Source organism: Podarcis cretensis (genome assembly GCF_951804945.1).
Source record: "Podarcis cretensis genome assembly, chromosome: 3".
Lineage (NCBI taxonomy): Eukaryota > Metazoa > Chordata > Lepidosauria > Squamata > Lacertidae > Podarcis > Podarcis cretensis.
This window is the reverse complement of record NC_137172.1, coordinates 106,263,472-106,335,560: the sequence shown is the minus strand read 5'-3', so window position 1 is coordinate 106,335,560 and position 72,089 is coordinate 106,263,472. Positions and strand designations below refer to the sequence as shown.

The window sequence follows — 72,089 nt, the reverse complement described above, 5'->3', positions numbered from 1 at the left end:
GTGATCTCCTGGTTGATGCGGACATCATTAAGCAGTTGAATGCACATTAGTACTCTTCCGTTTGCCTCCCACCCAGCCCCTCCATGCGGCCCTGGGCTCTGGCAACCCACACTACGCCACTGCCTCCTCCTCAGCTGTTCTGCAGGAATCAGTCCATCTTGTTTCCCTGCAAAAGTCTGTATTGCTTCCATACAATTGCTCCCTTCCCTCGGAGTTCCCACCTAATTGACCTATCTGAATATTTGCTCTGTCTGCAGGCCTCACTGCAAGGTAAACAGATTATTTGTTAATTGAAGAGGATAAACTTTCATCTATGCCTTGCTCTCTTCTTCTTCTAAACTGAGGGAAAATATCCGTATTATGGATTAGATGTTTCCTCTTGAATGAAACTCAGTCCCGGTTTGAAGATGGCTAAATCGTTTAATCTCTAATAAAAGGCCATGTCTGGGAATTTAGTAGCGATTAACTGGTCCACATTAGATTTACCGTTTTCCTAATTAAAGTGGATTAGGGCTGCAATCCTATGCCCACATCCTGGGAACAAGCCTCACTGAACTCAGTGGAACTTCATTCTGTACAGGTATGCAGAGGTCATACTGTTAGGTATATATTTTGTATTTTTCTGTAGGCAAGCCTGACTTACCTCTATAGAACAAATCTCACTAGGTAGTTTTGGAACCCCCAACTGATGCACTAGTTATCAGAGATTATAGTGCAAATAAGTAGACTGAAATGTAGAGACCTTCAACCAGAGTTAGGTACATAAAATAAAAGGGTCTTATCAGCAGAATCACTGAGAACTTAATCCAATGGAAAAACCCACTGGATTTTTCAGGAGGGATCGACTTAGGCTTTCTATAAATATTTAACTGATTTCTATAAAAATTAATCTGAAAGCTTATAGACTTTGGGGATTTGAGTGTCGTTTCTTCTTCTAGAATTCTGTGTCAATAGAACACATCATTACTCAGAAGTTATACATGACTACCAAAGAAACTCTGAAGAGTTTTGCCATTGGTACATGCACACAAAACAAAACAAAAAAAAGCCCTCCAAAAGATGCATAACAGACAGGTCCGTAAATATAAAAGAGCACAGAAATATGATAACAATAAAATGCAAAAAGTACAGCACATCGTAATTGTATATAGCATCAGATCTGACATATAAGTGCAATTGATATTAAATATTTTAATGTGAAATGCCTGAGAATTTAATGTGAGGGTGGTTAAGTCATTTCTGTGTCTCTTGCCACTTAGCCAACCATAGCATGCAATACATATAAGCATCAGACAGAGAAGGGAACACTTAACCTGAGTCACCCAAAGCACAATAAGCTGACTTATTGCTCTGCACTTTTGTTTCAGCCCAGGAGCCTTCAATGAAGCATAGCCAGACCTGTCCTCTTCTTCCTATCTCTTATTCTGGAGTGACTGAATCCACAGGGCTTCTGTACTTTTCCAGAGATACACATAACAGCAAAATCCCCTGTCCTTCAGAAGTAGGGAAAGCATCCTTTGCTAGAATTCCTCCTCTTATATGAGACAAATGCCATATCCGCTTTTGTATGTGGTATAGAAATAGCCTGTCTTGGTTGAGAGTATCTCTCACACCCTCTCACATATTTAACTGGACGCCTGAGACTTCAACCCTAAACACACTTACTTGGGTGTAAGCTCCACTCAGAGGCACCAGCTTGCAAGGGCGATGGGGGGGGGGGGAATGTCCCACATATGATGCCATGCATGACATCAACGTCCCAGTACATTTCCGAGCACAATTCAAAGTGTTGGTGCTGACCTTTAAAGCCCTAAATGACCTCTGCCCAGTATATCTTAAGGAGCATCTCCACCCCCACCGTTCAGCCCGGACACTGAGGTCCAGAGCCGAGGGCCTTCTGGCTGTTCCCTCACTGCAAGAAGTGAAGCTACAGGGAACCAGGCAGAGGGCCTTCTCGGTAGTGGTACCTGCTTTGTGGAATGCCCTCCCATCAGATGTCAAGGAAATAAACAGCTATCGGACTTTTAGAAGACATCTGAAGGCAGCCCTGTTTAGGGAAGTTTTTAATGTTTGATGTTTTACTGCGTTTTAATATTCTGTTGGGAGCCACCCAGAGTTGTTGTTGTTGTTGTTGTTGTCCCAACGTCTCACCTCCTCCTGATGCAGGAGGAAGAGGAGGAGCCAGCTCCATGCTTTGCCTCCACGCCTTTTGAAAACTGAGGGTGGGGCAGACCCTACCCCAAAAGTATTTGGGGGCTCGGCCTCCAGGAACTGGCACCTCTGGCTGCACTGAACACAGTGAGGCTGACCTCTGAGTAAAATTGTAGAGAGCTTCAATAATATGTTTATTTCAAAATATCTTGGGAATGGCTTGCTATTTAAAACTTCTGAGCAGTATACAAGAATGCAGCATAAAAACAGGTGGACATCGTGAAACCAGTAAAGCTGGTTGCGCTGCCAGTCAGTGAAATAAATGGGCAGCATCCACATGGCCATTTATTCCATTTTTATGTCTGTTCCATAAATAGAAAGCTCTATATTATATCTGCGCTTTGACACAACACGAAAGCCACTTCTAGAACTATAGTGGAATATAGTGTAAGCTTAGTGCTCACTTCTGTGCTGTTTGCTTCCAGGAGGAAAAAAAATCTGTTGGCAAATAATATGGAAATGAGTTCTAAACTTGTGCTATATACTACGGTGTATTAATTGGGTCATTGGTACCCTCTTGCTGAAACTTGTAGCCTCGGCTAGCCATTTACATACATAATCACATGGTTTCCACAGCTTGCAAGACATGCGAGCAATAATTCCACTTTATTCAACTCTAGTCAGATATCACTATGTGGTGTCCAATTCCGGGAATCGCACTTCAAGAGCTGAATGCAGGCAAACTGGAACAGATTCAGAACAGGGCAGTGAAGCTGGAAAGGGTTATGGAAGAAAACAAGTCATCATACGAGGAAAGGTTGAAGGAAGGAAATGGTTTTGTTTAGTCTGGAGAAGGCGGAAGGAAGACATGATAGCACAAGGGGCCATTTGCCTTTTTCATTGTGCTTAGCTGTGTCTAACTGCTTCTGTTCACTGGTGTTTTTAAGAACAGGCTTTCGTCCTACTGATGGTTGTTTATAATTCATTTTAATGTTATAACCAGTGCTTTTTTCTGGGGGGTACGCATACCCCTAAACATTTTGTGAATCTAAGTTTGGCCTCTTTGAGGGGCAGTATTTCAATATGAGTAGGAAAATGGGAGTACCCCTAAACATTTTTTTAAGAAAATAAACACCTGTTATATGCCTGTCCTGGTACCAACAGGCTTTGAAATAACATTAAAAATAGTATTCTTCATATACCCAAACTGCTGAAAAGGGCAATGACTTATCCTCTGCTACTCCAGGAGCCAGGACTCGTTCTAATGGGCTTTGGTTGCAGGAGAGTAGATTTCAGTTGGATCTTTAAGAGAAACCTTATTAGGAAGAGCACTTTGACAACGGGACCAATTTCCTTGGGGAATGGAGTGGTTCTTCCATGACCAATGGAACCAGTTGCTTGGAGAGTGAGGATCCAACAGTGTCAATGAGCCTATTCTGAGTATGGCATCAAATCAGGCTATTGGTCCATTGAGCTCAGTATTGCCTACACTGACTGGAAGTGCTCTCCAAGGTCAAAAAGGAGATGACAAGGATGGAACCGGAGATGTCCCACAACTCAAAGTGTTGGTGCTGACCTTCAAAGCTAACCTCGGCCCTGCATCTCCACCCCTGTTGTTCTGCCCAGACACTGAGGTCCAGTTCTCAGGACCTTCTGGCAGTTCCCTCACAGCAAGAATGGAAGTTACAGGGAACCAGGCAGAGGGCCTTCTCAGTAGTGGCGCCCGCCCTGTGGAGTGCCCTCCCATCAAATGTCAAGGACATAAAGAACTATTCAACTTCTAGAAGACATCTGAAATCAGCCTTGTATAGGGAAGTTTTTTTTATGTTTGATGTTTCATTATGCTTTTATATTTGTTGGAAGCTGCCCAAAGTGGCTGAGGCAACCCATTTAGATGGGTGAGGCACAAATATGCTGCTGCTGCTGTTGTTGTTGTTGCTACATGCAAAGCAGATTCTCTACCACTAAGCTACCAGCAAAGCTTGCCAATTATCTCTCCTTAGGAATAACTGCTTATTGTTCCTCCCCAGCTTTGTTGACTGGTTTGCAGAGTGTTAGTTTGGAGGGGAGCACTGTGGCGATTTCTGAGGAGGGAAAAGTCCTGCCGCTGCCTGTCTTTGCCAACGGCATGAGGCGGCAATTACAACTCTGCCAGACAGCATGGAGCCCCTGTTTTTAACACAATTAATTATGTCATGGCTTAATAAATTCATTGCGGTGTAGAGCAGCGAAAAATATGGTTGCACAATTGCAGCGGTGAGGGAGATTGAAAAACAGGGAAACGTTTCCTCACTCAACCGCTTTGTTTCTGAAAAACAGCAGATAAGAGGCAGCTTTGAGCTTATACAGTGTTGTGCTATAAGGATATATGTGACTGCATTTTGAACACCTCCCATATCTAGTTTAGAGTGGCCCATGCTTGAGGCAGAGCTAGAAGCCAGAGTGAAAAAGCAATTCTTCAATAATAATAATAATAATAATTTTATTATTTGTACCCCACCCTACCCAGCCACTCTGGGGGGAGTCGCTCAGGGAGAGGAAACTTGTTATATATAGATCTTTAGTAAAATTGTTTCTTGTTTAACTTCTCTGACCTGCTCATCATTAAACTGAGAACATTACAAATGTTATATGTTCTCTTGGAACATACAGACCCAGTCCCAAAAACATTCCCATTCGTGTCACAAATACTATTTGTTGTGGGCTTTGCAGGAAGTTGCCATCGCTATATTCTTAGCCTCATTAAACTTGATCCGTATAAAAATAATAATAATCATAAAAAAACACCTTACAACACAATTCTATAGCTTTTGCATGGGAGCAAGCCCCACTGACAATGGTGAAATTTTCTTCTGAGTAAGCAGGTTGCACTTCAGAAAAACAAAAAACTCAAGGACGTGGCCTGAAGTGTTTTGAAATAAGCAGACAAGAGGCTGTGCTGGCTGAAGGAAGCAATATGAAGGGAAAAAATCAGAACACTGCATGTTATTCAACTAGGTTTTACTCAGGGTAGACCCATTGAAATTAATGGACCTAACATAGTCATGTGACATGTCTATGATTTTAATGGTTTGATCTGGGTGCAGCTTGCCCAATTTGTCAAGTTCATATAGCGAAAAATGGAAGTTTAATGCAAAATTCAACTCTATTTATACTATGGAGAACAGACATGGAGCAAAAGAGTTAATCCCACCCCCCCACCCAAATTCACTACTACTGTCTGGATTGATGGAAGTGGGGGTTGGCAGCTGCTTTTAACTTTTTTAAAACTTTAACCATCTTGGGGTTTTCTTCTTGTTTGCTATCTAGCTAAGTTTTCAGAGCAGTATACGTCATAAAAACAAACAGGAACTCTGTAACCGGGGATGTTGGTGGGAGAATTTAAAAAGAGAACAAGGCACTGTTTGTGACCAGCATATCAGCAGAATTTCATGATAGACAGTTCCCAGAATCTCTGTTTGTAAACCTAAGTGGAATGACAAGAGTACAGTCATACCTCAGGTTACAGACGCTTCAAGTTGCACGTTTTTGGGTTACGGACGCGCCGAAACCCAGAAGTACCAGAACGGGTTACTTCTGGGTTTCGGCGCTCACACATGTGCAGAAGTGTTAAACTGCACTTTGTGCATGCGCAGAAGCACCAAATCGTGACCCACATATGCACAGACGCGGTGCTGAGGGTTGCGAACGTGCCTCCCGCGCAGATCACATTCGCAACCTGAGCCTCCACTGTACTGATATTGGGAACTGTATGTTTTCACTGCCTCTTTGAAAACACAGTTGTACAGAGGCTATAAAGTGCTGTGTCTCTAATAGGTTTCAGAGGGTGGGAAACTTAGTAGCTGGTTTGCTTGTTTGGTTCATTAAATTTATATAGTGCTTGATAACAAAAAACAAAAAGCTTTGAAGCAATTTGAAAGCTCCTTTGTCTAGCCAGGTTTTAGCAGTCCCCAGAAATAGGTAGTTTTCATTTGGCAAACCAGAATTCCTTTCCCCTTATTTTCAAGCCTAAGATTTTTGTCAAATAGCTTTTAAAATAATCTGTATTTTAATAATCTGAAGCATCCTCTCCCCATCTCAGTGTTGTCCTGGGCCGTTCCCTCTTTAAATATGGTTGGTTCCCCCCACCTCCCCAATCCGAGGCATTTTTCAGAGCCATACATATTTGGGTAAGGGAATAGAAGAACCATGAAACTCCTGAAAAAAATAAAACCAAACAGCTGAGGAGCAGCTATAAGCTTTGTTCCCCTGAGGGCATTACAGAGGCTAAGGAGAGCTAATCTTTTGACTTATGTGAAAACAACCACCTCTAGTGCTTTATAAATAAAAACACACCCCAAAAAACCAAACCCTCTAAGTGCAAGTCAGTGATTCATAGCCATCTTGATGTGGAAAGGCATGCAAAAATTTGAAGGTCAATGGCAGGACCTCCCCTAGATACGAACTTGAAACAAATGCCACTCCATTTTTTTCTGAAAATGCATTTTCCTTCCCTACTTAGGGAGAACACACCCCTAGGGTGCATTTTATTTAGATGTGTCATGCTTTGATCAGATGCCTGACCTGGTGATTTTCTAAAAAAGAGATCGAGACAACCTTTTCTAAAAGGCTGCCTCTTCTGTTGACGTATATGCGACAGCACCTTGGAATGCACATACCTGCTTTTATGTAAGGAAGGAAGGCCAAAGAGACAAAACAAACACAGCTCATTTTATTCCTTCCTCTGTAAAATAAATCAAGAGCCTCTGAGATTCGTTTATCTTGCAGGAAATGGGAAGTTAGCAGCAGTTGCTGGCCTACTCAGCTGGATAACATCAGAGAAAGCCAACGGTTGTTTGAGTGTTCTGTTTTCAACACCATCTGGGATCAGTGCTCCAACTGCAATGGAAACATGTGCCTATGTGTCTGCAATAAACGAAAATCTGCCCTTATTCCCTTATGGGGGACACAAGAGCCCTTATAGAGTCCTTTGTAGATTCTCCATCGGTCGGAGAAAAGAACAGAGGCCAACCAGAGAATATTGAGAAGCAAAGCAGCTAGTAAGCCTGATCTTTACTGAACTCTTGCAACAGGGTGCCCCCTTCACACGCAGGAGAAGGAGGATCCAGACCCCAGGTGTGCCCGCCCTTATATAGACATTTTAAATTGCCTGCCTTGGAGTCCAAGACCACCCCCAGATACATCACAGAAAGGGCGGTCTACAGCAGAAATCTGAGTGGGTTGTTTATCTCCTGTCTAGCAAGTTACCTGTTAATATTTACTTGACTGGATACCCTGGGGAGCCTGGCCAGTCTTTTGTAATGATAAATACTTGCGGTAGTTCCTGAGCCAGGTCACCCTATTCATACACAGGCATACCCTTAAGACAGGATTTCTGAAGGAAAAGACAATGGGGAGGCTTTTCCATTTTCCTTTGACTTTGCAGAGAAAGCATTTGGTCAGTTTGGGAGTCAAAAATGGTTCCAGGGCTGTTTTCCTGTGCTGCTTCAGACATGTGGTTTATATATTTATGTACGTGTTTGCTTGGTACATTTATGAACATTTATTATATATATATATAAGGCCTTTATTTTTTTATTTCATGTCCAAGGATCACATGAGTCAATCATGGCACTACAAGAAGATGCTGAGTTAACTAACATGGATGCTCTGAAATACCTCCAACATTTCTCTGATGAAAATAGGGCCATCTCAACATTCCTCTGATGAAAACAGGGATGTTCTATACCCTCGAACATTTCTCAGATGAACATAGCGACGCCCTACCACACTCTCCGCTATTTCTCTGATGAAAACAGGGGCATCCTAGCACTTCTCTGAGGAAAATAGGGACATCCTATTCCACATCCTCCAATATTTCTCTGATGAAAAAAGGGATGTCCTGCCATACCCTTCAACTTTTCTCCGATGAAAATAGAGACATCCTAACATTTCTCTGATGAAAATAGGGACATGCTTTTCCATATCCTCCAACATTTCTTCAATGAAAATAGGGACATCCTAAGGAAAAGGAGGAAATCCTCACAGTGTTTTTCTCTTTTTTTTTTAGTAGGGGGAGAGACCTTTAGCAAGCTTGTAGTTTGTGTAGAAAAGAGATTAACACATCACCACTGCCACCTCCTTTTAAATATCAGCACGCACCTCAAGTATAAGGATGGGGAAGGACATTGTCTTTCAGAGGCACTTTGTATTTTATATTTCAGTTTTTAAAAACGGGGTGTTATACTAAAGCCATTCACGCAGAACGTCTCTTTTGACAGCCCAGATGGATGGCGTACTGGGACGGAACATCATTGTGCAGAGAGACAGCAGAATAGAATGTTCTAGCCAAGCAGAAGGCAGTGGGGTGAGGAGGAGAAATAAGAGAGAGACCATCTACAGTGTGAACAACCCAACAAGCCATAGCACTTTTTTTTCAAACTTGAGAGAGGTTGACTTTAGGTACTGATATGACAGGTGTACAATTTAGCTGTTTTTTGTTTTGTTTTTAAGATCAAAGCTTTTGAAAGCTTCCAACTATGGTTCACACGTGTTCACATCACTTGGAACTCAAAGGGGAGACTGTCTCTGGTCATTGGGTTGGCATATGTTTTTAACCTATCATGCTTTCGTAGTCATGCTCTGCTTCTGGACGTCCCATTGAGAAACCTGGTTGGCCACTGTGGGAATAGGATACTGGACAAGGCGGGACCTTGGCCTAATCTAGCAGGCTCTTCTGATAGTCACAGGGATTTGCTGGGACATTGAGTTTGTAATTCCTCCCTGTCATTTGATGACCCACACTTTGCAATTTGTATTTTAAATCCAAGCTGTTTATGCTGTCCGTGTTGCAACGAATGCTTTTTGGCTTCGCGGTCTCTTATTGTTTTATTCCTGATTTTCATCTGGCTGCATTGTATATATTTATAGCATCGGTCGGTTTGTGAGCCACCCAGGGAATATGTACTGATGGAAAACCAATTGTCCTTCTAAAATAGAATGACTTACAGATGAATGTGTGAACTCTTTGGAAAAGGCCTGGAATTCCAGCGTTGGCAGGGAGAGTAAAGTCAACAGGGAGCCGGAGCCAATGCAAATTCCTGACTTGGATAACAGTACTATAGGTGCTTTTGCAGACACGTTGCATTGTTAAGTATGCTTATTCTGAAGGGGGGGGGGGACCAAACAAATTGAGCTGGTTTGCATGTAATACTAAGCCAAGCTATAACTTGGCATACGGATGCTCCAAACCACAGTTCTAGTGGCTCATTACAGGCAAGGAGGCTGCTTCTTCCCAGTTCTAGCCTGGTCATTCCTGACAATGAGTGAATTTCAGTAGCGTGTCACTTTTCTCAGCCCTATATAGGAAGCCACAAAAGCCCCTCTTTTCCACCATCATTACAGACCAGGCATCCCCAAACTTGGCCCTCCAGATGTTTTGGGACTACAACTCCCATCATCCCTAGCTAACAGGACAAGTGGTCAGGGATGATGGGAACTGTAGTCCTAAAACATTTGGAGGGCCAAGTCTGGGGATGCCTGTTAGAGATTTACAAATGCACTACTTGTATCTCTGAAAGCTTTTGGAATAATAAATGTGTTAGTCTTTAAGTTGCTACCACACTCTTCTTTTTTGGTCATTGAGGCAGCAAGTTACACCAACCTATTCTAGAATCATAGAGGGGCCCTGAGGGTCATCTAGTCCAACTCCCTGCAATGCAGAAATCCCAACTCAAACATCCAAGACAGATGGCCATCCAACCTGTGCCCAAAAACCTCCAAGGAAGGAGAGTCCCCCACCTTCCAAGAGAGACCATTCCACTGTCAAACAGCTCTTATGGTCAGAAAGTTCTTCCTGATGTTTAGTCGAAATCTCCTTTCTTGTAACTTGAATCCACTGTTTTGTGTCCTCCCCTCCAGAGCAGGAGGAAACAAGCTTGCTCTATCTTCCATGTGTCAGCCCTTGAGATAGTTGAAGATGGCCATCATATCTCGTCTCAGTCTTCTCTTTCCCAGACCAAACATACCGAGCTCCCTCAACCGTTCCTTAGAAGGCTTGGTCTCCAGACCCTTAATCATCTTGGTTGCCTTCCTTCTGCAAAATACAGTCATACCTCGGGTTACAGATGCTTTGGATTGTGTGATTTTGGCTTGCGCACCGCACCGAATCCAGAAGTACCGGAACGGGTTACTTCCAGGTTTCAGTGGATGCGCATGCACAGAAGAAGAAGAGCTAAATTGCGCTTTGCACATGTGCAGAAGCGCTGAATCGCAACCATGGCGCTGTGGGTTACGGATGCTGTGGGTTGCGGACGTGCATCCCGCATGGATCACGTTCGCAAACCGAGCATCCACTGTAGTAAAAATCTGGAGGCCAGCCCTGTGAGAGAAAAGTGGTTTTTGATAATTTCAGGACATTCTGCTCCTGCTTCTCTGCCCCTTAATGCCGATGTTTGTATATATGTCACTCACAGTCTCTCCCATAGACTGCCCTAATAGAGGCCGCTGAGAGCTTCCCATCACCTGGAAAAGAGATAAAGTGAAACAATGCAATAAGATGGCCTTCTGTGAACATTCAGCCAGTCTGCATGTGCATTTTTATCCCAGAGATAAATACTAACCACTTCCCTTTAGTGTGGCAGTAGAGGAGGAGCAGCAATAGGCGGCTGAGCTGTGGAGTCTGAAATCAGAAGTGTGTCCTCCTAAAAGCAGATTGAGTGTGACACATGCATGAAGCACCGTTGTATTAAAGTGACTATAAACCGCCACGCCGTGTCCCTGGAGTCTGGGCAACCTCGATGCCGCAGTGCAGCATCAGGCGGATAACCCTCATTCACTCCGACAGTTATTCCGCTTCTCATAGCCTCACAGCTATGGGAATTGGGAAGGAAATTGTTTTCAGCCACAAGTGGCTGCCATTGTAAACGTCAGATGTGTTTGTGTGAAAGAGGCTAGGCTCTTGTTATTACTGCCTCAGTGATGTATTCATTATGTCCAGGCACAGCTAAATTACCAACTCAAAAAGTGAAAAGAGCATTTTTAGCAGCTCCCACCTGAATTCCCAGCTCCTTCCCTCTTTCTCTTTCTTTCTCTCTCTCCCCCCTTTGTCTGTGTGTTGCTAAGGAAAGCGGAAGCCAAACCGGTTAACCTAAATCATTTCAAATGTATCTCATTTTCCTGTGTCAGGGAATAAAAGCACAGATTATCACAGAATCATAGAACTAGGGTTGGAAGCGTCATCAAGTCCAAACCCCTGCAATGCAGGAATCTCAAAAAGCATCCATGACAGATGGCCATGATGATTTTTGCTCATGATGTTACTGGGCAGGTTATAAGCAATCCTGCTTTCAGTACCTGTCTGTTACTGATAAAGTTCCAGAGAAGACATTCTGTCTGTTTCCAAAAAGTGCATGTCCCATAGCTTCCTGCTAAGATGCTGTAACTTTTCATACCACAAATGTTTAGGGGGCATTTGTCCAGCTTTCGTTGTGCTGTGGTGGAGTGCCGGATGGCAATAATGCAGCAACATTGGGGAAGCATCGCACAACTAATGAAGGGAAATGAGTGGGTAGGTTCACCACTCATACATTCTTACTGATACCTGAAGGAGCGTCTCCACCCCCATTGTTCAGCCCAGACACTGAGGTCCAGCTCCGAGGGCCTCTTGGCAGTTCCTCACTGCAAGAAGTGAGGTTACAGGCAACCAGGCAGATGGCCTTCTCAGTAGTGGCCCCTGCCCTGTGGAACTCCCTCCCATCAGATGTCAAGGAAATAAACAAGTATCTGACTTTTAGAAGACATCTGAAGGCAGCCCTGTTTAGGGACGTTTTTAACGGTTGATGTTTTATTGTGTTTTTCATATTCTGTTGGGAGCCACCCAGAGTGGCTGGGGAAACCCAACCAGATGGACGGGGTATAAATTATTATTAGTGTTAAGTTGTGGGTGCACATATCAGATGACACAGCGATTCTTCAAACAGCTCTTGTTTATTCACAGGCCAGAACAGAACTGAACTGAAGGTTTCAGCCAGCCTGCTTATATAGAGCTCCACTAGAACACAACAGTAACCATTTTCTGTAACTAGCCAGTCACTGAACGTCACTTTCAATCCCTTATTTGCATATGTGGACCTGAACTATCTACAGTATCCCCCTGCTGGCCCAGGGTGAGAACTTCAGTACATAACAACAATTATTATTACTACTACTACTACTACTACTGCATCAATGACAAATACAGGCACAAAAAAGGACATGTCTGGAGGTGCCCGCCATTTTCATTACCAAAAAATATATATAAAAATCCTCTTTTGGGGAAAGTCTGTACCTCAGTGGTAGAAAACACAGCAATGGGAATGTACACACTGTCTGGACCAGGCTTATAGGTGTTCAGTTCGTTGTGTAATGTCCCATTTTTGAAAAAAAAAAGATCTGCTATATTAAGAAAAGTGAGGCAAATATGAAGGCTTAGCTAATTATCTGAAAGCAACCCTACAAACTAGTATTACAGGATCATCAGCTCCTCCCTGTGACCGTTTAAATCCAGCCTTTGTGGCATTGTGAAATATGCTGCTTTGCTCACTTCAGATCAGATGGGAACGATGCATGAATAAAGGCAGCTAAAATAGCTCCAAATGTACTGCGACTGTCAGGTTATCTGTTTCCATCTGCAGCAAACTGCTGTACCAGCAAAAAAATGCCCACTAAGCTATTATGCTTCATTGCTCCAGATATAGCTTCAGTTACTTAAAGGATATTTAATTACTGAGTTTTCAGGATCTCCCACACTCTTCTTGGTGCTTCATAGCTGCCCTTCAGCCTTATGTTTTAAGATTGTATCTGGCCATTGCTGTCCTTGCCTCCTGTGGGCACTTTAATCCCACTTTGCTGCCTGCCTCTCAGTTGTGGCTTGTGTCAACTCTGTTGACTTCTCAGGACCAGCTGAAGGCTCACTTATTTGCCTCTATATTTGGAGGAGTCGCCTGCAGTGGCGTAGCGTGGGGGTGGGTGCAGGGGGGGGGCCGGCCGCACCGGGTGCAACATCTGGGGGGGGCGCTCGCACTCACAGCTCACAGCTCGCACTCGCAGGGGGCGCAAATTACTTGCCTTGCCCCGGGTGCTGACAAGCCACGCTATGCCACTGGTCGCCTGAATTTGTTTACCTAACTTATTTATTTGTAGAAGTATTTCTGTGCCACCATATCATAAAATATCAGGGTGGTGTACAACAATAAAACATAAAACACAATTAGGAACCATAGAAGTGTAGAGTTGGAAGGGATACTGAGGGAAAACTAGTCCAAACCCCTGCAATGCAGGAATCTCCACTAGATCATACATGACAGATGACCACCCAACCTCTGCTTAAAAACACCCAAGAAAAGGAGAGTCCACCATCTTTCACATCGGAGTCTGTTCCAGTGTCAAACAGCTCTTACTGTTGTAAAGTTCTTCCTGATACAAATAATTGATAAAGTGACTGGCTAATTGGCATAGAAAGGTCTTCAAGAGATGACCAGAAGTCAAAAGCAAGGATGGCTGCCGAATCTCTGACAGAAAAGAGTGTTCTTCTGTATGGAGCCCATTGTCAGGGTGTTGTCAGCCGCTCCTGGCTGGTTGCCCAGGAAATGATAAAGACAAGGAAAAGTTTCTTACATTCCTTTTTTTAATCCAGACTTTACAGAGAGAGGCTATAGAACCCAGCCTCTTGGCTAATGGTGTTATCTCCACACACCCCTTCTTCATTCGTCATCACCTCCTCCATGGGTGCTGCTAAGTGTCCTCTGCCTTAGAGCTCTTTGCTCTCCTACTTTTAAGTCTTGCCAAGTTCTGGGAGATGGTAGGCCTGGAATGCTTTCTAGTGACAACATGTCCGCCAGCTGTTGCTCTGGCTCTGCCCGCTCCTCCTCTCTCATTATTTTCCAACTTTTCCCTCATCTGCCTCTGAGCTGTAACCTCCCGCAAACCCCTGTTGTAAATCTATACTGTCTTCCTCTTCCTCCTCCCTGGAAAGGTCAGGCTAGGGAGGCAGTCTCCACCACTCCTCCTCTGCACCGTCCCTGACACCCACGATACTAAATGCCTGTTTTCTTGAAAGACTGACCTCTGTAACATGGGGAGAAATTCTTCATCCTGTTTATTTGTTGCTTTTTACATAGGAAGGTGACGCAGGTGGCGCTGTGGGTTAAAGCCTCAGCGCCTAGGACTTGCCGATCGAAAGGTCGGCGGTTTGAATCCCTGTGGCGGGGTGCGCTCCCGCTGCTCGGTCCCAGCGCCTGCCAACCTAGCAGTTCGAAAGCACCTCCGGGTGCAAGTAGATAAATAGGGACCGCTTACCAGCGGGAAGGTAAACGGCGTTTCTGTGTGCGGCTCTGGCTCGCCAGAGCAGCGATGTCACGCTGGCCACGTGACCCGGAAGTGTCTCCGGACAGCGCTGGCCCCTGGCCTCTTAAGTGAGATGGGCGCACAACCCCAGAGTCTGTCAACACTGGCCCGTACGGGCAGGGGTACCTTTACCTTTACCTTACATAGGAAGGTGCCCTATGTCAGCCCATTGGTCCATCTAATTCAGTATTTTCAACACTGATTGGCATTGGTGTTCCAAGTTTTCTGGTAGGAGACATTTCAAGTCCTACCTGGAGACGGAGGGGATGGAACTTAGGACCAGTGCTGAATTACCCAGCAGGCAGACTAAGCATGCGCTTAGGGGCCCCTGGAAAGAGGAAATGTGGTCCTTAGGTTGCAAAAAGTTTCCCACTTCTGTTTCAGGGCCAGGCCCTTCAATGTTGAGGGGGCCAAGCATGGAGATGAGTGTAGCGCAATTCAGGGGCTGGCTCCTGCTGAGCACGCGAGAGGAAGACACACTGCGCTGGGCTCCACGCTCTGCATCCTCCGACTGGATTTACACTAAAATCCTATAACTCCTCCTCCTTTATCACCACCGTCATCTTGTTGTTCACAGGCCAGTCCCTAGTCTAGGTACTTGACAATCGAGTTTAAAAATGCACCTGGTAGAAAGCAGCTTTGGGACTCCTGAGTAAACATGCCTAACGGTGCTCTCATAGATATATTTCTGGAAAGGTTTATTACAGTTCCAAAGCTTGTTCCACTGCTTATTTTTGTTCTATTCTAGTGTCCTTTTGATTAACTGTAGGGTCTTCAGAAAATTATACCCACCAGAATGCTTCCAGAACACGCCCCCACTTCCTTTAGCAAATTCCAGGATATTCAACCTACACATAATACCTTCTGCATATAGTGAGAAGTGTGTTGACCTTTGAAAAGTCTATTTTAGGAGCTTTCTATATTCTTCATACATTTGTAGCTGCAGTCTAGCAACTGCTAGCTTGTGCAAATAAAAAACAATTTAAAAAATCAATCATAATAATACATGCCCGTTTCAGTATTATGCCTAGATAAACTCTTGCCAAATAATCCTGCTATTTGCTTTTCCTTGGAGACTATTTATTTCCACAGCGATTCCACAAAATCTCTTTTTGCTTTCAGTGATCATCTGCATTTGTATCTTTATTAGTCATGCTCTACCACGTAATAGTTTTGCTTGCTTGTTTTTCCATTTTCCATCTTCTGTATTTCGACTGGGGTTGTTATGTCCCCTGCCATGGAACAGTTTCCACCTAGTTTAGAAGAAACAGGAAAAGCTTCCTGACAGATTGCTCTGTGAACTTCACATACTTAGCAACTCAGAGAAAAGAAATAGGATGTGTTATCTGAAGTTCATCCAGTTCAAGTGCCATTGGTAAAAATAAGCCAAGTGACTTATAAATTTGGGCCACATAATATTTGGGCAGCCCATACAGTATCTGAATTTTGTTTTAGAAACAGCAACCTTTAGAAATGTTTAAAAATTTATGGTTTCATCAGAAAATGACACCAGAGAGAAACAATATTTTCTACAGATAATAATAATTTATCATTTATACCCCATGCATCTGGCTGGGTTTCCCCAGCCACTCTGGGCGGCTCCCAAAAGAATATTAAAAACACAATAGAAGATCAAACATTAAAAACTTCCCTAAACAGGGTTGCCTTCAGATGTCTTCTAAAAGTCAGAGACTTGTTTATTTCCTTGACATCTGATGGGAGGGCTTTCCACAGGGTGGGTGCCACTACCAAGAAGGCCCTCTGCTTGGTTCCCTGTAACCTCACTTCTCACAGGGAGGGAACTGCCAGAAGGCACTCGGAGCTGGACCTCAGTGTCCTGGCTGAACGATGTGGGTGGAGACGCTCCTTCAGAGAGCTGAAGATAGTAACTGATGAGGCATCATTTCTCTTAGTGTGTTCATCTCTAGTAAACTAGGTTTTGCATGGTTTTGTAGTGCTTGAAAAACCTCTCAAGCCCTTTTGCTTAACATTGATAGGAGGACAAAAGAATGAAATAAATAAGTGTGTCTGCCACGGACAACAAAGACTCTCCTTCTGCAAGAGAGAGGAGTGGTTGTGGTCGGGAGCCGGACTCCGCCTCAAGCAGGGGGCGTTAGCCCCCTGCCTCCCACTCACCTGGCTGGCGCCCACGCCCACGGGCAAGCACCCAACCAGGTGCCTGTGAGGGGGCATGTTTAGCAGCCTAAATTGCTGCAGCACCAGCCTTCCGGCCTCACTTTTCACTTGCTGTAATCAATAAAGTTGTGGCCATTAACCTTATATCACGTGTCCTTATGTTTTCATTCCACTATGCGGGGATTGGGTCCTCGAACCACAATAGCACTCACACTATCTCCAGTTCTCTCCATAATGATGGACCATCTCTGCTTATGTGTGTTGAGTTTCCATCCTCTGCTGTCAGCTCATGATGACCCAAGCTTCCCTTTAGAATTTCCTGTGCTTCAGGGGACTGACTCAAGAGCAGCAAGCCACATATTTGTTGTTGTTGTTAAAAGCAATAATCAATGCAGAAATTGCATTGGCCCTCAGCAACATTTGACACCTGCTCCCCACAGCTCTCACACTGCCTTCCCAAAGCTGAGCAAGTGAGGTACTGGACTTTGGGAAGGAGGCATGTGGGCTCTGACAGGGTTCTAGGGTCCTTCCTCCTCCTTCTCAAACCTAGTTAGCACATTCCTGGTTTTGAGAAGGCAGCACAATAGCTGGGGGGGAGGGTGTCAAATGTTTGTCTCATTATGCTACCACCACCAGGAGGTATACCTTCACTTCCTTCAGAAGGTTGTCAGCCAGCCTATCTAATTTGCTGGGTCTGGACTTCTGCTCTAAAGACCTACCCTGATGTCTCCAACAGGAGACACCAGGGCTGTCTCCAACTGTCTCCAACTAGACTATGATTGCACAAACAACCCTCAGCCATAATTCACATTTTCAGTACAGATTTCACACTGTCAGTGATTTCCTGTGTGGGTAAACAATATTTACATTTGTTAATGGAATGCTGTCAGCAAGACTACAGGAGATGAGGGCAACTGGAACATCAGACTCTTGAACTGAATTATCATGCTTCGAGTGTTTTAGATGGCGCACTCTTTCTTTCTGATTAATTTATATGTGTTTTCCAAGCGCCGTGCTTCTTTAAGGGATTATGTTCTCCTTGCACTTTTTGGATAAAGCAATTTTCGTGACAACAGCTTGAGTTATTGTCATGGAAGGGAGGGGATTATGGGCTTCCATTACACAAGACGTGGTTTTATTCTGAAAGTTCAGGAGACTATTTGCAATCAGAATGACCACCAAAACATTCAGTTTCCATTAAACAAGAATATCTTCATCCTCATCAAAGCAGATTTTTAATGATTCAGTTCTTTGTCATGGAAAAGGATTATAAATAGCCCCTTAAGGTTTAGCCTGGCAGAATTAACAGTGTACATTGATTAAACATTCTCCTTTGAAACTAATGGTCCTTAAGTAGTACTTGCATTTTAGTTTAAAGTATGTTTAAATTACACTAATAGAATGATTTCAGTGGTCCAGTCCCAGCCTCTAAAGCAACAACAGGCTTTGTACTCACTCTAATTGTAAAGCACATTTGAAGCACATTCATTCCCTCAAAGAATTCTGGGTACTGTAGTTTGTGAAGAGTTGCTGGGAATTGTAACTCTATGAGGGGTACCCACTTTAAGGATTGGAACTAGGGCTGGGTGATATATTGAAATATTGTCCAAAACCAGTTTGAAGTCCACCTCATGATATCAGTTCCATAATTTTTGACCTGGAAATATATCATGAATAATGATGTGTGTGTGTGTGTTATGCAAAAATCACGTGGGGAAAAACGTGAAGCCAGCCAAGGCCTCTACATAGCTTCATCCTCATTTCAGACATCATTTCACAATGTTTAGCTGGTGATATGTCACAATGTTGAAGACCAGATATCACCCAATCCTAATTGGAACATGCTATGGCAATTAGGGCATGTCGTTTTAGGGGGCATTAAGCACTGCACATTCTGTGGCCCATGAAAATCAGTGACCATCACAAAAGAAGCAGCTTGCTTAGAACAAATAGGTTCTAAGCAAGAATTCACAATGCCAGTCAGTAGCGGCCACCTGGTATATCATTCAAGGAGTCGATTGCTTTTTATGTAAAAGATTGCACCACCAACCAGCTCCCACCGAACTCCTCCCTTCACCCCTCCCAGAGCTGGTTTTATAGTCCCTCTGACTCCACCCCCCTGGGTTCTGATTGGGTAACTCGTTTAACTATTTCACCTCCAGCACTCTCATATGTTAACGTCACACTTATATCAAAGAAGATAAAATCTAAAACAGCATCACGAATACGAACAGAGTTATAACTTAGGGTGGCCCTCAGCAACATTTGATGCCCCCAGCCCCAGCCCTCACACTGCATTCCCAAAGTTAGGGACGGAGGCCCTGGGCTTTGGGAAGGAGGTGTGAGGGCCCTGGCGGGGTCCTAGAGTCCTCCAGTCTCCTTTCACAAAGCCTTGTTAGTGCTTTCCTCCTTTAGCCAGCTTTTTTGAAAGGCAGCATGGGGTGTGTGTCAAATTTTGGCCTCACTCCCCCCTCCCAGCCCTTTTTAGGGTGGGTTGTTAATTTCCCCCATGTATTAAACAAGAATGTCAAGGAATGAGAACAGTCCCATAAAAAAAAACATCTTGCTGCACCCTATTTACATCTAACCCTTCTGGGGCCCAATGATAAGGTCTTTATAACTTCCACTGAAGAGGACGAATTTACCCTCATTTACTTGTGGTTTTTTAAATGGCTCAGTCTATCTACTCTATTATAACAGCTACCAGTGCCCATGATCAGGAACTCTTACCATATACAAAATCCCATGGGAACTGAGGTGATGTTGGGTAGAAATCTCAATGCACTCATGGCCAAGGCTTTGTTTTTAGAACAGTGTTTTTCTTACTGGATTCTACATTTCAGAATTATCTGGGTAATTGGCCTTAAAAAAAAAAAAGGATGCTAGCTTCCGAATCAAATCAGATGTTCTTAAAGTCTATCTTGGCAAGACAAAAGGCTTAAAACCAAACAAATCAAGGGGGGTGGGGACAATTCCCTGGTTCAAAGGAGATTTAAAACAACGTGCTAGAACAGGAGCCTTAATGGAACAGGAGATGAGAGGTTCTTATTTGACTAATAATTAGATGCATCACATAAGATAGTTTATTATAAAAAGGTAAAGGTACCCCTGCCCGTACGGGCCAGTCTTGACAGACTCTGGGGTTGTGCGCCCATCTCACTTAAGAGGCCAGGGGCCAGCGCTGTCCGGAGACACTTCCGGGTCACGTGGCCAGCGTGACATTGCTGCTCTGGCCAGAGCCAGAGCCAGAGCCGCACACGGAAACGCCGTTTACCTTCCCGCTGGTAAGTGGTCCCTATTTATCTACTTGCACCCGGAGGTGCTTTCGAACTGCTAGGTTGGCAGGTGCTGGGACTGAGCAGCGGGAGCGCACCCCGCCGCAGGGATTCGAACCGCCGACCTTTTGATCGGCAAGTCCTAGGCGCTGAGGCTTTAACCCACAGCACCACCTGCGTCCATATAGTTTATTATACTCTCACACAAATTCCCTCTAGAATTCTCTGTGGTTTTTTTTTTGGGGGGGGGCTGAGTCAAGAGCAGGAAACCATATATTTGCTGTGGGGGGGGGAGGTTAAACAAAAATAGTGACATCAATGCAGAGATCCATTAGGCATTAATCCCTATTTGATGTGGGTAGTTTTAATTTTGTTGTGTTTTAGGAAAAACACAAGATAAGCCTCTGGGACCAAGGCCATCCCAGAAAGCCGGTAAAAGTCAAAGGAGTCTTAAAGCACCATTTGGAGAGGCTGTCATGAGGACAGCTTTCTTCCAAAGACAAAACAAGCCAGGGCAAGTGAGCAGCAGCCGCAGTCCACTTGGCGTTGCCAGAGGAAGTTCTTTGCTTCAGTTGCATTCAGAAGAGGCAGCTGTTTTTTTAACCAGAACTCAAGCTATCCCACTGTCTTCTTAAAAAAGAACAACAAAAAAAAAAAACTTTTTAAAAAAGTAAGTGAAAATATTATGGGGAAAAGTTGAGGAGCGTGTGCTCAACTCCTCAGATGCCTAAGCCATTAGAGATGATCTAATGCAGGGCAAGGGATGCGGGTGGTGCTGTGGGTTAAACCACAGAGTCTAGGACTTGCCGATCAGAAGGTTGGCGGTTCGAATCCCTGCGATGGGGTGAGCTCCCGTTGCTCGGTCCCTGCTCCTGCCAACCTAGCAGTTTGAAAGCACGTCAAAGTGCAAGTAGATAAATAGGTATCACTTCGGCAGGAAGGTAAATGGCGTTTCCGTGCGTTGCTCTGGTTTGCCAGAAGTGGCATAGTCATGCTGGCCACATGACCCAGAAGCTGTACACCGGCTCCCTCAGCCAATAAAGCGAGATGAGCGCCGCAACCCCAGGGTTGGTCACGACTGGACCTAATGGTCAGGGGTCCCTTTACCTAATGCAGTGCAAAGGGTTGCAGAAAGAAGGAAAAATTGTTTGTGTGCCCCTTTTCTCATGCAGAATCCCAGGATCCCAGTCCTGGTGTATATACAGTGGTATCTCGGGTTACATACGCTTCAGGTTACAGACTCCACTAACCCAGAAATAGTACCTCGGGTTAAGAATTTTGCTTCAGAATGAGAACAGAAATTGTGCTTCGGCGGAGCGGCAGCAGTGGGACGCCCCATTTTTTAAAATAATATTTATTGCTTTTCCAACAATTTAAACACTACAAAAAAAGAGAAAAACAATACAATACAATACAAAAACACCAACACATTAAACCAACAAAACAAAACAAAACAAAACAAAAACAAAAACAAAAACAGTTTAAAACACCAAATAATTTCAGTATCGTATCTTTCATTCACTTATTTCCGCGACCTCCTCACACACCCCTTTTTGTATTCCACTTCTGTTAATTGTTTCAGCAATTCCTTTCCATCTTCCTCTGTTTTCTATCCTATAATTATCTTAGCACATTCTAACCTTATTTTTCCTTTAATACTCTGTTAATCTGTTTATACTTAATTCCTTATAACATTTCTACTAAAGCCATATAACTTCATTCCAACATTTTTCTAACATTCATTAATTTTACAGTATTTCCATACATAATCTTTAAACTTTTTCCAGTCTTCTTCCACCGACTCTTCTCCCTGGTCTCGGATTCTGCCAGTCATTTCCGCCAGTTCCATATAGTCCATCAACTTCATCTGCCATTCTTCCCGGGTGGGTAAATCTTGTGTCTTCCAATACTTCGCGATGAGTACTCTTGCTGCTGTTGTTGCATACATGAAAAATGTTCTATCCTTCTTTGGCACCAATTGGCCGACCATGCCCAGGAGAAAGGCCTCTGGTTTCTTCAGGAAGGTATATTTAAATACCTTTTTCATTTCGTTATAAATCATCTCCCAGAATGTCTTAATCCTTGGGCATGTCCACCAAAGGTGAAAGAATGTACCTTCAGTCTCATTACATTTCCAACATTTATTATCGGGCAAATGGTAAATTTTTGCAAGCTTGACTGGTGTCATGTACCACCTATAAATCATTTTCATTAAGTTTTCTCTTAGGGTATTACATGCAGTAAATTTCATACCTGTGGTCCATAACTGTTCCCAGTCAGCCATCATTATGTTATGTCCAACATCTTGTGCCCATTTAATCATATCAGATTTCACCATTTCATCCTGAGTGTTCCATTCCACTCAGGAACACTCAGTGGGAGGCCCCATTAGCTAAAGTGGTGCTTCAGGTTAAGAACAGTTTCAGGTTAAGAACAGACCTCCGGAATGAATTAAGTACTTAACCTGAGGTACCACTGTATTGCTCCAGATGAATGATAATTTTACAACTGATAACTATGTAAACAGCAATTGGATTTTGAACTGCCAAAAATCTCAGCCCTGTTTTGATATTGGATGTTTATCTTTGCTTTGGTTGTTTTTTAAACCTTGTGAAAGGTTTTTAATAGATGCTGGTACAATAAGACATCTAAACTTGAATAAACCAGTATTCAAGGGTTGATTATAGACCTGTACTCACTCTTGCATGCTAGCAATATTGAATATGAACCTATGTTATGGAAACCTCTGTGTCCTAAACTGAGTCCGTTTAAAAGCAGATTAGGCTTAAGAGAAGCAGATATCATGTTCCATTTCAGTCATGGTGAACCACTAAATTCCACTGGCTACCACTCTGGTTATATTCTATGCTGGTTATATTCTATTCTGTAACAATGTGGGAAGCTAAATTACATATTTTTATGTGAAGAGATGTTAGTGAAATGAAGCTCTTATTCAGAAAGCAAACCAGGAACAAAAATCACCATGGTTCCATACCTGGAAAGAAAGAGAATGGAATGCAAGCTGCCTTGAGACCAGGAGATTGCCAGTAGACAGCCATACCGGCTGCAGTGTGACGATAGCCTTACATTTTTATGCATATAGGAAGATATAAGGATACCATTAGTTATCATACTAGGACTGGGGAAATCCAAGTTCTATCCTAACTCAGCTCTGAAGCTCACTGGATGATCTTGGGCCAGTCATGACCTTTCAGCCTAACTTACCTCACAAGTCTGTAGTGAAGACAAAATCGAGGTGGGTGGAACTGTAAATTTCAGCTTCTTGGAGGAAAGATGGAGACATAAATGTAATAAGTTTCATGATGAGAAAGGAACCTTTTTCTACAGCCAGACCATAATTTGAAGCAGGGCATCCTCTTTTGAGTGCACCAAGTCTTTTCATCTCCACAATCAGAGGCCAGAATGAACCACTTCCCCTTCTTTTATACCTGATGAATAAATGGTTGGGATTCCAGGTCAAAAATCTTCATGAAGTCCTGACAGGCCTGAGGCCTGGAGCCTTTCTGTTTAGGCTGAAGGCAATTCACTGGTAATATATGATGACCCACATTTCCCTGGCTTTGGTGCATGCCTGGGAATGCAAATTTGCTAACGGAGATTGCTGAGCAGCTGTCAATAGATGGCTCAGCAGGTCATAAATTTTAGAAGGAAGGCTTGGCCGCCCACTTACTGTGTGAGAAATAGCCTTATTTCTGCTACTTCTCCCCCTACAGCTAACTGGCAAAAAAGCCCCTACCCATTAGCAATGACCATCAGCTAATGTATCATCTCCTTAGAAGAACACCAAGCAAATTACTGGCTTTTTCATTCCCAAGGAGACAGGAATGATGTAGTGTTGATTCTCCAGGCAGAAGTTTATACATTTTCTGCAAAATGAAATGGAAGAGGGTGGGGTGGCTGACAGATCTTTGCAGTGTAATCTTGCACTGACAATATGGCTTCCTGTTAATAAGCCTATAAATAAAGCTTCTCATCTTCCCACCCCCTCCGCAAATTTTCATACTTGCTTCCATTTCATACTCTTATCAGGACAGATCTAAATTGCTGTTCACTAATGATGTGCAGTAATTAAATCCAGCTATCCGGAGCTGGCCTGTGTAGATTGCAAACATCCCCCAAACAGTTGAAATTTGGAGAAGCAGCTGCCATGGAGACACAACAAAATCATTCCCTGGAGTTTCCCCCCACCTACCCACCCAAAGGTTGTTTAAATTAAACTCCATAACTACTTTCTAGATTACAATTAGCACACAGACTCGCCGTACTCTTCCTTGTGGTTACATTCCACTGAGGTCAATTCCTGGCAAAGTTTACAATTTAATTAAAGGCCAGTGTTGTCGTAAGGTAAGGTACCCTAGAACTGGTCTTTATACTGGTTAAAGGTAAAGGTAAAGGGACCCCTGACCATTAGGTCCAGTCGTGACCGACTCTGGGGTTGCGGAACTCATCTCGCTTTATTGGCTGAGGGAGCTGGCGTACAGCTTACGGGTCATGTGGCCAGAGCAGCGCATGGAAACGCCATTTACCTTCCTGCCGGAGCAGTACCTATTTATCTACTTGCACTTTGACGTGCTTTCAAACTGCTAGGTTGGCAGGAGCAGGGACCGAGCAACGGGAGCTCACCCAATCGCGGGGATTCGAACCGCTGACCTTCTGACCGGCAAGTCCTAGGCTCTGTGGTTTAACCCACAGTGCCACCCGCGTCCCTTATACTGGTTACTTGTTAATAAATTCACCTCCCAAGCCCTCCAAGCACACCTATTTTCCAGGGACAGCCCTGGATTTACAGAAGCCATTTCAGTTTAATCTCAGAATGTCCAGCTTTTCCTTCGGACTTTTCCTCTGTTTTCATCAGAGAAATGTTGGAGGGTAGGACCTCAAAGTGGCAGTAAGAGAGGCAACCACAAATGTATATATTTATTTTTATTCATTTGTTGGTCTTGCATTTATACCCCGCCTTTCTTCTATCATTTGCACATCATGGCTTCCTCTCTCTCCTCCCCCCGTGTACCCCACACCCCTAAAATTAGTTCAAGGGAGATTGGAATAACCCTCAGAACAGCCTGTGGGGAGACAGTCCTATTCTATGGGGACAGCCCTATTTACAGTAATCAGGTGGCAACAATATTCCAAAGACAGATGCAACCAACTGAGTTCCTGTTAAATATGCATGCTTGCAAATGCCTGTATGCCATGTGGTTATTGGTCCAGAGGGTCTTGCAAACCCTTATTTGCTAACCCTGAGGCTATTTTGCTATAGCAACATCCCCAAGTCCCTGATTGTCTTTGCTTATATTGATGACTGCCATGATTGATGAAATAAGGCTGTCCCAGTTACGGTAGGGCTGTCATACGTCCCGTTGTATGGCAAGAAGGGCAATTTTTTAAAAAATAAAAAAATGCTTTGAAATTTCTTTGACATGCCCCCTCCTCAAAAAAGCTCAACTTTTGGGAATATGGCAATCCTATTTTTTTTTTTAAAATATATATATTTTATTAGATTTTCTTCCAACCATACAAAAGTAAAAATCACCATAACAGGCAGACAATAGTAACAAACACACACAAACAACTACATGCCAAAACAATTTCAAATCCAAAAATAGGGATTCTCCTAATCCCGTGACTTCCCTCCTCCCACCCCTGGTTCCTTAATTTTTCTTTTCAACTGCATATTGTTACTATTCCCCCAAAAAATTCATCCAAGTTTTCCTATTACGTCTCTAAAATTACAAGTGTTCTTTAAATCCTGCCAATGTGTTAACTTGTTTACAACACTTTTGCATATGTACAAGAAACATTTCCCATTCCTTTCTGAATTTCTTGTCGTCTTGATTCCTGAGCTTTCCAGTTAATTTTGCCATTTTGGCGTATTCCATTAACAGGTTAAGTTATGATGTTTCTTCCCAGCCAGTGGCGGAGGAACGGCGTGCGGTGGGTGCGGTCCACCCCGGGTGTCATCTCTGAGGGGGGTGACATCACACCGCTGCCCCCCTGGGACGCTCGCCACTTGCCGCTGGCAGTGCCCCCGCGAGTGGCTAGCCCCACCCCCAAGTGCACAGCTCCAGGTGCCAGAGCAGCTAGCTCCGAGTCTGTTCCCAGCCTCCCTTTGGGCAATTCAAAGCTGACCCTTTCCTTTCATTAAACAGTTTTGCTCCTTGACAAGTGCAAGGAGACATTGAAATTGCCTTCCTGAAAAGTTACTGGTTTCTGGAAGGGGGCCTCTCATGGGCATCAGCATAAGATGCAAATCACATATTTGATAGTCTAGGACAGTGTTTCCCAACCTTGGGCCTCCAGATGTTTTTGGCCTACAACTCCCTAGCTAGCAAGACCAGTGGTCAGGGATGATGGGAATTGTAGTTCAAAAACAGCTGGAGGCCCAAGGTTGGGAAACACTGGTCTAGGACATGGGTAGGCAAACTAAGGTCCAGGGGCTGGATCTGGCCCAATCGCCTTCTGAATCTGGCCCGTGGATGGTCCGGGAATCAGCATGTTTTTACATGAGTAGAACGTGTCCTTTGATTTAAAATGTGTCTCTGGGTTATTTGTGGGGCATAGGAATTCATTCATATTTTTTTTCCAAAATATAGTCCGGCCCCCCACAAGGTCTGAGGGACAGTGGACCGGCCCCCTGCTGAAAAAGTTTGCTGACCCCTGGTCTAGGAGCTGCTCACTGAAACTGATTTTGAATGCTTCCAGGTGCATATACCTAGCTACAAACCAGGGTTTGCATATCACAATTTTGCAAACTAACTCCCACCTAATCTCCTTCACTGCTGCATTGCTGTACCATCTTATTTCACTTTGGGTAATCACCGTCCAGTTATACACACATACGCCATAATACAAATTAGAATACACATGACACCCATATGCACTGAAAATTTGTTGTTGTTTTTCGCAACTATACATTGAAGCAGCAGTGGGACATTCTGTTCCCTCTACTGACTTGATTAGCAATATCATAAGGTGATGGTAAACATAAGTTGTTTCTTTGTTTGTCTGCAGTCCATCTGACTGGGTTGTCCCAGACACTCTGGGTGGCTTCCAACAAATGAAAACACAGTAAGATGGTAAGACAGTTATGTCTTCTTTTTGGTTAATACCAGCAGGGTGCTGCTCCAGTTCAGACGTCTGATGCCAACCTCCATTAGCAAACATTCCAAGCTGAACAATTATTTTTGTAAACCTGTTTGGGGTGGGGAACAGGGAGACGCAGGTCTGATTCTGAATCTAGTTTGCTGGCATTTGTAACAGTGCTGTAACACCAGGAGTCCTTTCCATTCCAGACTGTTGTTTAACCCCCTTTTCACCACGGACTGTATGAACAGTTATTAGTGTTACAAGAGCTCCACCTGCATTCGGTGACAGGGACAACGAAAAGCTTTATGAAACAGGCGAGGATTTCCGCAGCCAAAATGCATGCATCTGCTCTAGGATTTGTGGCTAGGAAGATGGGAAGGGTCTCTGTACCAAGTCAGGACATTTTGCTCACCTGGCCTTGTTTTGCCTATTTTGATTATAAATTTCTCTCCAAGGTCCTAAACAGGGAGCTTTCGCAGCACCTACCAAGTACAGATGCCAGAAATGTTTTCATGTTTGCTTTTATTAAAGGTAAAGGACCCCCTGACAGTTAAATCCAGTCACAGAAAACTCTGGGGTTGCAGCGTTCATCTCGCTTTACAGGGGAGCCGGCGTTTGCCTGCAACCAGTTTTTCCAGGTCAGGTGGCCAGCATGTCTAAGCCATTTCTGGCATAACAGAACACCAAAACCAGAGCAGCCCACGGAAACACCATTTACCTTCCTACCTATTTATCTAATTGCACTTTTTTGGGGTGCTTTCGAACTGCTAGGTTGACAGGAGCTGGGACTGAGCAATGGGAGCTCACCCCATCGCAGGGATTCGAACTGCCGGCCTTCTTATCGGCAAGCCCAAGAGGCTCAGTGGTTTAGACCACAGCGCCACCCGCGTCCTTTGCTTTTATTAGTATTTCTAATTACTATTTAGGTTGTTGTTTGCAAGCCACTTAGAGGTTTGTTTGTTTTTCATTGACTAAGCAGTACATACCTTTTGCCAAACAACAAAAATAAAATAAGTGTAAAGTAAGGAGGGGAGAAGACAAGCTATGCCAGAGTTCAGCGAAACTTAGTGTGATCAGTGTGAAATGGCTTCTTTTAGATGAGAAAGGAGACACATGAAAGTGCTTAGTTCACCCAATTTTCCAGACTGACAAAAAGGCAGTGCTATAATTTAAAGGTCTATAAAGCTCAGAGGCTCGCACATTCATTAGAGGAGCTTGTAATTTAAATAGTCAAGTCCTAACTTATTTTCTGGGAACAATACATCAAATTGCTCTCTGCGAGAAAAAGTTGCAAGAGCCTACCATCTTTTGGAAGCAGTTTCATGTCCGTTTACCTAGGAGCAAGTCCCATTGAACTCATGGGGCTTACATCTGAGTAGACATGGATAGTTTTGCCTTGTGTGTGCTTTTAAAATAGATTAAATTTATAATAAATTTATAAATATAACACTATTTGATAAAAAAAATTGAAAATAATAATCTACTGCAGATCTATAAGAAACGGTAGCCAGTTTTGCTTCTTGTTCAGCATGACAGAATCTATAAGAAATGGCTACTATTATCTCAGAGGCATGACTTTTGTCAAAAAATTGTTGTGCGGAGTTATGACAATAATTCAATTTCTATTTAATTCCCAGGAACTGGTAGTTAGAAGCAGTGCTTCTTTTCTGGGGGTAAACAGGGGTACACATACCCCAAAATATTTTGTGAATCTAAGTTTGGCCTCATTGAGGGGCAGTATTTCAATATGAGTAGGAAAATGAGAGTACCCCTAAATATATATTTTTAGGAAAAAAAACACTGGTTAGAAGAATGCTTGTCACACCCACTATTCAGAATCTTCCACCTGAGGCGGCTGCCTTACTATACCTAATGATAGGGATTGCCCTCTTCAAAATATCCCCCAAATACCCTATGGGAATAGTGATTTGCCAGGGACAATAGCCAGAAAAAATAAATACGAATTTCATGGAACCTCTTCTGTTTACTACAATGTTTGGTTCCTCCATTCTTGACCATGAAGAAGAAAATATCCCCAATCCTTAAAAAAGTACTTATTTCCCATCCTTAGAGCACCCAAGGACACCAGAGAGGGTGGAGTAAGACAACTGCTCCCATGTTTTCTCATGACACTTTCCCCCCTGAAGCTTCTGCTATTGGGCATTTTCGGAAATCAGGTTGAGAACTGGAAGGATCCTAGCTCATGCCATGACTCATACTACCCGTCCTTGTGTTGAAGTGTCAGGCATACCATGAGATGGCTCTGGGCCCACAAAAGATTTCACCCAGGAGGTGATAGTATGCTTCTTTGATACCAGACACCAAAGGCTGACGTCTTTCCATTCCACTGTCCGCCTGAAACTACATTTCTTCATCTGCCCCCAGATTCCTGCTGCCAACTCTAGTTTATTTGGGAGGCCTGGCAGCAAAGATATCAAAAGCTATCCAAACATTCTCTCAGAATGCCAGTCCGGTGTTACTGGCACCAGTCCTCCGAGATCTTCTTCCACCAACAACTTGCTTTTAATTCAAAGTGTTTCCTGCTAATACTTGGGCAATGTCTGCATTGCTGGAGTCCTGCTTTGCTTGGTATAGGAGGAAGGTAGAGTTCACTCTTTAAATCAGGAATGGATTGAAAAGTTTGATCTAAGAAAAACACGTAGACCTATAGTAGATTAAGGTCTGGTTAAGTACAAGTCCCCCCCCCCTTTTGTAGCATACAGTGGTACCTTGGGTTACAGATGCTTCAGGTTACAGACGCTTCAGGTTACAGACTCTGCTAACTCCGCTAACTCCGCTAATAGTACATTGGGTTAAGAACTTTGCTTCAGGATGAGAACAGAAATCGTGCGGCGGCGCGGTGGCAATGGGCGGCAGCACAGTGGCAATGGGCGGTCCCAATAGCTAAAGTGGTACCTCAGGTTAAGAACTGTTAAGTTGTGGGTGAACATATCAGACGACACAGCGATTCTTCAAACAGCTCTTGTTTATTCACAGGCCAGAACAGAACTGAACTGAAGGGTTCAGTCAGCCTGCTTATATAGAGCTCCAGTACAATGTAACTGTAACAATTTTCTAAAACTATCCAATCACTGAACGTCACTTTCAATCCCTTATTTGCATATGTGGACCTGAACTATCTACAGTATCCCTCTGCTGGCCCAGGGTGAGAACTTCAGTACATAACAAGAACAGTTTCAGGTTAAGAATGGACCTCCAGAACTAATTAAGTTCTTAACCTGAGGTACCACTGTATCTTTGTTGTTGTTCTGTTTTCTACATGGGTACTATTTCTTGTTTCTTCTTCTTATTTGTGTCTTCTTCTCTTGCTCTGTGCTCTCTGGGGTTTCAGACAGGAGTCTTTCAAAGCCCTACCTAGAGTTGCTGGGGATGGAAGCTGAGACCTTGAACTGTAGTCACAGAGCCACGGTCCTTCCTATATGCCCTTCCAGCTTAGTCTTTCACCTCAGGGGAAAGTCTCAGGGAGAGCTCTGTAGGCTCCTAACCAGCACGAAGGCCTAAACTTGGATAAAACCCAGTCAATGAAACAGTGAGTGTGAGATGGCCGAGTCTGAAGGCATAACACAAGTGTGCTCAGAACTGTCCAGCAGCATCAGTCTGCCACAACAGCTGCTGGTAGAAAGATCATGTTGCTTCTTCCATGGGGAACAAGCATTCAAAACTTGCCCACATGAACTCAGCCAGGGATTGTTTGGCGTGAATTAAAAGCAGCAGGTGCCTAGATGAAAGGACTTTTAAAACAGTTACAGCCTTTGCTATCGCCAGCAGCCACAAACAATTCTGCTGTAACAAATCATTAAAGGAAGTCTGGAATGGGGTGGGGGATCTGTGGTCCTCCAGATGTTGGTGGAGTAGATGTTCCATCATCCTGAACCATGCTGGAGCCTGATAACATCTGGAGCAAGTGCTCTGGCACTGAGCTACAGCCTCAACCAGTTAATGCCAAAAATGCCTATGTGGAGCCTGAACTCCACAGACAAGATTCCACACATGGAATATTCCAGCCTTTGACAATCTTCCAAAGGTTGTAGACTCCAACTCCCCTCAGTCCCAGCCAACATAGCGATGGGAGTTGCAGTCCTAGGACTTTTGACTCTGTCGGGTTTGTAGTACAGTGGTACCTCGGGTTACATACGCTTCGGGTTACATACGCTTCAGGTTACAGACTCCGCTAACCCAGAAATAGTGCTTCAGGTTAAGAACTTTGCTTCAGAATAAGAACAGAAATTGTGCTCCGGTGGCACAGCAGCAGCAGGAGGCCCCATTAGCTAAAGTGGTGCTTCAGGTTAAGAACAGTTTCAGGTTAAGAACGGACCTACGGAACGAATTAAGTACTTGACCCGAGGTACCACTGTATTGACATTTCAACAATTGTTTTTACAAATGTGTGCTTATTAGAAAAGCCTTTTGCAGTCCAATGCTCTGCCACATTTCATAGGTGGTGGATCGTAAGTATGCAAGCGTATTTTGGGAAATGATATATGATGAGATAAAAAAAAGATGTTTAAAATGAATATACCAAAAAACAAACAAAGAAACCCTGAAGCGTTTTTGTTAAGGATTATAGGGACAGAAATCCCCCCAAATATGTTAAAGTTGTTTATGTTATGCAGCAGCTAGGATTATATATGCACAGAAATGGAAGGAAGAAGTTGTTACCAAAGATGAATGGATAATGGACTATGCAGAACTGGCAAAATTAACAGCAAATTTAAGAGGATCTAATGTTGAGTGTTTTATGGAGGAAAGGATGCCTTTTTCGGAATACTTAAAGAAATATTACAGTATGATGAACTCGTGAGCAGGTTTCGAGCCATGAACAACAGAAATAATTAGATTATAATATTGTGATTATGATTTAATAGATAACAGATAGCAGAAGGGGAGAAATAACAACTCCATTGAAAATGGGGTGGCAAGATGACAAAAATAAAAGATGTGATTGTATTTTGATTGTTAAAAATATTGAAACTTGATGGAATATAATTGGGAGGGGAAAGAAATGCCTTTTGCAAATGCTCATTTGGAAGAGAACTGTATCCTTCTCAACAGACATCCTTCTGACTTTGATTACTGGATCAAATCTGAGGTTGTCATCTCTGAGTGCATCAACATGGCACACGCTAGGCAACACTTCACTGACGATGAGATGCATTATCTTACATCCAGACATTGCAACATAGTAAACAGGGAAATTACATGGTACCCCTAGCTGACAAACAAGCTAAGAAGGCAGGATTTGTATTAGACTACGGCTGGAAAGTGTGTTGGAACATGCCAGCAAACATGTGGTAAGATAGCATTTTCTAAAACATTCCATGGATAACAATTAGATTTGCCACAGTGACCTAGAGGAGTCTACTTCTCATTGTTTGCACGGCTCTGTTTACGAAGAGTCTGGTCACAAATTTTAAATCATGGCTTATGGCTAAGTATTTCATAACACTGAATTATTGTCTGACTACATTCATTATCAGGATTTTACATCTTTACTCAAAACACTCAGTTATTGGGGTTGCTGTCTCCACTATTCTTTCAATCTTTGATCTGTGGCTATAGATTAGTAAAGGTAAAGGGACCCCTGGCCATTAGGTCCAGTCGTGACCAACTCTGAGGTTGCAGCGCTCATCTCGCTTTACTGGCCGGGGAGCCGGCGTACAGCTTCCGGGTCATGTGTCCAGCATGACAAAGCCGCTTCTGGCGAACCAGAGCAGCACACGGAAACGCCATTTACCTTCCCACTGGAGCGGTACCTATTTATCTACTTGCACTTTGACCTGCTTTCAAAGTGCTAGGTTGGCAGGAGCAGGGACCAAGCAATGGGAGCTCACCCTGTTGCGGGGATTCGAACTGCCGACCTTCTGATTGGCAAGTCCTAGGCTCTGTGGTTTAACCCGCGTCCCTTGGCCGTAGATTAGGGTTTCCCAAACTTGGGTTTCGGGCAGTTTTTGGACTACAGTTCCCATCATCCCTAGCAAGCAGGACTGGTGGCCAGGGATGATGGGAATTGTAGTCCAAAAAAGAACTGGAGACCCAAGTTTGGGAAACCCTGCTGTACATCAAGGGCCTTCAACTTTTTAAGATCGAAGACTCACCTTTAATTTGAAACTGCAATGGGGATTTAGTTTAAAATACAACAGCCATTTCTTCTATAGCAGGGGTAGAGAGCATGGTGACCTCTGGGTCTTTTGGATTACAATTCCTCTAATTCCTGCAAATTGAGCATGCTGCCTGGGGCTGGTGGGAGTTGTATGTCACAGTGTCTTGAGGGCACTGTGTTGGCTGTCCCTGTTCTATGCCAGCCTGCCACTCTGCTTCCCAATCCTATACCAGTACTGGGAATAATACATATTTGCTCCACTCTTCAGAGAACTCTAACACTGCACATGCCACTTATTTCAATGATGCTTCTCCTGCTACTTGAGAATGAATTAATGGCCTAATTTGTGCAGTCCTTAATGATGTGTCAGTGTGGTGCTAGCCTGTTGTGCAAAACAAAGAGATAGGTTGGGGGCTTTATTCCTCTAGATTCTTGCATAGTACGATTCTTGATGGTGAAGAAAGGCTGTTTCCGAATAGTCAATAATGACCCATCATGGTAGTTTGGTCAGAAAAAAAGCTTGAGGTAAAATTTACTGCCTTTCATAGAATCATAGATTTGTAGATTTGGGAGGGACCACAATGGTTATCTATCCCAATGCCAAAATATTTTGCCCAACACAGAGCTCGAATGCATGACTCAGAATTAATTTTGGAGAAACAGAACCTACGCAGGGCACCCAAAGGCGTGGGAGAAGTGTGGCAAGGAAATGGTCGACGTGGGAGGGAGGGAGGGTGCCTGGCCCGCTGCCACCGCTCTGCTCCCTCACGAGCTCCGCTGCTGCGGGAGGATGAGGGTCTGCTGCGGGACGGTACAGATCTGGGTAGGGCTATCTGGGTAAGGCTAGGCAGGGTGCCCGACGGCACAGGAGGAGAAGCGCAGAAAGGAAAGGAAACAGGTGGGATGCGGAAAGGAAAAGCTCTGCCCGCAGTGCTGGGTGGAGGCGGACTAGCCACCGTGCTGCACCCACAGCACTTGGTCCTCTGTGCCCTTACCTGGGCCTGCACGCCTTCCCTGCATCCACCCACAGTGAACGGATCTCCCCCCTAAAAGTTCCTAGGGAGGGGGATGTCCAACTACAGCCTCCAGGGCTGTCTTTAGCATTTGGTGCCCCCCAGAATTTGGTGCTGGGGTGCCCCACACTCCTTGTACCCCCGGGTAAAGACGGCCCTGTTCCTTTGTACCCTACCTGTAGATTTACAAAAAACATATACAAGTCTTCAATCATCTAGTCTTCCAAGGAAACAATATTCTCCAAATCTGGCTTGCAATTCCCTACTTCCAAGGAGCAGGAAACACAGTCACGCACAGAGAATATCCTGAACATTCGTTAACTAGGACAACAACAAACTTAATCTAGTTTGATGTCCTGGCTAATAAAAACAAACGTTAGCCAATTCATTTCTTGCCAGCTTTGTTGGGATGCTGTGTTTTTGACGCACATACTAATAATCCATTGCCAGCTTTCAGTTGATGTGTAACTGTGGATATAAGCCTCGCTGACCACATTGGATGGGATCATTCACCACTTTCTTATTATGATCTCTTCTCAAACTTGGCGTGTCAGAGCACACACGTTTCGCAACATGGCTAATTATTTAGAAATCGGATACACCAGGTAAAAACATTGTGTCAACAAACCCAGCGGTTTCTTATACAGGAGAATCCTGGGTCTCTGAAAAAGTGGGGAGCCTACAGAAAAACAGAAGGAATAGCACAATAGAGTCAGAGAGCAAATGGAACACCTTTAATTCATTTAATTATTTCTCAAAAACCCAGCCAGTACCAGCAGGGTTGATAGATCTAAGTCAATGAATCAATTACGTGATGCTTCTGGAGCAAATTTTTTCTCTCTTTGCATTTTTCACTTAATAAAGAGGGCAAGATATGACCACTTGGCATTTCTGGGTGGATACATCTGATCCATTCACTTCAAAGATAACAAGTATTGTTCTTTTTATATTCTAAAACATTCTGCATGTGTTTTTCTTTGCTCATGGGCTTGCCAGACAAAGATCGGATTCCAGTGCCTTTTAAAGTTATCACTGTCCAACTAACCAGTGGTTAAACCACTGATTTCAGTGGGCTGGATGCAAACCAAGCATGCAGAAAGTGCCAGGTTCAACATCTCGTGTCTCCATGTATGCTGGGAGGGCCCGTGCCTGTAACATAGCTGTCAACTTACCGATTTGAAAATAAGGAACCAGCAGCCTCGAAAATAAGGGACCAGCAGCCAAAATAAGGGATTTTGCTTAGCTCATACATCAATCCGCCACTGATGGCGCCATGCTGCTTTGGCTGCGACTGTGTTTTGCAGGGTCTACAACTCCCACCAAAGAAGAGTGGCAGACAAAACTGATGAACAATGTTGAGATGGCAAAGCTTACAGGCAGAATTAGAAACCAGGAAGAGGACCTCTTTAATAAAGAATGGGGAAAGTTTATAATTTATTTGAAAAGCTATTGTAAAGAGTTACATACATTGGTAGGATTGACAGAAAACTTGTAAAAATTTGAACTATGGACGCACAAATGATTTATAAAAATAGAGTTATGAAAGGGATGCAGAGGGGGAAATCACTACATTAAGATGCTGCACTGGTTGGAGGGGATGCTAAGCAGCACGTCGGGGCTGCCGTAGTCCCAGCGCAAGGAGTTCCATCGGCCCTTCCCCGCCCGAGAGAGAGGGAGGGAGGGAGGCTCTCGCCCACACCGCCCACGAGCCTGGCTTGAGGTGGTTGCGGCAGCGCTGCGGCCGCTGAAGCGCCGCCCTTCTGCGTCCCTCCCCATCCCCTCCTCTTCCTCCTCCCTCAGGCAGCCTCCTCAGCTGCCGCCGCTGCTGCCGCCTTCGGCTTCCCCTGGCAGCGCAGCGGAAGGCTCGCAAGAGAGGGGCTGCCCGCCTGCTGCCACCCATCTCCTCACGACACGCCCCTGAGGAGGAAAAGGGAAACAGAGACATGGCAACTCGTGCGCGTGCTCTCTCTCGCTCTCTCAAGGCGGAGGACCCCAAGCCGCTGCTTCCCTCCCGAGCCAGGCAAACATGAAACCCGGGAAATTTAAGGGACATCATCAATCCAGGACAGCAGCGGGAAACAGCGCTGGGATAAGGGAGTTTCCCGCCAAATAAGGGACGGTTGACAGCTATGGCCTGTAACCTTGTAGAACAGCTGTCAGTATAGACAAGGGTTTCAAAAACTGCTTTTGGACTACAATTCCCACCACCCCTGGCTACTGGTTCTGCTAGCTAGGGATGATGGGAGTTGTAGTCCAAAAGCAGCTGGAGACCCCAAGTTTTGGATGAACTGGTGTCGACAATAGTGAACTAGGTGGACCAATGGTCTGATGCTGTACAACTTAAGTTCCCAGGTGACAATAGCTACTTTACAACGGAGGATTGCCTTGGAATATTTGCTGAATCCATAGTTCCATGTGTGTCTTGGCCCGAGTTTGCCTCTGCCTGACTAAGCTGGGGTGTAGACTGGGCAGTGCAAGAAGAGGAGGCAGGAGGGTGGGCCAAACTCTGTGCCATAGACTGGCCCACAGGATCCAAGCTTCAGGCTGGTCACCTAAGGAGTATGTATGAACAAGCAGCAGAAACTGTTCATGGCAATCAAGATGTTCCTATGCATTAGTTTACCCATCTGTATTCACAAGAGTGTTTCTATTTACTCCAGAACATTGGTTTAGTGTCAACATTATGTACTGTACTTCATGAAACATACTATTTCTACCTTTAATGCTTTAAAAATGAATGAATGAATAAACAAACTGCACTGTGCATAAAGAGGAAAGATGTTACTAAACAGTCTAACAGACCCAATCTAAATTGCACTGCTCATTTGCTCTTATAATATAATTTGATCTATGGGGCTATTTGTCTTTCAAATCTCAAGAGGGAATATTTAATTTTCATAGTGCTTAATACTTTTATTCAAAACAGAATGATGAACATTATACATTATAAACACAACTCATTTAAAGTGCTTCAATATTTCCCCCTCCATTCATTCTGGTGTATATTCAAAAGGCAACAGAGATAAGCTTACTGGCTTGGCAAGTCTCTTGATATGGCTTAACTTCTCCTCAAGAGATATTTGTTTTGTGGACCTCAGTTACCCAAGAGAGAATGAAAAAGACATAGGATAGGTTCATATAAAAAGAGAAAAACAATTTTAAAGCACTTTCGTCAGCTGTCTAACTGAATTATTAAAATATAGAATCGAGTTGGAAGCAATCATCTCGTTCAGGTGTGCAGAATCTTTGGTTCTCCAGTTGTTGTTGTTGCTAATTAAATTTCAATACAGTGGTACCTCGCAAGATGAATGCCTCGGAAGACGAAAAACTCGCAAAACGAAAGGGTTTTTCGTTTTTTGAGTTGCTTCGCAAGACGGATTTCCCTATGGGCTTGCTTCGCAAGACGATAACGTCTTGCAAGTTTGTTTCCTTTGTCTTGCGAGTTTGTTTCCTTTTTCTTAAAACCGTGCATTCACTTCGAGGAGCAACTCATAGCATGCAGTGTGGTAGCCTTTTTTGAGGTTTTTTGAAGACTTTGGTGCTTTTTGAAGCTTTTCCAAAGTCCGTGCTTTGCAAGACGAAAAAATCGCAAGACGAAAAAACTCGCGGAACGAATTAATTTCGTCTTGCGAGGCACCACTGTACCACTCTTCATCCAAGGATCACAGGCTGGTTTACAACATAAAAACAAAAAAATATGTAACATACTAACAAAGAAAAACAATAGCCCCCACCACACACAGTTTAAAAGGCCACATAGACTGCTTAATTAGCCAAAGGCCTGGGAGAAAAGGAATGTTTTTTTTCTGGCACCTAAAGATATGTAGTGAAGGCATCAGGTGAGCCTCCCTGGGGAGAGCATTTGACAAGAGGGGAGCCACCACAGAAAAGGCCTGTTCTTGTGTTGCTGCCCTCCAGACCTCTGACAGTGGAGGCACATGAAGAAGGGCCTCAGATGAGCACTGCAGGGTCGAGGTCGGTTCATATGGGAAGAGGTGGTCCTTGTTCAGTTACAACTCCCATCTTTCCTGGCTACTGACCATGCTTGCTGGGACTGATGGGAACATCTGGAAGGTCAAAGCATTCTCCATGCCTGATCTAGTTGAATGTCTTGCAAGAAATCCACCACCCAGTTGGGGCATCTGCTCAAAATCCTATAATTATGTTCATCTTAATGTTTAGTCCAAAAATAACCCTTCTTTTGCAATTTGAACCCATTGGTACAGGTCATATTTCTGTTCCTTTTCCTAACCCTCTTACAAATAGCATAGGCATCTATATCAAGGTCTTGAAATCTATAAAGCTGCAGCTTTTAAATAAACTCACAAAATGCTCGTGAACGTTGGCAGAGATGGATTTACGGGGCTTTTAGCTTATACTGTTCCATATACAACTTAATCTCTCCTCACCCAAAGTGATAGCAAGAAATGCAAAAATTTCAGCTTGTAAAAAGAAGTCTGCACCTACCTTAGCCCTAGGAATGGAGTTGAAGAGACGAAAACCAGATGCCATGATCAAAACTCCCACATTCCCCCTCCCTTTTCCTGCTACGTAACAAGCTGCTCCTGAAACTCTGGGGGCTATTGAGCATAGTCTCCAATACACCACAACAAACTATGGTCAGAAGAGAAAATCTAGTGCTTCTCATGAAGAAGCATTTGGACACCCCATACACATATAAAGGTAAAGGGACCCCTGACCATTAGGTCCAGTTGTGACCGACTCTGGGGTTGCAGCACTCATCTCGCTTTATTGGCCAAGGGAGCCGGTGTACAGCTTCTAGGTCATGTGGCCAGCATGACTAAGCCGCTTCTGGCAAACCAGAGCAGCGCACAGAAACACCATTTACCTTCCCGCTGGAGTGGTACCTATTTATCTACTTGCACTTTGACATGCTTTCAAAGTGCTAGGTTGGCAGGAGCAGGAACCGAGCAACGGGAGCTCACCCCGTTGTGGGGATTCAAACCGCCAACCTTCTGATCGGCAAGTCCTAGGCTCTGTGGTTTAACCCACAGCACCACCCACATCCCATCTACACATATAAATACCATAAATATGGGGCAATATGGGTCTGGGGGTAAATGCTGTGTGCCCTGTAGCCAATCAATCCAGGGGGTGAAGGGTTTTTTTGGCATATTTTCTAGAAAGTTGTTTCAAGGAGATATTTCAACCAAGATGATTAAGGGTCTGGAAACCAAGCCACATGAAGAATGGTTGAAGGAGCTGTGTATGTTTATAGCCTGGAAAAGAAGAGGCTAGGAGGAGATATGAGAGCCATCTTCAAATATCTAAAGGGCTGTCAAATGGAGGATGGAGCAAATTTGTTTTCTTCTGCTCCAGGACTCGAACCAATGGCTTCAAGTTACAAGAAAGGAGATTCTAACTAAACATCAGGAAAAACCTTCTGACACTAAGAACTATATGACAGTGAAATGGTCTCTCTCAGGAGGTTGTGGATTCTTCTTTAGAGGGTTTTTTTTTAGCAGAATTTGGATGGCTATCTGTCATGGATGCTTTAGCTGAGATTCCTGGATTGCTGGGAGTTGGACTAGATAACCCTCGCGACACCTTCCAGCTCTACAATTCTCTGATTCTAGGGACAAGGAGAAGCAGTTAAAACTATTTCCAATTAAGAAAAAAAAGTTATTTTACTTTACTCAACCACCTTACTAAGTCCGCTCCCTTTATCCCCTCTACCTCTCAAATAATCAATTTGCCCCAAATTATGTTGTATGAATGTATTCCAACAGTTTGAACTACAACTGTAGTACAAAACAAAACAAAACGAGATAGCACTCTCACTTTCAACAAAATTCTAGCCTTGCTCTTGAAACTCCCTGAAAAAAAACAAACATAAGGCATCTTTGATCAGATCCCAGCTGCTCTGCGGTCAGAACACACACAAGCCGTTCATTGATTTGCTGCTTACAAATCTGCTCTCTTTGCCATAATGAACCAGCAGGCAAGCTGTCAACCGAGGGCGCTGGGCCAAAGCCTGCTCTGTCCAACCAGATGCAGAAGGCTGGTGGAAGTTCTTCCTGAAGAAAAGTCTGGCATAGTCTGTGTTTCAGAACAGGCTTGGTTCTTCACTGCTGGTAGATTCGTTTTCTTGAATGTACTGGAGGATATCAACTTCGCCCATGGTCTGAGCCTTTACTTCAGCTGGCTTTGTTTTGGGGGCTGAGGAGAATGGGGGTTTTGCATCAGTTACTGCTGGCTTCTTTGGTAACGCTGGCTTAGGTGGTAGCTTGGGCTTGGAGCTTAGTTTCCACATCTTCTCAAAATCCTCTTCCACTCTGAGGAGGAAGAACAAGTTCAGAGACGTGAAGCGAATTTTATTCCGATTGTGGGGGTGGGGATATTTCTTTTTGGGTTAAAGATGAAACTTCTACTTCAAAACCTCACCAACACATAGTAATAGTAGTAGAAATAAATAATAAATAATCATCATTTTCAATTTTTATACAGCCTTTCTATCTTACAATACTCAAGGTGGTTCACAAGCTGAAGAAACAAAAAATGTACATCTTATAACAATCTAATGCAATACAAAAATGTGATAATAAAACATAACTTTAAAATAGGCAACCTACATCAAAAAAGTAACATCCAACAATCATTAGAATAATATAAAATTTTATTTATACCCCGCCCTCCACAGCCACAACAGGGCTCAGGGCAGCTAACACCAGGTATAAAATAATTGATTAAAATATAACTTAAAAACAAGATTAAAACACAACATTAAAATGCAGCCTCATTTCAGTAGAAACTCAAATCAAAAACTTTTTTGGGGATGAAAACGTCATACCAAGGCCAACTATCCAGACTGGTCCTACGTTGGCCTGGAAAAAAGCCAAGGAAGTCCCCAAATAGGAGTTCCATCACAGAAGGAGAAAGGAAAAAGGATAGATAGGAAGGGGATCAAGTTGATTCCAAGCCAAAGACCAGGCAGAACAACAGTACTCCTGCTACATTAGACTTTTCACACAAGTGTCACATTATCGCATAAACCCCGAAAAATAAATGGGTGACTTCCAGTGCCCTCATTCTATCCACAGAAGGATTTCTGCTTGTGCAAAGGACCTTCTCCAAGGTGCAGATTAGGTTTGGTCACACTGTGTGCAGAGCCTTGGGGGCATTGTAACCAGTGCTATTTTCCTAGAAAAAGAGGTGCCAGGGCTCACCACAAACTTCTCCTTTGTTCTCTTAGAATGGCAATGGCACCCACCTGAGAGGTGCCAGAGCTGTGAGCTCTGGCTGAAAAAAGGCCCTGGCTGTAACAATGATGTAGAATGGAAAGCGAGAGGCACCAAATTTTGGCAACGCACAGAGTGCCACTGAAATTTGAGACTCCTAGATCCACCACTGTTTCTCCTCTCTCCCCACCCCATCTTCCTCAAATCTGCTCCAGAGGGTTGGGAAGAACACCTAGAACAGATTGAGGGGTATGAGGGGGGAAAGTTTTCCATTACACTTAGCACTACTTTGGGTACAACTCGTGACTCCTATGAAAAAATGAGGTACATCAAATCCAGGCCAATAAAGAACAATGTTTTCTGATATTTTATGTATACAACACAGGAGGCAAAGCAGCTACAGTGGTACCTCTGGCTAAGAACTTAATTCGTTCCATTCTTAACCTGAAACTGTTCTTAACCTGAGGTACCACTTTAGCTAATGGGGCCTCCCGCTGCCACCGCACAATTTCTGTTCTCATCCTGAGGTAAAGTTATTAACCCGAGGTACTACTTCTGGGTTAGCAGAGTCTGTAACCTGAAGCGTTTGTTACCTGAAGCGTTTGTAACCCGAGGTACCACTGTATCTGAAAAGTTTAAGAAATAGAAACAAAAAGTGTATCTCATTGTTTATAAGCATTATAAAGAAACATGGGCGTTTGCTGTCTATTTTTAATTTTAAAGGTTTATAAAGAGCACAGAAACCCACATTCTATTTTTAAATTTAAATATGTTAAGTTTGGTTTAAAAAAGGAAAGCATGTGTTAGAACTTCTTGTCATAATACTGTAATGGTTTACTAGCAGCTGGGTTTGCATGGAAAATATCAGCACTTTCTAAGTAGGTCAAGTAAGCTAGAAACAAGAAGTTGGTTGCCATGCCAGTTCCAAAGATTCAGCATCTCCACCACCATTTAAAAAGAGAGCAAGAAACAATTATATTTGTCGTAAGAAAATACCAAAGGATCACACCTCAGGGATCAGGAAAAGAAAGAGTGGTTCTAATCTACACCACAAGTTTCCTTATTCTGCATAATGGATGGATGAGTTTGAATCTCGACAAGACAGAAGTAATGTTTTTAGTAGACAAAGGGTATGTGGGGGACTCCCTGGTCCTGAGTGGGGTAACTGTGCCCCCTGAAGGACCATATGTGCAGCCTGGGAGTCATTTTGGACTCACAGTTCTCCATGGAGGCCAAAGTCCAGGACAGCTGTCTACTAACCCCATCTGGTCTGCCAGCTGAGACCCTATCTGCCCCCAGGCTGTCTTGCCAGAGCGGTACATGCTCTGGTTATCTCCCTCTTGAACTACTGCAATGTGTTTTACATGGGGCTACCTTTGAAGTTGACTCAGAAACTACAGCTAAATCAGAATGTGGCTGCCAAACTGGTGACTGGAAGTGGCCGCCAGGACTATATAACACCAGTCCTAAAGGATCTTCACTGGCTCCCAGTACATTTCCAAGCACAATTCAAAGTGTTGGTCCTGGCTTTTATTACCCTAAAAAAAGCCTCGGCCCTGTATACCTGAAAGAACATCTCCACCCCATCGCTCAGCTCCGAGGTTCAGCTCCTCAGAGGCCTTCTGGCGGTTTCATTGTTGTAAGAAGTGAAGTTACAGGGAACTAGGCAGAAGGCCTTCTCAGCAGTGGCACCCTCCCTGTAGAACACCCTCCCACCAGATATCAAGGAGATAAAGAACTACACAACTTTTAGAAGACATCTGAAGGCAGCCCTGTATCAGAATGTTTTTAATGTCTGATGGTTTCTTACGTTTCTGTACACTGGAGCCAACTGCTTTGGCACCCACAATAATGTATTTGTGGGGGCTGCCCCCCCCCCAAGTCAATGGGCAAAGCTGAAGCCTTTCATTGTGGGCACCCACAATATTTGGTGCAAGATGGCACCTTTGTTTCTATATGTTTTGGAAGCCACCCAGAGTGGCCTTTTTCTTACTTTACCAAGCTGGAAGAATCCGTATAATGTGATGCATATTCATCTGACAGATGAAGAAGCTGTTTGCAGTGGTTTATGTTAAATTCAACGGTTGCATAAGGTGGTGTTTTGCCCATACAGACAAAATGTCTATCTTTGATTACTGGGATGAGACAGAAGAAAAACAATAGATGGCAGTTAATGACCGTGTGTGTTCTTCCTTCTCAAATATTCCATTCCAGTAACAATCAGGCTGTGCCCTGAAGACATCATGCCTTAGAAGATCAAATGTGTTGCCAATGCATAAGACAAAATGTGCAACTAAATTTTTACCTCTGAGTAGATTAAGATAGGTGTTGCTGATGTGACTTGTTAATAAAAGTACTCTTTGTATAAACAAAGGAAGGCCCACAATCACATATTCCAAGGGACCTCACACAGTGGATTCCCCACCCCCCACCCCACTCACATTAGTAAGTAATCATTAAAGCTTTCGGAAAGTCACTCAAAACATGACTTTTGGCCTGGACATTTTGCATGCAAGTGCATTCCTGTAGTTAATGAAATGTGAGTCTGTAAAATCTCCTGGATCGCTAATAAAGTGTGCAATTTATTTTAGTCACCTGAAATTCTAAATCATGTTATCATATGCCTTTAACCTGCAAACACCATATTTTTTGCTCTATAAGATGCACTTTTCCCCTCCTAAAAAGTAAGGGGAAATGTGTGTGTGTCTTATGGAGCGAATGCAGGCTGCTCAGCTATTCCTGAAGCCAGGAGATGAGAGGGATTGGTGCGCACCGATCCCTCTTGCTCTCCTGGCTTCAGGGATAGCCGCGCAAAGCCTCTTTAGGGCAATGGGAGAAACACTCCCCCTGCCCTGAAGAGGCTTGGCACGGCTATCCCAGAAGCCAGAACAGCAAGAGGGATCACTGCTTTCGCTGCACAGCGATCCCTCTTGCTCTTCTGACTTCGCTTCACTGGAAAGGCACTGCGCAGAGAGAGAAAGCTGTGCAGTGCCCCTTCAGCAAAGTGGGAGGAAAAATAGAGCCCCTTACATTTCACTTCCTGCTTTGCTGGAGAGACGCTGCGCGGAGAGGAAGAGAAAATATTTTTTACTTGTTCTCCTCTTCTAAAACTAGGTGTGTCTTATGGTCAGGTGCGTCTTATAGAGCGAAAAATACGGTAATTGCTAAGCCAAAACTGACCACAAATATTTGTGCTACAGATGATGAGTAAGGTTGGTGCCACGATGGACAAGACTATTAACAATGGGTATTGTTACTCAGAGTGGGCCCATTGAAATCAATAGACCTCACTTAGTCGTGTTCATTCATTCCAATGGGTTGAACTCTGAATAAAGCTAAGTTGTATACTACGGTACCTCATTCACTATGAATCCTGAGGCCTAAGGGTAGCATCCAGTGAACTTATCCTGCTCACCCAACGACTTGTACAACAGAACTTCCCCTCCTTCTCCCTTTGTACCATGTGCCCCCCAAATACATTGGGGATTCCCACAACCCTCCAGAGCAGATTTACAGGGTGCACAAGGGGCAGAAGTCCCATTACACAAGTGGAAGTCCTTGCACCAAAAAGACAACTTTGTTGGATACACCGTAGCACTGAATACACCTCAACGCTCAGGCTTCATATACAAGTTATTTGCATCATGCGTTAAAAAATACAAATTCTTAGTAAGGGCTACATCAGATACCAATTTACAGATAATAAAAATCAAGGCCTTGGGCTATCGTTTAGCCTGTTGACATTTCTGAATGCGAACCCTTCCAGCATAAGAGTTGCTACATGTTTGTTGCTCTGCAAAGCTAGGGAGCACTGAAGACCCTACAACTTCACATGCATGCAAGATTAATACTGTACCTCAAGAGCTCTTCAGTGTCCTCCTCAAGGCTATCACTTAATGCATGTTCTGTGCTTGCACAGGCAGTTGGCAACAGCAGCGAGTCACCCAGAGTCACCACTCCACCAAGGTCTGGATCTTCAAACAATTTCAGATCTGATAATTGAACAAATAGATAACAGCTACATTTGACTTGTACACAGCAGTAGCCTGAATATCGGATCTTCCAAGTGTTCCTGTTTTCCAGTCCCGGATTTACAGAAGCCATCCCAGTTTCTGATTTGATCCTGGAATGTCTCATTTTTCCTTAGGATGTCCCTATTTTCATCCAAGAAATGTTGGAGTGTAGGGGACGCAGGTGGCACTGTGGGTTAAACCACAGAGCCTAGGACTTTCCGATCAGAAGGTTGGTGGTTTGAATCCCCACAATGGGGTGAGCTCCCATTGCTCGGTTCCAGCTCCTGCCAACCTAGCAGTTTGAAAGCACATCAAAGTGCAAGTAGATAAATAGGTACCGCTCCAGCAGGAAGGTAAATAGCGTTTCCGTGCACTGCTCTGGTTCGCCAGAAGCGGCTTAGTCATGCTGGCCACATGAACCGGAAGCTATATACCGGCTCCCACGGCCAATAAAGTGAGATGAGCGCTGCAAGAGTCGGCCATGACTGGACCTAATGGTCAGGGGTCCCTTTACCTTTACCTTTTTATGGAGATATGAGACCCACAAGTAACTATATAACCTTTAAAATACAGGCAAGTTTTTAAATGTTTGATGTTTCATGATATTCTTATATATGTTGGAAGCCACCCAGAGTGGCTGAGGCAACCCAGTCAGATGGACAGGGTATTAATATAATAATAATAATAATAATAATAATAATAATAATAATAATAATAATAATATAGGATGCCCCTATTTTAATCAGAGAAATGTTGGAGGGTATGGAATATTGGCTTCCCGTCTTCCACCCAATGGGCATAAGCCACCACTTGATTCTGAATGCATCCTCCCCACTGCTGGACTGTAGCCACTGGAAGAATATCCCTAAGGGAATGCAATTCTCATAGGGAGAAAAAGAAGGAGATAGGGGTCTTCGCTTTTAACTCAACTCAACCATTGGAGTCATCACACATATCTAAATGAGTGTACTAAGGCATTTTCCATCCCGGAATAAATGACTGTATGCACAAGCTGGCAAAGAATGATTTGGAGTTTTGCAACTAAGCTTTGCGAAACTTTGGCACATGTTTTCGGAGCGCACATCAAGGAGCTGACTAGAAATACACTTACTTTTTTCGGCTGCCAATATCCTCTTGCTGCCACTGAATGAAAACCCTTTAACTGAGCCAAACAGTCCTTCATCGGGAACAGCTTCTTCGTCAAAAATCGTTAACTTGGGTTTCCCGTCTTTGGCTGGAGGAGGTGTGGGTTTCTTAGTCTTTTTTGATCTAAAGGTTTAAATGACAGCAGAAAAATCCAGCAGACACTGTTAAGAGTGTTTCTTTTTTTTTCTCTTTTCCAGGCACAGCCACCCTGTGGACTTACAAGTTGAATTTTGGGGAGGTGGGAGATTTGTGGCCTGGAGGATGTGCCCTTTAACATTCTCCCCCATATCTCTAATCAAAAGCAGCTATTAGCAGCAGAGAGGAAAACACGCTGGCAGAATTCCACTCGACAGCTGCTTTTCTAAGAGAGAGAGAGAGAAGGGAAAAAATAACAGTGGTAATTCTTACTGTGCTGGAAGATAAGAAGAAAGCAGTGCAGAACCCTGCAATGTGCTCCTAATGGTATGAAAAGAACTGGCACCCAAAATTGTAATGGAAGACCATTCCAAAAAGAGAGCCTTCTCTGTGCTTTCTGGAGAGGGAGCCACGGAATAAAGCTCAGGTGAATCCTGCAAAGGATGCACGATCAACCCCAAGATGTTATCTTAAAGTAGGCTTTGCATAGTACTGATCCATCAGGCTGTTTGAACGGGAAGGGATCGAAGCTAAATAACGCAAGGTCCGAACGGCCACCCACTGTCAAGCCTTAACAAAATTCTCCCCAAAGCTTGTGCTCATTCCAATCAACGTCATATTAGATTTCAATAGCGATCCACCTTAGCCTTGGACACAACTGCCACAGAACTTCTTGAAATGTTGCAATGATCACACTATGCTCTCCTTATTTACAGAGTTGGCACATCTTTCCGATTCTTTGTAAATGTTACCATTGACACTTCCACTTCCCAAATCTGATGCTACTGGAGGTTTCAAGTGCAGAAGAAACGGTAGATTAATATTCTACAGCCTTTAAGACATGTCTTTGGGAATGGGGAAGTTGTCGTTTTGCTGTTTTGTTCTACAATGGTACCTCGGGTTACATACGCTTCAGGTTACATACGCTTCAGGATACAGACTCCGCTAACCCAGAAATAGTGCTTCAGGTTAAGAACATTGCTTCAGGATAAGAACAGAAATCGTGCTCTGGCGCCGCAGCAGCAGCAGGAGGCCCCATTAGCTAAAGTGGTGCTTCAGGTTAAGAACAGTTTCAGGTTAAGAACGGACCTCCAGAACAAATTAAGTACTTAACCCGAGGTACCACTGTATTTATTTACTTGTCTTTATCCTATATTTTGTTCTGTGAACCGCCCTGAGATTTTATGATGAAGGATGATATATAAATCTTAATAATAATAATAATAATAATAATAATAATAGGGCAGTCACAGACACTTAAGGACAATGGAAGTTTTTTTAAAAAACAACAACAACCAACCAATAATCCATCTGCAAAGTCAAATAATTTGCTGGTTTGGTGACACATCTATTTTTAGATATGCTGAAATAATAAAGACACTCGCACCCCAATTAATACATTTTAGCTACATTTCTGTGTGTGTAAAAAAAGAAAGAATAGGTGTGTGTGTATCAGTGTTGGCAGTTTCTGCAACCATGTTTCATCCTGCCAATTCCCTTCTATGGAAGGGAACCTCTCATGAACTGCTTGGTGACTAATATTTTACCAGCGACACGGTTCTCCTGAGGTCACTGCAAAACAAGGAGGCACCGTTCCCACGAATCTGCATTGAGAAAGTAAGTGCCTTCTCTCCCAACCTCTTGCAAAAAAGAGTATCCATCAGCAGTGTAAAATGTACAAATGCAAAATTGTAGGGATTTGTGGGAGAGATGAATGGCGAAGCCAGCAGCAGCCAAAGGGGGATGTCTGTCCTGCTCCAAATAAGGGTGACTGCTGAGTCAAATTCCAGTAAGAGGGATTAAACTGAGGAAGTGAAATTGATCAGAAGTGCCACCGAGCGCCCAGCATGACGTCACCACAAAGAGCCAGGAGAGCACAATGTTCCGTGGGAACAGACAGAAGCCCTCGCATTTCGCCCTGGCACTGGTTTATTAATAGCACTGTTTGCAGCTTCCCTGAAGTAGCCCTTGCTTTTCACAAAACTGGGCCTTTGTCAAGCTTACTTCAAGAGGCTTGTTGCTGGTGGAGAGGCAGAAAGTTGGCTCTGCCAACATCCCAATGTCGTTTTTACCATTATTGGCTCATTGGTGCTATTTTCCAGAAGCAAAATAGCGATGGGTTCACAGAACGCATTCAAGGTCTAAATGCAGCAATTCTCAAACTTGTTTTTCTCTGGGTCACACACTGGGTCAGAATAAAAATTTGCTCACACTACACAGATTTTTTTTTTTAATTGATACCTTGGAAAGCGAAAAGGAACAACTCTTAGCAGTGATTGATTTAAAAGCATAGAACACAACCACAGTGATACCTCGGTTTAAGTACTTAATTCGTTCCGGAGGTCCGTTCTTAACCTGAAACTGTTCTTAACCTGCAGCACCACTTTAGCTAATGGGGCCTCCCGCTGCCGCCGTGCCAGCAGAGCACAATTTCTGTTCTCATCCTGAAGCAAAGTTCTTAACCTGAGGTACTATTTCTGGGTTAGCAGAGTGTGTAACCTGAAGCATATGTAACCTGAGGTACCACTGTACTTTATAATATGATCATGGGGACTCCAAATAGTATAAAACAATGCAATGAGAAGAACATGCCCCATTCATTGGGGGGGGGGGGAGGGACAAAAATGTTACACAAAACTCTAGCTCTATTTTTAGCACTCAACGTTTCTTGCCCATCCCCCACTCTCCTCCAAACATTGGTCATCTGCAAGATTCTTTATGAAACATGACAGGCCAACCTCGCTAGCTGGAAATTCTATGATGATTTCAAGCATTCCCCTAAAATTGTTTTAATGTGTTCACAGCTAAACGATTGTTCACAAGAAACTGACTGGGATGGGGAGACGTTTCGGGTTCCAGCCTTCCCTAAGCTAGTGCCTTTCGCATGTTGTACCTGAAGGGCACCGGGTCGGGAAAAGATGCCTTATCGTGTTGAAACACGGAAGCCCTGCGTGTCAGTCTCACATCTAGATGACCCTTGAAGTCCTTTCTAGCTCCATGATTCTATGTGTATCAACTCTTCTCAGGATCATAGACATGACAAAGGATACCCTTGCAAATAGCCACTTGCCTGGTAACCAGTGGTGACTCTTCAGGACACCAATACAGATGACTAATGTAGCCGAATGGCCTGTGTGGGCTTATTTGCAGGAACATTTGCAAAACACTGAGAAGCATGAGGAAATGCCCGTCGCAAACAGTCAAGACCAGACTTCTGCTAACCTACATACACTTTCGCTGCTGTGAATAAGCCTTTTCAAAAGCCAAGCCAGTTATTCATTAAAGGCTCAGCAAAACAGGCCACTGAAATCCACCCCCTATTAAGGTTTACCATTGTCAACAGAACCCACTCTGTGAATCGAGTGATTCAACATTTCCTGTTCCTTGGGCAGAGGCTTGGGAAGCTGGTGGATGAGGTAATGCCCATTCCAAATTCTATTTTGAGAGCTGAGTCATCCTATTATTGCAAAGTCCCTAAGACAAAAGGTGCTTCAATCTGCCCAGTTTGCTCAATTCCAAAGCTGCAGAAAGAAGCAGCCTTGAATTGTACTTAGCTGTGGCACTAAACCTTCTTAGCTTTTTTAAAAGATCCCATTCCACATAAATTACAGATTAGCTACCAAACCTGTATCTGGGCTCTTCAATTTCCGACTGCTAACGCTCCCCCATTTCATCCCCATGGTTTGTTTTTTTTAAATGAATTTCAAATCTATCCCTATTTTCCATCTGTTCATTCTTCTAAATATCTAATATGTCATACAAAAGCGATACTACATACTACTTGTGTGATGTGCAATAAATAGGATATAATGAACATACATAAGAACACACAGAATATATTTTGTTATCTTTGCTTATAATAAAACTTAAGTTCTCTCTTTTTTCCAAATAGTTCAACAGACAACCCTTCATCCAGTCTTTATTTACCATTTCCATTTTTCTTTAGAATTATTGCTAATATGACTATTGCCATCAGCTCCCACAAATGTTAAACCAGTTCTCTTTTGCTCAATTTGTGCTCATCTTTCCATTCTTTTGCATGGGACTCTCTCCCATTTAAACACAATAACTCTGTATTAAAGAAAACCCTACATTTTTGGTAGGATTAAAGCCTCACCTTTTCCCTTACAAGACTAGTATTTCACATGTAGGAACCGATTTTACGTAAGGGGAGTATTTCACAATGTGAGCCCTGCTGCTCACCTTGCAGCCTGAAATGTCCACACAGATAAGTGTGTCTGGCTGTTAACCAGAAGGTTGATGGTCCAAGCTCACCTAGGGATTGTGGGATGCAATCCATTGGAGCAGTCAAATACAACATTCCTTGGTTCCCTAGAGTGGACAAAGGCAGGGGGATGTTACTCCAGCCAATATAACTTCCTGTTTTACTGGTCCGGAACATCCTCCCCCTGCATGTGACCAAGCAGATGGGCGTGACCCTGGCTGACTCAGTGAAATAGCCGAACCATGCTGCCATCTTTCTCTTGATGCCATTTTCTTCTCTTAACATATTTTGCTGTCTGTTGGCTCTCAGCCAGCAACACATGGGCTCAATCCCCATACGGGATGAACTCACAATTTGTTCTGCAACTACTAGCTAAAGCCTGCCTTCAGGGATCATACTGTGAACTGAACGTGAGTAAACTTCTTGTTACTTTTAAGGAAAGTCTCTTGTGTCTTCATTCTTTTAAAAGAGATCAACGGGGACTTAACAGGAATAATCCAATCTGGGCAAGCCAGAGTGGATTGCTTAACTAAAGAGACTCAAACAAATCTGCAAACTAGCTTCTTGCTATGAGACACACTAGCGTGAATGAAGGAAGGATGATATTTAATCAATATATCCTCTCCTACTATCCTTTACATTCCCACACAGCTTGGGCAGTATTCCTGCATTGCAGAGGGTTTCCTTCCAACTCTACAATTCAGTTCAGTTCTGTGGTACAGCTTTACCACCTCAGCAGCTGTTTGTGGAAAACAGGCTTTACAGGGATTCTCTGTATTTTCACAACAACAGCACAGGCCTTGGCGATTCCGTTTTTCCACTCAGTGCAAAACTTTCCCAAGCTGCCTGCAAGGACATTAGCTCAGGCTTTATCTAGCCCTCGCATCACCATCATGTCATCTGGTTTCCCACAGCTGCCAAGCTACAAAATGTGTGATTGTTGCTAAATATACTATGAAGAGAAGGGGAGGCAAAGGGGATACAAAGACAGCTGTGGACCTGAAGCGACCAGCAAGCATTACTGCTGCCCTACTCTACATAAGCAGATGGTGTGGCAGTCCTGGGGTAGATCTGCACACAGGAAGAAAAAGCACTATAAATAAGTCAGAAATTTAATCGTTCTAACAAAAAAATCGCTATGAAAAAAATCGCACAGAATTTTTTTGCTCTCTGATGCCATCTGCTGTTGCAAGCTTATAACGCATTCGAATTTTTTTATTATTATTAATGTGGCTGAGTGCCAGCAGAGGCAAGGTAGATACAGCCTTCAGCATGGGTGAGGACTGGACAGCCTGTTCAGCCATCTACAAAAACAGAACCACACTCATTAAGTGGGGAGGACTTTGTACAACTATTTAACAACTACCTTACCTCGCATCTGAGAAGAGTCTTAAACTGCACATTTAAATTATACTGGAGAAGGATCCCCCACTCATATGTCTGTTTTGTATTAAACTAAGGGGATTTGCACAATATAAAACAAAGTACTTAGTTCAACGGCTGCCAGATCAAGGTGCCAGATCAACGGCTGCCAGATTAAGTTTGAATTACTGATGGACATTTTGCATAAGGAGCACGGTAAAATTAAGAAATCATACTTGATAACACCAAGTGGGTCTCCATCGTCATCTCCGTCCTCCTCTTCCTCTTCCTCTTTTTCTTTTCTCTCTTTAACACCCTGCTCTTTCGAGGATTTGAACAGGGGAACGGGGCCAGGCGTACTTTCCTCTTTGAAGAAATCAAAGGCTTCGTTTTCGTCGTCCTTGTCTTCCACATCGGGGAGGTTTTTACTTTTGATGTCCGTGGCACTGGTGGATCTGGTTCCTGCAGAAGCACAACATGGAAAACTGAATGCAGAGGCTTCAAGAGAGGGTATTCTGGTCCCGTGCCAACGTCACCAACTTCTGACTGTTTGGCAAACAAAATGGAGAACTATTTCATCATCAGCATCATCATTAATTAGACTTGTTAGCCACTTGTTGGCCAAAGGCCTCCAAGTGACTTACAACACATTTAAAAACATGAATATAAATACTTATACAACAAAAATAGAACAAAACAACCCTCATAGCAGCTGCAGGAATCTTGGCAGCACATTAGAAAACATAACAGCATCCCAGTCTACTAAAGACAGGTGGGGGAAGGTGCCAGGCAGACCTCACTGACAGCATTGTATATGAAATTATTATTATTATTATTATTATTATTATTATTATTATTATTACCCCGCCCATCTGGCTGGGTTTCCAGACATTTTAAAATTTCCCAATTACAGGGCCTCAAAACAGTACATTTGAGCATCATAGAGTTTGTCTGGCTCAGTTGTTAGTTGCCTGTCATTTTTAGCCACTCTGATGTGGGATTTCAAAGAGTGCCATGGACACATTGCAATAAACCACCTGGAGATCTGAAGAAAACGAGATAGGCTTCATTTTTGTAACCTTGCATCATGGCGCCATCTTTAATAAAATATCCGGGGGGGAGGGGGAACAAGTAAGCCCCACCCCACACAATCAATCACATGACAGGGCACACCCACATCATTTTAATGGCAATGTCCATCAACTTTGGGGCCCCAGTCCCCTCAAATGTTTTAGGGGGGGCAAAGAGACCTCAGCCCCTAGGAGTTGGCTCCTATGCCATGTATATACACCAATGGGATGCAGGTGGCGCTGTGGTCTAAACCACTGAGCCTCTTGGGCTTGCTGATCAGAAGGTTGGTGGTTTGAATCCCCGCAACAGAGTGAGCTCCTGTTGCTCTGTTTCAGCTCCTGCCAACCTAGCAGTTCGAAAGCACACCAGTGTGAATAGATAAATAGGTACTGCTGTGGCGGGAAGATAAATGGCGTTTCTGTGCGCTCTGGTTTCCGTCATGGTGTTCCATTGCACCAGAAGCGGTTTAGTCATGCTGGCCACATGACCCGGAAAGCTGTCTGTAGACAAACGCCAGCTCCCTCGGCCTGAAAGCGAGATAAGCGCCACAACCCCATCGTCGCCTTTGACTGGACCTAACTGTCCAGGGGTCCTTTACCTTTTTACCTTTTTACACACTAACGGCAGTGTCATAAATTGTTGAAAGAGACCAGCAGTGTTTTGGAGGCTGCTATGCCAACAAAGGTCCGTATAGTTAAAGCCATGGTTTTCCCAGTAGTGATGTATGGAAGTGAGAGCTGGACCATAAAGAAGGCTGATCGCCGAAGAATTGATGCTTTTGAATTATGGTGCTGGAGGAGACTCTTGAGAGTCCCATGGACTGCAAGAAGATCAAACGTATCCATTCTGAAGGAAATCAGCCCTGAGTGCTCACTGGAAGGACAGATCCTGAAGATGAGGCTCCAATACTTTGGCCACCTCATGAGAAGAGAAGACTCCCTGGAAAAGACCCTGATGTTGGGAAAGATTGAGAGCACAAGGAGGAGGGGACGACAGAGGACGAGATGGTTGGACAGTGTTCTCGAAGCTACAAACATGAGTTTGACCAAACTGCGGGAGACAGTGGAAGACAGGAGTGCCTGGCGTGCTCTGGTCCATGGGGTCACGAAGAGTCGGACACGACTAAACAACTAAACAACAACAACAACAACATGCAAATGGTTGCCTGCCACCCAGTTTCAACCCCAAACAGAAGCTTTAGTTTCTGCTATTCTCAAAAGTAACCAGGCGCCTAGTCTTCCCACAGTGCATTTGAAGCAGGAGTGATGAACTTGTAGCCCTCCACAACAACTCCCTTCCCACCTGCCCACACTTGGCATGCTGACTAGGGCTGGTGGGAGTTGGAGTTCCTCCACATCCTAAGGGCCAGAGGTCAGCCACTCAATTTTAAGCCATGCATACATATAATGAGCAGCTGTGCAGGTCCACCACTGGCAACATCACTACAACAATGGCAGTGCGCATCCTGCAATTCTGCTATCATCTGGTGCAAACATAGTGGCTGCATTCCATGAAGAACTCAGTGTTTTGAAAATGCCAGGGGGTTTTTATATAAAAAATAAATCTGGCATCTATCTCATTGTGTGGATAACACCTAGAGAAATCTCAGTGGAAAGATCCTGAGTGATTCAGACAGGGATTTTACACTTTACATCGCTCTCTGCCCTCCGTACAGTGAGCAAGCTGTATTGAATAAATTATATAAAACAAGAAAATACACACACACAAAATTAAGGCTGCAAACTCTTACTGGAACACTTGGGTTACCTTAGTGTAGAATTCTAGCCTTTTTTAAAAAAGAAAAATACACAGCCCATGTTGCCTAGACAGTTTCTCATATTAATAACGAAGGTGTGATTTTTTCTTCTTAAATCACATTAACATGTCTAGGTCACGGGGTGCTTTTACAACCAAATCTCACAACGAGGCAATGGAGTATTTATGAAATTCAAGACTAATCTGAGCACAGGGTTTGTAGGAAAGCAAATCTAGCAGGTTTGCAGAGAGGCTTGGACATGAGAATTTAATACCTGAAGGGGAAAAGTGTCTTGAAAATTGATAAGAGATGCAGCTGATTTTGCTAAATTTCTCTGGTATTCAAAAGCTTAAAGGGTCACTGGATATTGAATAAATGACATGTTACGATTACAAAAGCATGCTTGGGAGTTACCTAGGAATTCCATTAACTCGGGACTTGTTGCTAGATCTGTGTCTTTGGAAATGGATCTCATGATCTCATTGAACGCAGCTCTCCGTTCCCGGATGTCAAACTCCCCAACAAACAGAACTTTCCTTGGCAGCGGTGGCAGAGAAGATTGTGGGTAATGTGTAGCCAGCTTCTGATAAAACTCCTCAATCTCACTGTACTTCTTTGAAACCTGTAAGCAGAATAGGCAGAATTTGTCTTTCTTGTTAAATGATAAATATGGAGAAGCTTGTCACAGCGCACAAACTTGAAAAGTATAAATAAATAAATGAAAAGAAAAGAAATGAATGCTTGCAAATTTTATGAGCTTAGGAAGGCAATGGTTGCCATGAAGAGCCCATTCTTCTGCTGGTGGCTGCTATATGGGAGCTTCTGAACACAGTTTCTGCCTTGTTTACAGAAGTGCCTTTGTTTGTGGCCCCAGAAATGCTTACAAGGGATTATCTGTACAAGGAGCAAAAAGCTTCTGTGGATTTGCATTGACCACTTTGACAATCTGTTCACACGCTGATTTAAGGACAGGGCTATTTCTTGGCTGACAGAACTAATCAGCAATATTCCGAGCAAGATACTTAATAAGTGATAAATGAGTGATACTTATTCAGAGCATGGGTGGCCAACTGTCAGGAATGCTTTATTGCAGATTCAAAGCTCCTTCCAACTCTATAATTTTAAAGACCATAGTAGCACTGAAACAAACAAAATCTGAATGGGAACACAGATCCATAAATCTCATTTTGTATTTTAGGATGTAGACCATGGGAAGGCAAACTAAGGCCTGGGGGCCGGATCCGGCCAAATCGCCTTCTAAAGCCAGCCCATGGACGGTCCAAGAATCAGTGTGTTTTTACATGAATAGAACGTGTCCTTTTATTTAAAATGCATCTCTGGGTTATTTGTGGGGCATAGGAATTTGTTCATCCCCCAATATATAGATAGATAGATAGATAGATAGATAGATAGATAGATAGTCCGGCCCCCCACAAGGTCTGAGGGACAGTGAGACTTCTGGGTTGGTGCCTCTGGCAATGGCTGAGCTCCTCCGATTGGGAGGAACTTACTCTGTGAAAAACAGGGTCTGACCGCCACGGCGAAGGCGGAGACCCACTGAAATCACAGGTGGAAGAAGCCTGTGAACCTGGGATTCGGCTGGCACCTTTTGCACCTCCCCTACTCACGGGGAAACCCTGTTTAGGGGATCCGGAGTGACGTGGGGTGAACGGCGCGGTGCTCTGAATCGACTGCTTCTTTCACGGAGTGAAGCCGCAATGCTGTTGCTGGAGAGCGCTGACATTTTCCTGTGGACAATTGGATTTTAAACAACTACCCGTGAGTAGAACGGAAAATTGGATTTTTAAGTACTTTAATTTGGCGCCGAAGTGGGAAGGTTATAAACAGGAAGTCCGCCTTCCGCTTTTGTAAATAGACTGAAGCAAAGACGTTACAAGCTAAGTCTTTGAAAGCTTTTGACAAAGGATTAAATCTCCATCGGTTAAAAATACAAAACCCCCCTTGGATGCAGGTGAAGAGGGGGGAAATTTTGAACCTAGTAAGCCTGCAGGTGTGAGGGGAAAATCAAATTACCACAGCTCTGAACCTGGGAACGGCTGCCAGATGACGCTTGGGGAAAGTTTACTGACAGAACGGATTTGACAGCTAGCTAAAATAAGAGCAAGATACTGTTTCCATTGTCCTCTTCTGCATTTAAAATGGAGAAAAAGTAACTGAAAATTGAAACTATGATTACTGCCTGAGTTGTGCTTGAAAGAACTGATACAAGTGGAAACTGTTTCCCTCTAGAGGGAGCCTTTGAAATTGTTATAGGAGTGTAACTGGGAGGTCTCCAGCTGCAAGATAAAGATTCTGAGAACCAGAGATTGACCTTGGACCATTCAAAATGTTGATAGGAGAAGTTATTTTGACTACATTTTGCAAGACAAATTATTTGCTGGAAGAGATTCATAAAAAGATGGATGATATGACTTTTAAAATTGATAATTTGGAACAGAAAGTGACTAATATGAGACAAGCGAGCACCAACACAGAAATAATTCAGGACCTGGCACAGGAACCTACCTTGGCAGAACAAATGGTGGAGGAAAACGAGAAAGTCGTTGTTTTTGAACCTAAAATAACACAAGCGGGATCCTTAGTTCTACAGAAGCAAATTGAGGACTATAAATTGAGGCCTTTTATGATTGAATCTAGAAAAAGCCAGATTTTGAGGATTGGATCCCGGCTTGGACTGAAGAAGGAAAGTTGGAAAGATCTCTCTATCCAGGGATTAATTGACTTTTGGGACATGGACTTGGATTTGAAGGAGATTGAAGTTTTGGGGGCCTTTGGATCTGGAGGAATCTTGAAATACGTCCTGAAACACTGTATAGACCCTAGCTTCAACTATGGAAATTTGGCTGAACTGTCCAGAAGGAATAAAAGTAATGTTAGGATGGAGCTCTCTCGAGGCTTGCTCTCAAGCATTAAAGAATATCAAGAAAATCTACAGAAGGGACATGGAAAAGAGTTAAGAGCCTCAGACATAAGATCTCCAGGTTGATGGACTATATAGAATTGACGGAAAGGACTGGCAGAATCCGAAACCAGGGAGAGGAGTTGATGGAAGAAGATTGGAAAACTTAAAGTTTATATATAGAAATATCGCAAAATTAATGAGTGATAGAAAAATGATGGATTGATATTTTATGGATTTAGCAGAAATGTTATAAGGAGTTAAACACATATAAGCATTTTAGTTTTAATGTTAAAATAAGGTTAAAGGGGGGGGGAGAAAAAAATTGGTGAAAGGAGGGAAAGTAAAGTTACATTATATTGTGATAAATTACAGAACAAAAATTGGAAAAGATGGAAAGGATTTGCTGAAATAGATAATGGAATTAGAATACAAAAAAGGGAGGTGTGAGGAGGTCGAGGAAATAAGCGAATGAAAAATAAGTTGGGAAGATTAGTTGTGTTTTTTGTTTTTGTTTTTTTGTTTTTGTTTCTCTTTCTCTTGTTGTGATGTGTTGTTTTGTTTTTGTTTGGTGTTATTGTTTTTACTTTTGCTTTTTGTAACCCTTGAAAATTTTAATAAATATTATTTTTTTTAATAAAAAAAGGTCTGAGGGACAGTGGACTGCCCCCCCCCCCCCCCCCCGCTGAAAAAGTTTGCTGACTCCTGATGTAGCCTAAGCTCACCACCAAACAATTAGGAGCAAATCTGGTTTGAACCAACACCAACTTTTAGTTTCCAAGTATGCTTGTATTTAACCTTAAAGGGCAGATCTAGATGGGCAGTTTATTCACACAAACTTTGAGTGCTACCTTGCACTACCTAGTACAAACATTGAATGATTTTTCTTACTGGAAAAAAGTCTGATAACAAAAATGATAGAAAATTGCACTGGAAAAGTGTGAGATAATCACCAGAACCTGGCAATTTCATATAACGTCCATGATAATGTATCAGGATGAATGTTTAATAAACTGGTGGTGTTGCAAGCTTTATGCAAACATATTATTTTCAATAAACAGCCACACTGGAAGCTCCCATTCTTATAAATTCATGGAACAGAACTCCTTCACCATCACACTGGATAATAAACAGATTGATTGGTGTAGAAGATCCATTGATTTCAAATAAGAACAAGCTTGGATACCTCAATCAGTAGAGCATGAGACTCTTAATCTCAGGGTCATGACTTTGAGTCTCGCACTAGGCAAAAGATTACTGCATTGCAGGGGGGCTGGACTAGAAGACCCCTGGAATCCCTTCCAACTTTACCATTCGGTGATTCTACAATTCCAAGCACAAGCACTCAGTGCATTCCCTGTTCTTAACATCACCAGAATGAACTCTGTCTTTCTGGTCACCTCCAGGCCTAGGTAAGTATGCTCTTGAATGGTGTTTGAGTGCCATCTACTGGAACCACCCATCATATACCGCTCAAAAGATTCGGGCTCTTCTACATTTCTTAGTTTTGTTACAGAAATGACATCCTTAAAAATAAACCTGTACACACAGAGAACAGCGTATGCTCCCTATTAATGGTCGATCCAGCAAGATATGCCACAGTAGAGCTTGTCACTGCATCAAAGGTGCTATAAATATGTCTCCAACCCTAAAGTACAACATAGGAAGAATAATAGCTGGGAGAAAGTTTGCATTAAGTTTAGCAACTTAGGCAGCAAAGTGGGTGTCTCCTAGTCTGAAAGCACCGAGAGCTAATGGTCTCACTTCTGCACAAGGCAAGGTGGCCTATGGAGTCTGAGGCTCATATCTTTTGCTCCAGCCCCTTCTCACCCCTTTTTAACTGCATTTTCTTTTCCAGGGGTGGCTGGTGACATGGCAGTAGATTCTGCCACCCTCCATGCAGATCTGGCCAGAGGCAAATTTATCCATGCGTCCAAAGTCTTTTAAAGTACCTAAAATGATAGTATCATAGAATTGTAGAATTGTAAGGGACCACAAGAATAATCTAGTCCAAGCCCCTGCAGTGAGGGAGTCTTTTGCCCGACGTGGGGTTCAAACCCACGACCCAGAGATTAAGAGTCTCATACTCAATGGACTGAGCTATAACGCCCCTGGATGTTAGCCTTCAATCCTATACTCACTTGCTGGTGGTCAACAAAAAAGGTTTAAAGACTCGCTCAAGGCAAATCTTAAAAAATGTAGTATAAACACTGACAACTGGGAAACACTGGCCTGCGAGCGCTCCAGTTGGAGAACAGCCTTTACCAAAGGTGTCATGAACTTTGAAGACGCTCGAATTCAGGGTGAAAGGGAGAAACGTGCGAAGAGGAAGGCAGACTTGGAAAGCCCTCACCGTGATCAGCTCCCATGCGGAAACATATGTCCCTACTGTGGAAGGAGGTGTGGATCCAGAACTGGCCTCCACAGTCACTTACGGACTCCCTGTTAAAACCGTGTTCATGGAAGACAATCTTACTTGGCTACTAGTGATCGCAAAAGAAGACGACTTGCCTGTGTGTAAGCTCCACTGAACTCAAGGGCACTTGCTTCTGTGAAGACATGTATGAGAGTCCAGGCCAGGGGTCAGCAAGGTTTATATTGCCTGGGCTGGATCGGTCCCACAGAGATCCCTCTGTGGGCCGGATTGCGTGCGCACCCGCGATTTTTAGCGTCTGCGCAGACACGGTTTTCAGAGCTGCGGAAGTGAGTCTCTGTGCTGCGCTGCACCAGGGGCAGCTTGTGGGCCAGTCAAGCAACCTCCGCAGGCTGCTTCCAGCCCATGGGCCTTAGGTTGCTGACCCCTGGTCTAGGCTGTTGGCTTTGTATGCTTTTTACAGTGGTATCAGAATCATAGATAAAAATGCCACCTAAATGTGTTAGGAGAAAAAGAGAGAAAGAAAGAAGAGAAGGAAAAGAAAGGATCAAATTCAATACAGCAAGGAAAAGAGTAAGGAATTCTCAAGCATAATTTGGGGAGGGGGGGAACTGCAGCTTTTGCAAGCTATGAGGGTTCTGGGAAACCTTATAAATGTTTACTCAAAGAATCATAGAAATGTAGAATTGGAAGGGACCCTGAGGGCCATCCAGTCCAACCCCCTGCATTGCAGAAATATGCAGGTGTTTCGTACGGAAATCGAACCTGCAACTGTGGCATTATCAGCGCCACGCTCAGAAAGTAAAGCCCACTGTGTTTAATGGACCTTACTCTCCAGATAGTATGCACTGGATTCTGGTCTCAGATTTGCTACAGTATATAATTGTGTGGCGTGCTCTGGTCCATGGGGTCACGAAGAGTCAGACACAACTAAACGACTAAACAACACAACAATATAATTGTGTGGATTTTTATTTCTGAGGGTGGAAGCATACATTGCACCCAAAAGTATCTCAGAGAACCCAACTATCTGATAAGCCCACCAGCAAATACATGAAGCAAACCCACACTGAAAGAATGGGTGAACATTGGCTAAAGACATAGCCCTGGCATAAATGCTATTGAAAACTCACCCTGTTTATGTTCCCAGTGCCGCTGGCAAAGGAGAAGAAATAGAGAAATGAAAAGAAGGGTGGTGGGATTAAATGAAACTACGAGGAAGAACAAGCCCCTGAGATAGAAAGAACACACTTGCCTCCATGGGTACCTTTGAGAGAAAGAAAAGGAACATGCTGGGGAGGAAGTAGAGTAGAAGGAGAAAAATCCCTCTTGCCCTCTGCAATTTCTTTTCAGACTTCACTTGTGCTTTATTATCCAGTGTTAGAAACTCAGATATATTAACTAGGTGCCAATGGCTCCTAAAACCAGGGTTTCAGCCGCCAAAACAGAACGTCTAGTTGCCATTTGGGGGCCGGATGGCTCAAAGACTACTTCCTGGTTCCTGAAATTCGTTCTGATTGTGCAGATAAATTATCGCAGAGAGAATTCTAAAGGATGTGTTGTCGGTGTGTGAAAATAGGCAAGATCCTAGGTTCCCTAGGAATGCACCTCCAGATGGGGGAGACGTCAGGCGCCATCCTGGCACCCGGGCATCGTCACTTGGTCGCAAGTGCCCTATAGCCAGGCACCAAATGCGCCTGGCGCCTGGCGAATTTTGAATGCTGCTAATCTCTCCCATAAGGGACACGGGTGGCACTGTGGGTTAAACCACAGAGCCTAGGACTTGCCAATCAGAAGGTCGGTGGTTCGAATCCCCGTGACGGGGTGAGCTCCCATTGCTCGGTCCCTGCTCCTGCCAACCTAGCAGTTCGAAAGCACGTCAAAGTGCAAGTAGATAAATAGGTACCACTCCTGCGGGAAGGTAAACGGTGTTTCCGTGCGCTGCTCTGGTTTGCCAGAAGCGGCTTAGTCATGCTGGCCACATGACCCGAAAGTTGTACGCCAGCCCTCGGCTAATAAAGCGAGATGAGCGCCACAACCCCAGAGTCGGCCACGACTGGACCTAATGGTCAGGGGTCCCTTTACTTTTACCTTAATCTCCCCCATAGGACTTCTACTGAGTCAGGTGACTGCTCCCTCTAGCTCAGCACTGGTAATAATAATAATAATAATAATAATAATAATAATAAAATTTATTTATATCCCGCCCTCCCCAGCCGAAGCCGGGCTCAGGGCGGCTAACAATAATCAAACAATCAAACAATCAAATAATCACACATTCAAAATATTTCATTATAAAAATTAATTAAAATCAAATTAATGGCAACCGATTAAGCAAGATTCTGTGCAGGTTGCCAGAGGAGGGAGTCAGGCTGCGCCCTGACCAAAGGCCTGGCGGAACAGCTCTGTCTTGCAGGCCCTGCGGAAAGATGTCAGGTCCCGCAGGGCCCTAGTCCTCTTGTGACAGAGCGTTCCACCAGATTGGAGCCACAGCCGAGAAGGCCCTGGCTCTAGTTGAGGCCAGTCAGGGCCTCGCTAGGATTTGAGACAAGGCTCTCTCTACCTGGAGATGCCAGGGACTGAACTTAGAACCTCCCGCATGCCAAACACGAGCCCTGCACCTGAGCCCTACCCTAGGGCCTAGGAGATCTCAGGTTCGTTATGGTCATATTCCAGCTTTTACTTATTGCTTAGGCTTAAAATCAAAATAATAATAATAATAATAGAAGGAATCTTACTACGTGTGTTGCTGTATATAATTACAAACATACACCAGACTTCAGAGATTGGTGGCTGGCAAGATGAAGCCGCTCAGATAAGCTTTAAATAGCTCTGGATAATGTAACAGGTCATGGTGAAACTGAGTAGGTTTTCATGCCACAACTACTTTGGCTGGAAACACCAACGCAACAGAATGTGACATCTCTCACTCATGTGGGGAAAGAATACCTTCTTTCCCTTTCAACTGCCTGCAACAAGCTTCAGGAATTAAGATTAGCTACACCGGCTAAACTATTTAAGGTATTTGACCATGCCACAGCGATCCAAAAATATTTCGCAGGATGAAAATACCATTCCAGTGGGGGACTGGAATGTTTAAATTAATTATCTCCTGAGAAAGGGATGGAAATCGGAGCAGCCGAGGTGTCTAACAAGTCGCTTTAATGTCACATGGCTTTGTGCAAGTATAGGGGACATGTGGTGTCATCAGTGTCAAGATTACCAAATAGGCAGAGTAGGCACTGCCCTATGGGCCCCACGCCTTTTAGGGGCCCTGCGACAAGGGATCAAAATAATATTGACTACAATCAAGTATTAGGAGATAATTTGCAAGGCCAGATTTTGACTGCCTAGAGGTCTCCACAGGGTTTAATCCCGCACTGGGTGTCAATAGGACTACACCTCCCATCATGCTTTACAATGCTGGCTAGGGATGATGGAACTTGGAGTCCAACAACTTCCAGAGGACCACAGGTTTGCCATGCCCTGCATAAAAACTGAAGCTGAAGAAAACTTAAGCACTGTTCATTGCCGCAGATAGGGGTGTTGCAAGACTCCACTTCCTATTTTCTCTGGTGACTGGGCATATTGGCTGGGACTGATGAAAGCTGGAGACTGACAATATCTGGAGGTTGAAAAATTGCCCATCCCTCCATTAGAGGCAAAGGAATGGTTCACAAGCATTTTCCTCACTTGTTGGCATCAAGTGACGGCTTGCATGTGTGTGAATGAGTCATGACAGAATCCTTCTTCTCACATTAAAGGTAAGGGTAAAGGGACCCCTGACCATTAGGTCCAGTCGTGACCGACTCTGGGGTTGTGACACTCATCTTGCTTTATTGGCCGAGGGAGCCGGCGTACAGCTTCCAGGTTATGTGCCCAGCATGACTAAGCTGCTTCTGGCGAACCAGAGCAGTGCGTGGAAACACCGTTTACCTTCCCGCCGGAGCGGTACCTATTTATCTACTTGCCCTTTGATGTGCTTTGGAACTGCTAGGTTGGCAGGAGCAGGGACTGAGCAACAGGAGCTCACCCGGTCGCAGGGATTTGAACCGCCAACCTTCTGATCGGCAAGTCCTAGGCTCTGTGGTTTAACCCACAGTGCCACCCGCGTCTTCTCACATTACCTCCATGCAAATCATTGTTTGACAATACGGTTATCAAAGGATGGGCATGTATGTAGGAACCAGCTTACAATTATCCATTAACATAAACTGCCAAAAAGCTTTTGGTTTCCTCTGTGCTACAGGCAAACATCTTAATTTGTCTTCTAAAATCAAATGCTTTCTTCACACCCAAAGTCTATTGGTGCAAGATATAGATCTTTCCCTATGAAACAAGAAACCTGCACAAATGGCCGTTTTCTTAAACCGGTCTGCTTCAGATATTTCGCAGTATGAGCATTTGTTTGCAGGGTGTGCTTACAACATAAGTAGCTGCTACATTGTTCCACTGAATACTTAAGGCAACTCTTCTTCTTTTTTTAATTGAACCAATTTTTGTAGCAAAAGGGGATACAATCTGTCATGTTTTCCCTCGAAATACAGTCACACCTCTTGTTGCATTTGCTTCACGTTGCGGCTTTTCGGGTTGTGAACACTGAAAACCTGGAAGTGTATACTTCTGGGTTTCACCCTGCGCGCACACACAAAAGCGTTCTGCATACTTTGTGCATGTGCAGAAGCATTCTGCGCATGCACAGAAGTGCTCTATCGCCTCCGTGCTTGTGCAAAAGTGCTGCTCTAGTTGTGGACTTTTCAGGGTGCGAACAGCACCCTGTAATGGATTCTGTCTGCAACTAGAGGTACCACTGTAGAAACATAATGCCTTAAATCAGTGATGGCCAAACTTGGCCCTCCAGCTGTTTTGGGACTACAATTCCCATCATCCCTGACCACTGGTCCTGTTAGCTAGGGGTGATGGGAGTTGTAGTCCCAAATCAGCTAGAGGGCCAAGTTTGGCCATCACTGCCTTAAATCCTAGGAGAAATTACCAGACAAAGGTCCTTTAAAGTCCAGGGTCCCTTCCTCCCCACATTGTTCAGAAAGGGGCCCCAAGCCCCCAATGAGGCTCTAGTCATGAAGTTAAAAGGTAAAGGACTCCTGGATGGTTAAGTCCAGTCAAAGGTGACTATGGGGTGCAGTGCTCATCTCACTTTCAGGCCGAGGGAGCCGGCGTTTGTCCACAGATAGCTTTCTGGGTCATGTGGCCAGCAGGACTAAACTGCTTCTGGCACAACGGAAGACCATCACGGAAACCAGAGCACACGGAAACGCTGTTTACCTTCCCACCACAGCGGTACCTATTTATCTACTTGCACTGGCGTGCTTTCAAACTGCTAGGTTGGCAGAAGCTGGGACAGAGCAACAGGAGCTCACTCCATTGCGGGGATTTGAACCGCCAACCTTCTGATCAGCACACCGAAGAGGCTCAGTGGTTTAGACCACAGTGCCATCCGCATTCCTACACCCGCACCTCTAGCCATGAACATCCTAGATTCACAGTGTCGCTCATGAATCCATATGCACTCTCTCTGTTACATAACAACAGTTCAACAGAAACAACAACTGATTCATAATAGATTACCATAAACTGAATTATGTCTTCTGGCTTGTGCTTTGCTGATTTGAAAGCAGGCAGCTGCGTCACGGCGACAATATTATATTCCACATGGCCTGACATCATCTTCCCCCGGATTTCCTGGTACTCTGGAACGGACAGATCGATCCCTGTGTGGGTGTTTTGAAGAGGTCTGCAAATGAAAACACAGAAAGAGTTCAATCAGAGTTCAATGGCACATTTCAGTGCCAACTGACTCCCAACGCTGGCATCAGTTTTTGATCCAGAGTTGGGCAAAAGGTTCAGATCTGGTCAGTTTGGATGGGGGACTCCGTGTTGCGACACCTGCATTGCAGAGGGTTGGACTAGATCACCCTCAGGGTCCCCTCCGCTACAATTCTACAAATCTCCATTCAGCCATGAAGCTCACTGAGTGACCTTGGGCGAGCCGCTGCCTCTCTGCCTAACCTACCTCACAGGGTTGTCGTGAGAATTAAATGAGGAGGATCCCACCAAAGAAGAATGGGTAAGTAAGATAGCAGGTGGTGCAGAACTGGCAAAATGAACAGCAAAATTAAGAGAATCCAATGAGGAGTGTTTTATGGGAGGAAGGATGCCTTTTTCGGACTACTTAAAGAAATATTATAGTATGATGAACTCGAGAGCAGGATTTGAGCTATGAGCAACAGAAGTAATTAGATGATAATAATGTGGTTATGGTTTAATAGATAGAGGACAGGGTGCAGCAAAAGGGGAGAAATAAGAACTCCATTGAAAACGGGGTGGGAAGTCAACAAAAATAGGAGAAAATAGTTGATTGTGTTTTGATTGTATATGTTGAAAATGTCAAAAGAGTAACATGTAACTGAAAAAATAGAATTTGAATTGCTACGTAACAGTCGTAGCCATGATATGAAAGGGGCCGTTTCTTTAAATATCAGAATATTCATTTAAAAGGTAAAGATAAAGGTACCCCTGACAGTTAAGTCCAGTCGCGGACAACTCTGGGGTTGCAGTGCTCATCTCGCTCTATAGGCCAAGGGAGCCGGCGTTTGTCCACAGACAGCTTCCAGGTCATGTGGCCAGTATGACTAAGCCGCTTCTGGCGAACCAGAGCAGCGCACAGAAATGCCATTTACCTTCCCACTGGAGTGGTACCTATTTATCTATTTGCATTTTGACATGCTTTCGAACTGCTAGGTTGGCAGGAGCAGGGACCGAGCAACGGGAGCTCACCCCATCGCTGGGATTCGAACTGCCAACCTTCTGATTGGCAAGCCCTAGTCTCTGTGGTTTAGACCACAGCACCACCGGCGTCCCTCCAATATTCATTTAGCCAACCTTAAAATATCAGTGACTTCCCTTCTTTTCTTTCCATGGTTCATTTTGCATAGCAGAAATCCCTGCATGTTTTATATAAACTTCAGTATTCTATTCTTTCTGAAAGGGGCAGTTTCAGTGATATAAGGTATGATATTAGACAACTTTGTGGGCAACACAAAAGATATTTGAATGAGATGGGAAACTGACATAGAAATTTCAGTAAGTGAGGAAGCATGGGAATCTATATGGCGTAATCCATTTTTAAAGACAATTTTGGCTCACCTTCCAGAAATTTCCCTTAAAATTATCTTTTGGTGGCATTGGACCCCCACATGCCTTGCAAAGATAAATTCTTCAAGCTCACCATTATGTTGGAAGGGCTGTAGAGATCAATAATAATAATAATAATAAATTTTATTTATATCCCGCCCTCCCCAGCCGAAGCCGGGCTCAGGGCGGCTAACAACAATCAAACAATCAAACAATCAGATAATCGCACATTCTAAAAATATTTCATTATAAAAATCAATTAAAATCAAATTAATGGCAACTGATTAAGCAAGATTCTGTGCAGGTTGCCAGAGGAGGGAGTCAGGCTGCGCCCTGACCAAAGGCCTGGTGGAACAACTCTGTCTTGCAGGCCCTGCGGAAGGATGTCAGGTCCCGCAGGGCCCTAGTCTCTTGTGACAGAGCGTTCCACCAGATTGGAGCCGCAGCCGAAAAGGCCCTGGCTCTAGTTGAGGCCAGCCTAACCTCTCTGAGGCCTGGGACCTTGAGGATGTTATTATTTGCAGACCGTAGGTTTCTCTGTGGGGCATACCAGGAGAGGCGGTCCCGTAGGTACGAGGGTCCTAGGCCGTATAGGGCTTTAAAGGTTAAAACCAGCACCTTAAACCTGATCCTGTACTCCACCGGGAGCCAGTGCAGCTGGTATAGTACCGGATGAATGTGATCTCGCAGCGAAGACCCCATAAGGAGTCTCGCCGCGGCATTCTGCACCCGCTGGAGTTTCTGGGTCAGTCTCAAGGGCAGCCCCACGTAGAGCGAGTTACAATAATCCAGTCTGGAGGTGACTGTCGCATGGATCACAGTGGCTAGATCAGGGCGAGAGAGATAAGGGGGTCCTATATTCATGTTTGGTGGGGGCGTACCATGGTCCATGCCTTTTGGGAAAAGGTTTTTATCCGACCTCCAGCAATCAATCCCTCTTAATTTGGCACTTGCCTTATTATCACTAGATTTGACCCCAAATTCTACCTTTAAATCTAAAGAATTAATTTCCTTCCTGTTCAACCAGTAGACTAGTTATTGTCAATGATGAAAGGAAACCTCTAATATACTAATAGAGGCTTGGGTTAATAACATCTGGAGCATTGCTCTATCAGAATTCCTCACATACCATCAATGACTAATCAACCAGATTGGTAGTTGGGTTCCTATTGAGGGTATTTGGGGAGCCAACATGACAGTGATGTGGGACTGAGGATTGGAATGGTCATTCTGAGATATTATGGCAGTGGACAAAGCTGTATTGTAACATTTGAATAATCAGGGAAAAGAATGAATTAAATGAGGAGGAGAACCATAGTGGGGGGGTACTGATTTTGTTTTGTTACTATGTGCTTTTCTATTGCAAACTGCCCTGTGATCCTTGGATGAAGGGCGGTATAAAAATGTAATTAATAATAACAATAAAATGCACGCCCCCTCCAGCTCCTTGGAGAAAAAGGCGGGGTGGTACCAATGCACCGAACAATAAATTAACCCCCCACCCACCCAAGGCTAAGATGGAGGGAGCTGGCTGCCAGTTCCACACGCTCTGGACTTGCTTGTAACCGAAGCAGGCGGACGGGTGCGCAAAGATCCCCGTGCGCCCTGACGCACCAGCTACCCTTTGGGACGAGGGGAGCCGCGGGGGAGAAGGAAGGAAGCGCTACTGGACAGGCAGGAGGCGCAGGCAGCGAGGCTCGTCCTGCTCGGCAGGAGGCGGAAAGGAAGCCCCTGCCAGCCGCGCCGGGCCCAAGGCGCACATCTGGATCCCGGGGATTGCTCGGCCAGGAAGGCTCCCCTGAACTCTCCAAGCCCCGCGTCCTCCTCGCTTTGGGAAGCGGCAAGAGGCAGGCCGGCAGAGCAAAGCGGGGCCCTTGCACTGCAAGCCGCCTTACCTGGTGGTGACCAGCACGGCAGGCCCCGAGCTGGGCTGCATGGCGTCGCCAAAGCTCCACCGGCGCAGCGCAGACTTTGCGGGGAGTTGCGCGCAGCGAAAGTGCCGCTGCTGTTGCAAGGCTGGAGAACAGGAGGAGGAGGAGGAGGAGATCGGCGTGTCACGAGTTTCCCTTCCCAAGAGCTGGGCTGACGCTGCCTCTGGCGGCCCCATCCTGGTTCTTCCGGGAAACCCCCGCCCTGCTGGGATGGAGGCGCTTCAATTAAAAGTTTGGCCCTTTGAAAAATAAATCCGCGCCGTAGTCGGCAGGATTCGAACCTGCGCGGGGAGACCCCAATGGATTTCTAGTCCATCGCCTTAACCACTCGGCCACGACTACTCCTAGTGGTGAAAGATTTCTGAACAAGTCTTTTTAAATTCTCCTTTTCCCCACCTCTTCCTCCTCCTCAAGGATTTTTATACAGTTGTTAACAGTATAGAATGGTAGAGTTGGAAGGGAACCTAAATTGGAGGGTAATCTAGTCCAATCCCCCAGTATGGCGATTCGTATATTGCAGAAGGAAATGAAAGTTAACCCCCTTGTCCCAATAAAACGTTTAAATCTGCATTGGAAAAAACCAAAACGCCTCCACGGAGAGCAATTTGCACGGAGCTATTTACTATCTTGCCACGTCGACCTTGCTTTACATTGTGAATTCGGGTAAGGTTCACCAAACCCATTGCAATATCCTAGTTGTGCCTCTTCCTTGAAAGCCATGGTATCATGGGCGGAGGCAGTTGCCCGCCTTCCGTCAAGTAAAACATTAGAAATACTTAACTAACTGACCAATCATGTCGGTTCTGCCTCCCCTAACAAAAGTCCTGCCCCGCCCCCGCAACAAAAATCCTGGCTACGCCCACGCGTGGTTTTTCATTCTTCCATTTCTTAGTATTGCTGCGGATCTGGAAGCGTCGCGTTCGGATAAAGCAAGCCACTTTATCCTGATGAGTGTATAATTTGGGGTTGGTTCAGGATCCAGAGGAAGTGGCTTGTTTGCGGACGGCAGGTGGAGCAAGAGAATTCAGAGAGGTCAGCCTCAAAACGCCTTGCCTCTGGTTTGGGAACATTAGGCGACTAACACTGTGATTGCATGCCTAAGTTCCACCGAAGTCAATGGGGCTTCCTTCCCCTGACTAAGCAATCATCTGATCTTCAGGATTGCCAGTGGAGGCAGCTGAGAGAGAGAGAAAGAATCATAGAATCATAGAGTTGGAGGAGACCACAAGGGCCATCGAGTCCAACCCCCTGCCAAGCAGGAAACACCATCAGAGCACTCCTGACATATGGTTGTCAAGCCTCTGCTTAAAGACCTCCAAAGAAGGAGACTCCACCACACTCCTTGGCAGCAAATTCCACTGTCAAACAGCTCTTACTGTCAGGAAGTTCTTCCTAATGTTTAGGTGGAATCTTCTTTCTTGTAGTTTGGAACCATTGCTCCGTGTCCGCTTCTCTGGAGCAGCAGAAAACAACCTTTCTCCCTCCTGTGCCGCTGCTTTGAGCATCTCCTTTGTGCACTGTCTAGGTATAATGTAGTAAAATAAATGCATTGATATCCTGGCTCCCTCTGGATAAGGACAGCATATTTTCTGGAATAATACACATTGAAACAGAATGCTTGGCAAGCTTTCATTTGATAGTGTAGCACACCAGTGCCCCCTAAACTAAGGATGGGAACTGTGTGGGCCTCTAGGTGTTCATAGAGTTGGAAGGGATCGCAAGGATTAGGATTCTAGTGTAATTCCCCTGCGATGCAGGAATCTCAACCAAAGCATCCATGAGCCTCAGAGTTCTGTCCTCTCCCCCAGGCTTTTTAACATTTATGTGAAGCCGCTGGCAGAGATCATCAGGGGTTTGGGCTGGGTGGTCATCAGTATGCAGATGATACCCAGCTCTACCTCTCCTTTAAATCAGAACCAGTGAGGGCAGTGAAGGTCCTGGAGGCGGTCGAAGGATGGATGGTGGCTAACAGATTGAGGTTGAATCCTAACAAGACAGAAATACTGTTCTTGGGGGACAGGGGGCGGGTGGGTGTGGAGGCCTCCCTGGTCCTGAATGGGGTAACTTGCCCCTGAAGAACCAGGTGCACAGCCTAGGAGTCATTTTGGACTCACAGCTGTCCATGGAGGCGCAAGTCAATTTTGTGCCCAGGGCAGCTGTCTACCAGCTCCATATGGTACACAGGTTGAGACATTACCTGCCCGCAGACCGTCTTGTTGGAGTGGTGCATGCTCTGGCTATCTCCCACTTGGACTACTGCAATGTGCTCTGTGTGGGCTACCTTTGAAGGTGACTCGGAAACTGCAATTAATCCAGAATGCGGCAGCTAGACTGGCGACTGGGTGTGGCCAACGAGACCATATAACACCGGTCCTGAAAGACCTACATTGGCTCCCAGCACAATTCAAAGTGTTGGTGCTGACCTTAAAGCCCTAAATGGCTTCAGCACAGAATGATGGGGCATCTCCACCCCCATCATTCTGCCCAGACACTGAGGTCCAGCACCAAGGGCCTTCTGGTGGTTCCCTCGCTGCGAGAAGTGAGGTTGCAGGGAACCAGGCAGAGGGCCTTTTTGGTAGTGGCACCTGCCCTGTGGAACACCCTCCCACCAGATGTCAAGGAAATAAACAACTATCTTA

The 72,089-nt window shown here is 44.2% G+C and overlaps 1 protein-coding gene across 1 annotated transcript; it reads right to left on the bottom strand.

Annotated features, from left to right (window-relative positions):
- Positions 1–37,053: 37,053 nt before the first annotated feature.
- On the bottom strand, positions 37,054–69,641 carry HS1BP3 (HCLS1 binding protein 3). The gene is made up of 7 exons (XM_079969971.1): positions 69,415–69,641; positions 65,954–66,119; positions 55,488–55,695; positions 52,483–52,708; positions 46,490–46,647; positions 45,222–45,357; positions 37,054–40,462 (listed from the first exon to the last, which is right to left on the bottom strand). Exons 1-7 carry the CDS (start codon positions 69,624–69,626, stop codon positions 40,234–40,236), a joined length of 1,335 nt encoding a protein of 444 aa, XP_079826097.1. The 5' UTR covers positions 69,627–69,641; the 3' UTR covers positions 37,054–40,233.
- Between the last annotated feature and the right edge of the window lie 2,448 nt (positions 69,642–72,089).

Coding starts and splice junctions, on each gene's coding strand:
- HS1BP3 (XM_079969971.1), bottom strand. CDS start 69,626: ATGGGGCCGCCAGAGGCAGCGTCAGCCCAGCTCTTGGGAAGGGAAACT. Junction 46,648..52,482: donor GACCCACTTGGTGTTATCAA/GTATGATTTCTT, acceptor TTAAACCTTTAG/ATCAAAAAAGACTAAGAAAC. Junction 40,463..45,221: donor GACACTGAAGAGCTCTTGAG/GTACAGTATTAA, acceptor CTTCCTCCTCAG/AGTGGAAGAGGATTTTGAGA.